This window comes from Neofelis nebulosa, chromosome 10, assembly GCF_028018385.1.
Source record: "Neofelis nebulosa isolate mNeoNeb1 chromosome 10, mNeoNeb1.pri, whole genome shotgun sequence".
Lineage (NCBI taxonomy): Eukaryota > Metazoa > Chordata > Mammalia > Carnivora > Felidae > Neofelis > Neofelis nebulosa.
In genome coordinates, this window is record NC_080791.1 from 67,268,959 (window position 1) to 67,340,799 (window position 71,841).

At 42.3% G+C, this 71,841-nt stretch overlaps 1 protein-coding gene and 1 long non-coding RNA gene across 4 annotated transcripts in view; both read left to right on the top strand.

Moving 5' to 3' along the window:
- LOC131487471 (uncharacterized) overlaps positions 1-19,616 on the top strand; it is a 200,054-nt gene extending 180,438 nt beyond the window's left edge. For 2 of the 3 annotated variants that reach the window (XR_009249751.1, XR_009249753.1), the window contains one exon: positions 19,435-19,616. This is a non-coding gene — a long non-coding RNA (uncharacterized LOC131487471). Of the gene's footprint in view, positions 1-777; positions 2,270-19,434 lie in introns of those variants that run through there. The other variant, XR_009249752.1, reaches the window with a different exon arrangement.
- An 8,024-nt stretch (positions 19,617-27,640) lies between these two features.
- CTR9 (CTR9 homolog, Paf1/RNA polymerase II complex component) lies at positions 27,641-56,672 on the top strand. The gene is made up of 25 exons (XM_058688243.1): positions 27,641-28,151; positions 29,375-29,473; positions 31,498-31,737; positions 32,504-32,621; positions 33,429-33,518; positions 35,828-35,976; positions 38,126-38,233; positions 41,952-42,059; positions 42,203-42,439; positions 42,672-42,761; positions 42,876-43,004; positions 43,113-43,296; positions 44,710-44,798; positions 45,292-45,477; positions 45,586-45,673; positions 46,296-46,444; positions 48,193-48,309; positions 48,465-48,610; positions 50,008-50,079; positions 50,548-50,683; positions 50,834-50,980; positions 51,361-51,518; positions 52,574-52,670; positions 52,902-53,014; positions 55,586-56,672. Exons 1-25 carry the CDS (start codon positions 28,107-28,109, stop codon positions 56,010-56,012), a joined length of 3,522 nt encoding a protein of 1,173 aa, XP_058544226.1. The 5' UTR covers positions 27,641-28,106; the 3' UTR covers positions 56,013-56,672.
- The last annotated feature ends 15,169 nt before the right edge of the window (positions 56,673-71,841 follow it).

Here is a 71,841-nt window from a genome sequence, read left to right on the forward strand (position 1 = left end):
ACACAGCTTCATACATCAGTGGAGGCTCACCACACTGCATCATCAGGGGACAGTTCTACTTAATTTAAGCCAGTCACAGACCCCATTCCCCTTTTTACCTTTGGGTTTAGGCATGTGACCAAACCCAGCCAATGAGATGGGAAGGCAACTTCTGCTGAGGGGCTTCTGGAAAGGTGTCCTCCCTACACAGGAAGAGATGTGGGAGGAGTCCACCCCTACTTGTTCTTCACATTACAGGGTCCGGCTGCGATGTCTGAAACTGTAGCAGCCATCTTGCTACTAGGCCAAGCTTGGAGCAGAACCAAGAGGTAGAGCTGGGGTCCTGGAACTTAGAGCCAGCCTGTCTCTGGGCTTCCAATTTTGTGAGATAATAATTGTCTTTATCATTTAGGACACTTTCAATTCAGTTCCTATTAAATTGCACCGACAGCATCCTAATTGCTAGAGGGAACTTTTTAAAACCCCAACTCTGAGTGTGATACATGTGAAATCAGACAGAAAATTTTTTATTGTTGTTAAGAGGTGGCACTACAATTCCTTCAAGGGTGAGAACTGCTTTGTTGGGAAAAAACATGTAGAAAATTGTCGGGGTAGGATGAGGAGTGTCAAAGATTTGAGTGTTGGCGGGAAAAGGAGTCAGATGGGGACAACTCTGCACAGTGAAGGAGAATGGAGACTTTCAGAAACTCTGGAGGAAGATGTGACAGAAATAAAAGAAGCCAACAAGAAGGCTTCAGAATGTGTCATATGACCCTTCTCCCTCTGCTATGTTCACAGATATTCACTTGAGTGGATCTCTTGTGGACACCAGTGAAGGGCTGAATTGTATATGGAGGTTGACATGGGGCCTTTGAATCATGATGGCTTACACAGTTGCAAGAGCCCAGAAGCAGAAGCACCAGGAAAATTCACAGCAGACTTGCTTTGGACTTCCCTGGACTGTGGAAATGGGGATTGGGACCAATCTCTTCCAGAGTTCAAAGATGAAGGAGGCCCCAGCTGACAACTGGGTTACAAGGACTCAGGAAATCCTGTTTGAGGAGAAGGCCAAAGGCTCAATCAAGACTTCTCTATATTGCAGCTTGACAGTAGAGGTGCAAAAATCCTAGACAGCATAGAAAGGGAAACAAGAGTAAAACCTGATCCAATGTCCAGCATCAAAGGAGTGGAGTATCTCTGCAAGGTGGAGTTGCTGAAGCTACTAAAAAGTATGGGGTCATTCCTGCAGAACCAGCAATGATTTGACTAGTAAGTGTGGGAGTGTGGGCCCAGCTGCCACTGGCTCTGGGAGAAAACATTGTTGTTGTCCTCTTGCTGTGCCCTGGCCTGGGCCATTTGCCTAGACGTTGCATCTGGGATGTAATAAGGGGTCTGCTGAGGCTGTCTAAACCTGCCCCCCACTCCCTATTCTTGCTATCTCATGGGAAGAACAGTGGAATAATTAGAAGAGACCCAAGAAGCATCTCTGGGGATGTCCGAAGACCACCAAGGGCTCAGGACCAGTACTTTCATATCTTCCTTACAACTGAAGGCCAGGTCTTGGAAAACACAAGAGACTTCAGGGAAGAAGCTCTGGCTACAGGGATCAGGCCAGGGTGGAATTTGCAATTCTTAGACTCTAGTACCTAAATAAGACCAAACATGGAAGACAAGCCTACCCAGATACTTGCTTATCTGACTGAATTATCTGAATATAGAACAGAATGGAGAAAGTGCCCAGTCAAAATGCACAAGGCAGAATCCATAACAGAACTCTTGGCTCCAGGGCACTTACCTAGAATTCCAGCTGTTGCAGACTTGGGCTTCCCTGTCTTCATGCTCACCACCAACTTACTTTAGACCCATGCTGTTGAAGGACATGAAACAATTGCTGCTTACTTACTCCTTGGTCAATACATATGCCGGTCAGAATCCTCTGTATGTCACTTCCTCCAGCACCTGCCCAGGCTGGGGGTAGGAGGGACAGTCTTGGTCCCCAGCCTCTCCTGATCATCCTGCTCTAAGTAGCCATTCATGCACTCTGACTCCTAACCTATGAAACCCACCCAGCCATCTCTCTCCTGGACCACTGTAGCAGCCTCCAGTTTGTCCCCCATTCCCTGCCCCCAACCTCTGCCACACAAATCCATAGCTACAGAAAGCTACTTGATCATGATCAATTTTCTTAAGACACAATTTGGATCAAGTTGTTGACTTGGTCTGAACATCTTCAATGCCATCCTCAGCACTTATAGAATAAAAGCTAAGTCCCTCAGTGGGATATCCAGAATCCTACAGTCTGGGCACTTTCTAGTTTCATTTCCTGTTCTATTCCCATATAAACCCACCACCCATTGTTAAGCCACACCTAAATACTTATTCTCTCATGATGCTCTGCATGTCCTGAATTTCCTATCTTTTCTCAGTCTGTTCTTTCTACTCTGAAGCCCTCCTTCCTCTCTGCACCCGTCAAAATTCTAGCCATTCTTCAAAGCTCAAGAGAAATACCATTTCCTCCATGAAGTCTTTCTAGCTGGAAGTAAATTCTAATTTCTTTCTGCCTCTTAGCACTTGTTATAATATAAATAGCCATCCCTGTCTCTCTCTGCCTATGTTCCAGTGAAGTTTTCCTTGTCTTTTTAATCTTATTTGAATGTAAACTCCTTGAGGGCAGTACTAGGTATTAAATTGCTAGCATGGTGTGTATATTTAATAAATATTTTCTGAATCTGAGCTGAACTAGAAGATGAAATTAGAAATGGAATTCTGAGGGTGCCTGGGTAGCTCAGTGGGTTAAGGGACCAACTCTTGGTTTCAGCTCAGATCATGATCTCATGGTTCATGAGTTTAAGCCCTGCATTGCGCTCTGCACTAATAGCGTGGAGCCTGTTTGGGATCCTCTCTCTCCTTCTTTCTGTGCCCCTCCCCTATTTGAATTTTCTCTCTCTCTCTCTCTCTCAAAATTAAAAAGTTAAAAGAAAAATAAATGGAATTCTGGGGTAGTTAATAGAAGAGAGAAAGAATAAGGAGACTGTCTTTGTGTTCCCTACAAAGCCAGTCTTCCCTCAAAGATAATGCCAAAAAGGAAGTTACAATGTCCCCGGGCTTGGTCACACCCCAAGGGCTCACTACTATCTCTAGCCATAATATTCAGAGGCATAGCCTTGACCTGATGAGAAGCAGACATAACAACTGTCCAAACTACAGGTCACTGGGTGTTGAGAGACTGAGGTGTTAATGTGAGAAATGGGCATCAACTCAACTCCCCATTCTCATGCCTCATGCTCAGGGCAGAGCCTTCCTGAGATGGCTCTCCTTGGAGGGGGATAGGAAGAATCAGCCATGACACTGGGATCCAGTGACCAGCACCAAAATGGATTTGGGTATGCGGAAGTTGTAGAGGTCATGATCTTCCATCCCACTCTGAACATACCCAACATCCCTTTGGCTTTCAGCTTCCCTACTGCTATTAGTGCAGCATAAAGAAGGCCCAGTTGTCAGCTGCTGGGTACTTCTTGTACTCCTGCCTCCACAGGAACCCAGCTTTTCTAGAGAACAGGGAGGGTGGTAGGCTGCCCTCCCCTCCATTTCTTAGGGAATGAATTCTCAGCAATGTTGGAATTTGCTGTGAGGCATGAAGCTTCTTCATATTGACTTGGGTTGGAAGTAAGATGAGAGGAAGTGAAAAGAGTCGGGATTTGTCCCCAGTTCCTGGCAATAGGGATCCAACATGGACACCAGGCTCAAGTATACCCTGTCTGACACTTGGGAGTTTACCATCACCACCACCATCACTACCCCCATGACCACTGCTAACACTGGTTAGGGAAAAGGAAAAACAAAAATCTTTCAACAGTCAGCTCCTACGCATGAACTTGGAGGCTTGTGCGGTAACCCTCAGACCTACCATTATCAGTGACTGATACAACGGTATCTCAAGGAAAATGCCATTCACTGCATAAGGTTGAATAGTTACCATTTAATTCCACTAAAATCCCATCAATAATCAAAGCTTTATAAGAGCTTCCCACAAATAATTATAGCTTACTATTATGGGTTGAATTGCACCATCCCAAAAGGTTGAAGTCCTAACCCCCAAGTACTGCAGAATGTGACCATATTTGGAAATAGGGTTGTTACAGATGCAATTAGTTAAGATGAGGTCATTAGGGTGGGCCCTCATCCAATGACTGGTATCCTTATAAAATAAGGAAATTTGGATACAGAGACACACACAGGGAGAGCAACATGTAGAGACACAGGGAGAAGACGGCCATCTACAAGCCACAGAGAGAGATCTGGACATATCCTTCCCTCCCAGACCACAGAAAGAACTAATCCCACAGATACCTTGATTTTGGACTTCTAGCCTCCAGAACTGTAAGACAAAATATTTCTGTTGGTTAAGCTGCTCACTCTGTGACACTTCATTATGGTAACCCTAATAAATGAATACATTTATCATCTAAAAATTCTCACTATAAATCATGGTCACTACAGTTATTCCTTAAAACAACCCAAAGTTACTTTCATTTGTCTTCATTTTTCAAATGAGGACTCTCAGGCTATAAAAGGTTAAAAAACTTGCTCAGATTATTAAGTTGCAGAGCCAAAATTTGACCTCTGCTGCCTGACTGAAACCCCTGTTCCTTTAGACACCATCCATCACTGCCTCAGACAGAGGGGATGTCCTTATGAATAATGCTACCGTATGTGCCAGGCCTGTGTGAACTTATGTCTGGTAATTTTACTGTGTGGACACGCTCAACTTACTATTGCCAACACAGTGGGCTTCCTGACATGTTACTCAGGATAGACAACACCTGGCAGCTCCCAGGTGACCACTGAGGAGCAAGGGTGGCCAACAGGCCAGTAAGGGCTGACAGTTGAAGCCCAGTTGGCAGGAGGAGACCAGAGGGTGAGGGCAATATTCATAGACCTGACAGGTTCTGTCACAGTTCTACAGAGTGAGTGGCACAGGACACTAAGAGAAGCCCATGAGGATCCAGGGTAGGCAGGAAACAGATGGGCAGTTATATGAAACTGAGCCTGGAGAGGAATAAGGACAAGACAGGGATAGAAATGCAGGATCTAAAACCCATAAAGACCAAGAAGGCTGCAATTCAAGGTCAAAGGGACCCCAGGGCTGGCCAGAAGGTGGGCTGGGGAGAGGCCACAGGAGCCCCTCAGGGAAGATTCTTCCCAAGATCAGAAGTAACTGGTCTCTGAGGCTGATTCTCGTGGGTCTGACTTTGGTGGGAACAAGGTAGAGAAGAGAAGAGGCTTCTTGCCCAACCACCAGGAAAATAACTACCTTTGTGCAAATTAAACGAAGGGGAAGCATCTCGTGCAAGGCAGCTCACCCAGTTGTAAGCTTAGAACCATCCTGGATTTCATTTGGGGCTTCTTCTGCCCCTATTGTGTCTAATTCTTCAAGGGTCATGAAAGGCCTTTAACAGCTCTGGACAGAACATACCCTCCTCATTTCTCTTCTGATTCCAGGCCCTGACTTCCTACCAGATAGTGTACCAACCGGCCCAGCCACTTCCTGAGTACTTCCTAGCCACTATCAGCCAGCCACAATTGCCTCCCCAAGTGTCTGGGGTCTCAGATATGAGCTTATGGGCTCACCAGATGGGACCAAGGCTGGCCTTCAGGAAGGTGGTGGCAGGGCACTTGCTGCTCCTCTGCTCACCCATCTTTATACCATTCTAGGATTTTAAGTGTGTATACCTACCTTTGATGGGACATGGATAAGCATTTTAAATGTCATTGGTTATATATTCTAATCAAATACATACTTTGCAAGAACAAAACTTCAGAATCTCATTTTAGGTTGAGCCTATGGAAGGCAGGGAACATATGTTCTATTTAGTCCAATTCTGATTGATTAGTGGCTGCCTGGATTCTGTGTTGAGGATTCTGAAGAAGCAGCTGGCACCAGCAAGAAAGAGTTCCATGATCAATCACTGGACAAAGATATGGATGCCACACATTTGCTAGTTCTGGCCTGTGGGTTCCCTAGTGTTTGTGACTACCCTCTGTACACATGCCCTCATCCCCACGCTTGTCAGCACCATGGAGCTGGGAGCCGAGGTAGATACCTGAGCCAGTTCAGCCTCCTTAGCATCAGAATGCAGCACAGGGACTGGCACATAGCAGGCATACTTACGTGTTGATCTGTCAGGCTTTGTGAAGAGCTTCTCAACTGGCAGATTCTAGAAATGTGCATCCTAAGCTGGGGTTCCTTTCAACCTCCTCCACACACAGGCAAACACTATAAGTAACAACATAATTCTTATAGCCCTTTGTGATAACAATTTAACAATGTCACAAGAGCCACAAAGAAATTCCTACCCTTTGACTCAGTAATAGCATCCTTGTGAAGTTGTGCTACAGAAACACTTAAAAAGATGGAGAACATCTCCATTCATGAACTTCATAAACGGGCTAAAGATGGGAGGGCTGCATAGAGGGGGGTCACTCTGCAGGCCCTCATATTCCACCCGGTTGGCATCTCCTTACTTCCCCACCCTCCCTCTCCCCTTCCCACCTCTCCACCTGAGGTGCCCTCAGGCTCCACATGCTTCCCTTACTATGATAAGGAGAAGTTCAGCTCTCCACAACTCCCTCCCAACCCCACCCCCCAACCTGCCAGGTGCTCCCCCAACACCCTCACTCCTTGCTCCATGGAAGGCAGTACAAAATGGTCATTCTTAGCCTACTTTCATTATTCCCCTCTCATATACCACAGAATATTAGACAGCTAGAAAAACAGTGAGTTTGATCTGTACATCCTGATATGATCCAAGATGTTGGTGATTTATCAGCAAATACAAAAAACAAACCAGTTGCGGGGCAATATATATAAAGTATGACATCCACATGAGGTTTAGCAGGCTACATGTCTAGCTGGTAGCAGTAACCTGTGGGGAGGAAACGGGATGTGGCGGAGAGTTGGGGGGTGGAAAAGGAAAGCATTCTCTTTGTTACTCCACATAACTGGAGTTGTTTGAACTTTACAACGAAATGTATTAATTATGTAAGTAAAAAGAAAAAAAGATGTAGGATTCCAGTATGGGAAAACCACGCCAAGCATTGCCAAGGGCCTACCTTCTTGGAGAAGCCAATTTTTACCCTCAGCGGGTTTGCTTGAGACCAGCTGCTCACTTATCTCCAACTGCTTCAAGAAGCTGAGACATGGACCCCCCTGCTGGAAGCATTGCCTGTAGAGCTGGCTTAATGCTCTTCTGTTACTGCTGGTTAACAGTCCTTCTCTCTCCATTGTGCAGAGCAGACACTCCAGACCACTCACCTGCATGCAGGGCACCAAGGTAGTCTGGAGGGCCTGGAAGACCCCTCCTTGGATGGTTCTCCTTCCTTTGGCAAGAACTGTGCTAGAAACCTGGGGTTCACCAGAACCACACGTTCCTCTTTGATGAGGAGTGGTGAGGGGGCCCTGAGTTGCTGGTGCCTTTCCTTACCTTTCTCGGCGGGATCAGTCAGTCTTAGCCAAAGCCAACCAACCAGTAGCCCTGAGTGAAAACAGGGACCTCCCAGCCTCACTTGTATCCTGTCTCCGTCAGCGCCTTCTTCTGTCCACCATGCCTCAACTCACAGGAAACAAAGAGGATGAATCAACAAACTGTGGTTGTTAACCACTTCAATGGACCAGGGAGGCATGACCTTGAATGTCTTCCCAGGTCAGACAGGAGTTTCCCTCATGAGAGAAGAAAACACCTGGCAAGTTAGTGCTGGTTGTCGGCAGGAGGCCTCTGATCCCTGCCATGTGTACCTCTCCTTAGGGCTGCTTGAATGTCCTTATGTCATGGCAGCCAGCTTTCCTAGCGGCCAGGGATCCTAACACGATCAAGCTGCATCTTTTATGACCTGGTGTTAGAAGTCACACATTGCTTCTGCCACATTCTATTCATTAGGAGCAAGTCAGTTAAGTCCAGACTCAAAAGGAAGGGAATTGGGCTCCACTTTTTGAAGAGAAAGCTATCAAACAAGTTATGGGTACATTTTAAAACCACCACAGCTATTACCTATCAAGCCTTGTGTAGGTATGAAAGACAGAAATGAGACATACAAAATCCCTGCCCTCAAGAAGCTTTTCAGCTTATCAAAGGAGACTGACGTGTTATGTAAGCTGTGGGAACACAGAGGAGGAATCTTTCTACTGGGGGAAGGGAGCCAGTGGGAGAGGAGCCTCTGAGAGGAATAGCATTTGATGTGGGCCTTGGATTGTGAGTAAGAATGTGTTAGATAATGTGAACCCCCCATTCCAGACTCCTTCCTGTATTTCAGAAGCTGAAAAGATAAAACTACATTTCCCAGCAAGATACACAAAAACAAGATTTCAAGGACAGAAGTCAGGCATGGACCAAGCTCCCATTGCTTCTGTCATTTCTGCTGACACATTTACCATGGACATGTTTGCCTTTTCTGAGACACCCATGGCCATGGCCCCAGCATTCAGACACTGGCTCATGGATGCCCAGAGAAAAAGTGGGACATCCTTGTGCCAGTGAGATTGTGGCTGGTGTGGCGAGATTCTGGGGTAGTGGCTATGTCAGTTGGTGGGTGGCTTCCTGAGGGTAGAAAATGCTCAGGCCTCCCAGAGCCTCTTCTAGAGCTGGGATACAAAGACTCAGAGCACATGGAGAGCTTCCTCAGACTTACCTTCCAGCGCCTCCTCCTCCTGGCTGCCTCAATTTCAACTCTTTTCTGTCCTTAGACAAGTGAGGAGCCACCCCTTTGCAAGTGCTCGGAAGTGATCTTACTTCGGAAAGGGCCAGGATCTTGAAGCCTTCACTGAAGCCGAGAGGGAAGCTATTTCATTTTAATAGCCAATTAATCCAGTTTCAAATCCATAAAATGCCAACAACAACAAAAATTAATATGGCCCTCTCCAGACTTTTACTGTTTCCCTTACTGAAAGCATCCACATACCCACAGGCAAAGCTGTCAGCCATATGGAGGTGTCACTGGATTCATTTTTAAGAGATAAATATGGGAATTTGAGAACATTTATAAACTCAGCAGTACTGGGAAGCCAGCTTTGTTTCACCAATGTTTGCCTGTAGTTTCGGGGCTGAGATGTGCAGGTTGTGCAGAATCATCTGCCTTCAGCCCAGAGACACTGATTTGGGCAGGGCTTTAACTGCTTATCTTCAGTCTTTAATGCATCAACATCACATGGCAGCCTCTATGGTCTCTCGCTAGCCCAGCACCACCCCCTACATACACATCAACCGAGACACTCTTTGGAAACTGACATCTCCACACTCACTAGGTAAATATTTATAGCTTAAGGAACAACAGGCTGAAAAGCACACAACAACCATGGATCCCACCCTCAGTAAGACTTGCCTGGTCAGTCTGGCTTGTAAACCTCTCTGAGTGAAGGGCAAGGTGTCCTGGGGAAGTGGCTATAAACACATATTGCTTGGCTGAGCCCCTAATGGACACCATCTTGAAACCAGAAACCTATTCTAGATTTCCTGCGTAGCCCACGAGCTTTGGATCTCCATGGGGGCACACCCTCGATGGAAGGCAAACATGAGGATGAGATGAATTTGATGTCTGAAAGATGACTTTTTTTTGAACAGCAATAAAAAAGGGGGGTCCGGAAGGAAGGAAGGAAGGAAGGAAGGAAGGAAGGGAGGAAGGGAGGGAGGGAGGGAGGGAGAAAGGAAGTGTTGATGAGGATGTGGAGAAATTAGAACATTTGTACAATGGTGCAGCTACTGTAGAAAACAATATGATGGTTTCTCCAAAAATTAAAAAAATAATTCCCATAAGATCCAACAATTGCACTTCTGGGTATATACCCAAAAGAACTGAGAGCAAGGTTTCAAAGAGATATTTGTATACCCATGTTCATAGCAACATTACTCACAATAGCCAAAAAATGGAAGCAATCCAAATGTCTATTGATAGATGAATGGGTAAACAAAATGTAGCATATATATACAATGAAATATTATTCAGCCTCAAAAAGGAAGGAAATTCAGACACATGCCACAACATGGATGAACCCTGAGGACATCATGCTAAGTGAAATAAACCAGTCAACAAAAGACAAATACTGTTTGGTTCCACTTACTTAGAGTAGTCAAATTCATAGAGACAGAAAGTAGAATGGTGGTTGCCAGGAGCTGGGGTAGGAAAGAGTGGTGATTGTAATGAGTGTAGAGTTTTAGTTTTGCAAGATGAAAAGAATTCTAAAGGTTGGTTGCACAACAATGCAAATGTACTTAACTCTACTGTAGTGAAGATGATAGATGTTGACGTTATATGTATGTTACCACAATTAAAAATTTTACAAAAAAGACCTGAAGCCAAGACTACATGGTATATTAACTAACTTGAAAATAAATTTTTAAAAAATTTACAAAAAGAAAAGCATTGTATGTGAATTGCCTTCCATACAGTGTTTGAGCTTTGCAATTTGGACCAGAAGGGGCCTATAGAATGTCTCCCCTGAGTCTGCAGAGCACTGTATACTTTAATGTAGTGTGATAACAGCTACCATTTAGGGGGCAGGGGTGCCTGTAACTGTGAGAAGTGCTTTACTTGTGATCTCTTATTTAACCCACATGAAAACCCTAGGAATTAGGTCTCATTATTAGAGATGAAACTCAGGCTTCACCAGAGTAAGTAACTTGCTTGAGGTCACAGAGCTAATACAGTATGGCCCTGGGGCCTGAACTCAGGACTAGTGGGCTCTGAGGCTTCATGCCCACCCATTATCCACTGCCTCCTCAGCACAAGTTGACTTTGCAACATCCACTTTGCTTCTCCTTCCTACCATGATTAGAATTCTGGTAAGGGCGTTTTCTGTCTTCTCCATTCCCACCAACCCTATCCCCAAGAAATGTTAAGAAATGTACAAGGATAACTTCATACCTCTTCCTCACCCTCTTCCCCAAAAGGCTCACCTAGGCCCATACACAGGACGCAGTCATGAGTGTGGTAGGTGGTGTGCTACCCCAGAAGGGAGACCATGAACTTTAGAGCCAAAGAGCTCTGGGTTGGAAGCCCAGTCCACCCCTTTGTAGATGTTTGACACTGAGCATGTGACACTCTCTCTGAGCATCCTTCATCATCTATAAAATGGGTAAGGAATGCTCCCCTCTTGGGGAGGTTTTATATATATATATATATATATATATATATATATATATATATATATATTCAATATATACTTTGAACTTCAAAGTGTATATATATATATTTTATATATATATATATATGATATATATATATATATCATATATATATATATATGTTATATATATACACTTTGAAATTCAAATCCATTGACTTGAATCTCATCTTAGCCTCTGCAAGGGACAAGATCCATTTAGAGACTTCTTCCTCCATAGATTAGAATTGTGTCATTTTCCTTAGAAGGCAAAGTGGCTACGACTGGTTTTAAATATTATTTCCTTCTTGGGGCACCTGGTTGGTAGCTCAGTTGGTTAAGCATCCAACTCTTGGTTTCAGCTCAGGTCACGATCTCATGGTTCATGGGTTCAAGACCCAAGTTGGGCTCCATGCTGACAATGTGGAGCCTGCTTAGAATTCTCTCTCTCTCCCTCCCTCTCTCTCTCTCTCACTGCCCTTCCCACATCTCTCTCCTCTCTCTCTCTCTCTCAAAATAAACTTTTTAAAAATATATTATTTTCTTCTTCTCTATTATATGTGGAAAGCTCCAAGAACTGTGCCAGCTCCATTGTGGTCACTTTGAGGACCAAGAGGCCAATGGAGGGCTAGCAAGGAACAGTCTTCCTTATTAAAGCAGAGGCTTGACCCCTCCCAGTCTTCCTACAGAAGAGTTTTGTGAGGAGTTGATCCATTCTGAGGTGTTCTGATATCAGAAACCCAACCTACAGGTCTTAAACAACCAATGCAACTTACTGATTCAAGAAATCTTAAGTTCAGAGGTAGTGTGGGCTTCTGGCATAGGTTGTTCAGAGAATCCCAATGTTTTGGGGGCTACAACTCTGCCTGTGAGTTTCTCACCTCCACCCACCCCCTGTCAATTTTTTCTAAACCGGCCTTTTCTGGAGGGGCTGCTGGCAGCTTCCAGGACTACATGCTAATTCATTCACATCTAATGGATCCATGTGGCTGTATGTCTACTCTTAAAACAACTCCAAAAATCAAGAGCATCCCAAGGCGGTAGGGATTATATTGATGATTAGGCTAATTAGAACCTATATCTGAAATCAAGAGTTGATTTGATCCTAGACTTAAACTACATTGTTGCTACACACAATGGGATGGCTACCATTTATCAGTATGGGTATGGGTGTGTTGTGGTGTGTGTGTCAGTGTATGAGTGAGGTGCCAGTGTGTGTGAGATGTGTATTTGTGTGTATGAGGGTGTGTTCTGTGTATGTAATGTGTCTGTGTGAGCATGTGTGTGAAATGTGTGTCTACAAGTGTGTGTGTGATTGTGTGTTTGTGTCAGAAATCCATGTGCCCAGAATAAGCATCCCTTCCATTTGGGGCCTTTCACTCTGACCTCTACTGCTACCACCTTGCTGGCCCCTAGGGGGCACTGTGCTTACCTTTTGACCCCATGGTCAAAGTTTGTGCAAAATCCCTTTTTGCCTAAGCACAAATGATAGATTAAAAACTTTAAAAATATCTTCACTAACAGAAAAGGAGAACAGAAAGGAAATCAATTCAAAGAGCATAAGAAACATACAGTTATTTCTGACAATGTACATTGCTGAGCCAATAACTACCTCTTTCTTTCCCCAAAGTGCAATCTGCCTTTGAGCCTTCCCAGTTCCTGCCTCGCTCTAACTGACCAGCACAACGTTATTCCCTGCTTTGCAGAACAGTCTCCTGGAGACCTGTCCCCTTGTAGCCAAGGCCAAAAATCCCATCTGTACTCACCATTTCACTCAGGGCTCTTCCTCCTCCCCCATCACTGTTCCAGGACACCCTTTGGCCTTCCCAACAGCAAGGGGCCCACAGTATAACAGCTTCATTACACTTTATATAGTAAGAATCAGCACCACCTAGACACAAATGGGGCGGGAGGTGGAGAGACTGGGTGGCTCTGTTGGTTGAACCATTGACTCTTGATTTTGGCCCGTTATGATCCTAGGGTCATGGGACCTCGTCCTGGTCTGAGCCTCAGCATGGAGCCTGCTTGAGATTCTCTCTCTCCCTCTGCCCCTGTCTCCTGCTCAGACTCTCTCTCTCTAAAATAAAAAAATAAAATAAAATAAAAATAATAATAACAACAAATAAATAAATAAATAAATAATAAACACAAATAGAAAGGTTGCCTCACACTCTCCATCAGTGCATTTTAGATTCCTACAAAGGCCTAGACGGTCCCTTCTCCCCAAACCCTAGTCCAATTCGGGTTCTGGCTGTGTGGCCTGCTGCACAGCCCCTCCCCTCACCACCACCCCACCACACCCACCGCACAATTAAGCAGAACCACAGGCCTCTGCTGCCCTCTGGTGGAACCTTGCTTACACAGCCCTGGGGTTCTGCAACAGGAACCAGGGGTCTTTTCCCCAAGTCTTACAGACTTCCCTTCAGACTTCAGACTCCAATCACTGGAACACAGCTAGTAATATTTTAACCCACCCATCACTAGCCAGATGCTCAATTATAAAATATAAGAATAAAAAAAGAGGTGGAAGGGATTTAAAACTCTCACCTCAAAGGCCTCAAGGGCCTCAAGGGCCACAGTGACTTATTCATTGACTCGTGAGTCAAATGTTTATTACACACCAACTATTTGCTAGACACTGTGCTGTCACTAAAGATACAAAAAGAAATAAAAAATGAAACTATCCCTTAAAGGAAATAAAAAGGTGCTGGAAGAGAATATAACAAGGGGAAGCTACTTGGATGAGGAAGAAGCAGCACACCAAGAACGGGATACATGGTCTGGGCCGGAGTGTCCCCAGCAGAGAGGCAAGAAGACCATTGAGAAGCCCAAAGAAGGTGACTGAGGTTGGAAGTAGCCAGAGCTGTAGTGCGGGTACAGGATACAGGCCAGGAAAAAGTCTGGACATCATTCTCAACGCAGTGGAAGTCATCTAAGAGTTGGGAAGTGGGTTTTGGAGTCCCCCCCACTCATCCAGCCATACCCCAGCTGCTCTGCAGTCTCTCTCTGGCCCCCTCTCATCCTCCCACCTCTAAATGCTAGTGTTCGTCAAGTTGGTCCTACCTCTCTTGTCTCTTTCCACACTCTCTTCTCCCTCCATCACGTCGCCCTCTTCTACAATTCTCAACAACATTCATACACAGGTTGGTGTCTCCACCTCGACCTCTCCTTCTGGCTCCAGATCCACCTATTGAATAGCCTCCTTGCTGTCTGCTTTAGATTCCTCAGACATCTGCCACCAAACATCTTAGCCTTGCACTCTTGATATAACCCCAGCCCAATCACCTTTGCTCCCAAACCCATTTCCCCTCTACATATTCCCCATCTCAGCAAATGGCACCACTCGCTGGGACTCTATAATGTAAACAAGCCTGGATATATTTTACAGGTCCCTCACCTTCTTCCCAGTCATTGCTATTTTTCCATTTTAAAATGGCAACATGCATAAGGTGGGTACATTTTGAAGGATCAGTTTTAGCTGCCTGGCCTGCTACCCAGACCCTCCCCTCACCACCCCCACACTCCCCAAGAAGCAGAACCACAGCCCTCTGCTCCCCTCTGCTGGCGCTTTTCTGTCACAGCCCTGGAGTCCAGACACAGGGACAAAGGCCCTCGTCCCCTTCCCCAAGGGCCCTTTTCAGAGTTCCCCTTTGGTCCAGAAAGGTACAAAATGAAAAGAAGGCCCCTGGGAATCAGCTATGATTCCTCCCTGTGACTTGTCTACACCCAAGCTATCAACAAACTTGTTGATTCTACTTCCTGAGTGTGTCTCAGAGTTGCCCATTTGTCCCCATCTGCACTGTCTCTCTGTAGCCTGAGCACCACCATCTCTGGCCAAGAACACTGCAGTGACCCTCTAACTGACCTCCTCACTGCAGTTTTTGTTCTCCCCCCATCTTCCCATCTCCGCATAACAGCCAGAGTGATGATGTTATACTCTGGGAAGTTGGAGCATGGCACCTTCCTCCTCCAAATCCATTTATGTCTTCCTTTTGGGTTCAGGACAAAACCAAGCTTTCCCCACAAAATCTGGCCTATCTTCCAACCCCGTCTCCCCTCTTTTTCTCCTGTGTTTACTGTGCTCACCACACTAGTCTTTTTTTTAGTGCCTTTCAAAACCACCAAGCTGATTTCTGCCCATCAACCATTGGATACATAGCCTTTACCTGGAACATTCCTGCCTCCATCTCCATGAGCTGATTATTCTTCAAATGTCAGCCTGAAGGGGCACCTGGGTGGCTCAGTCAGTTAAGTGTCCAACTTCGGCTCAGGTCATCATCTCCTTGTTCGTGAGTTCAAGCCCCACGTCAGGCTCTGGACTGACAGCTCAGAACCTGGAGCCTCCTTCAGATTCTGTGTATCCCTCTCTCTCTGCCCCTCCCCCACTCATGCTCTGTCTCTCTCTCTCTCTCTCTCTCTCCTTCAAAAATAAATAAACATTAAAAAAAATTCAGCCTAAATATCACCTCTTAACAAAATCCTATCTGTCCACTCTGTCCAAAGCATGTCCACTTATAGGTCTCCCCAATAGCAAAACATCAATCAATAAAACAGTTTAATACAAGAGAAGAAATTAATGTAACCAAAGAAAAATCAAAATGAGACTGTAATGCACAAGGGAATTTAGTGTACTATAAATGTGTAAAGGTGAGATTTCACATCACTGGGGAAAAGAAAGATGAGTAAACAAATGATGATGTCATGATAGTCAATATTTACTGAGATAAGAACAAAGCCGGGTACCTATCCCACTCCTGCCCAAATCAATTTCAGATGGATCAAATATTTAATAAAATAAACATCTAAAAATGTGGATTACCTTAGAAGTGCTAATCTAAGAAAAGGGTTTTCTAAGAAGGCTATAAAATCTAGGAGCTATAAAGGGAATAGTTGATGAATTCATCTAAGTAGCAATCTAACTTTGGTATGAAAAAAGAATGGAAAAAAAAAAAAACCACCAAAAACTTAAATCAAAAGACTAAGTTCCAAAATAGAGAAAGTATATTTATAACATATTTGTCAAAGACCTCTTTTCCTTAGCTTAAATGGAATTGATATAAATGAATATTTAAAAAAACAAAAACAAAAACGGGGCACCCGGGCGGCTCAATCGGTTGAGCGTCCAACTTCGGCTCAGGTCATGATCCTGCAGTTTGTGAGTTCGAGCCCCACATCAGGCTCTGTGCTGACAGTCGGAGCCTGGAGCCTGTTTCTGATTCTGTGTCTCCCTCTCTCTCTGCTCCTCCCTCACTTGTGCTCTCTCTCTCTCTCTTAAAAAGAAATAAACATAAAAAAATTAAAAAAAAAAAAGAACAGCTCAATAGAAAATTATGCAAAGGATAGAAATTGTAGAAAAAAAGTTTCAAAAGATGATAAACATGTGGAAGGGTGCTCTACTTCACGTATAAATTTAAAAACGCAAATCTAAAGAGTTAGAAAACATTTTTTTCTTCACTCGTCAGGCTGCTGCAAGGCTTCCCTGCTGCTGCCGGGACTGTGGGAATCAGTACCCTCGTCCACCTGTGATGGGAGGAGGTTATAAACCGATGAGGTCTTACTGCAGGTTAATGTGATAAATTCCAAAATTTTACAGGTGCATGTCCTTTCACATAGCAAAGAATTTACATATGGTTGTATGTACAAAAATGCAACCATATATAGGTACAGGAATCTTTTTGGTGGACTTTTTAGAAAAGTAAAACCCAGGGGCACCTGGGTGCCTCAATCAGTTGAGCATCTAACTCTTGATTTTGGCTCACGTCATGGTCTCACGGTTTGTAAGATCAAGCCCTGTGTCAGGCTCTGCACTGACAGTGAGGAGCCTGCTTGGGATTCTCTCTCTCCCTCTCTCTCTCTCAAAATAAACAAACATTTTTTTAAAAAAGTAAAGCCCAAAGCGTCTATTAAAAGTAAATAAATTATATGTCATCCATATGACACAATACTTTGCTGTGATTAAAAAGAAAAAGGAGATCTGGATATGTTAATGTGCTAAGAAATTAATGTAACCAAAGAAAAATCAAAATGAGACCGTAATGTACAAGGGAATTTAGTATACTATAAAGGTGTAAAGGTGAGATTTCAAATCACTGGGGAAAAGAAAGATGAGTAAACAGATGATGATGTCATGATAGTCAATATCTACGGAGATAAGAACAAAGCCAGGTTCGCTAATGGGGGGAGATTTTTAAGACATATTAAAAGAAAAAAGCATAGTGTAGAGGAAAATGATCCCTTTTGTATAAATTATAACATTGACACATATGTGAGTAAATGCATTGTTTTTTTCTAGAAGAAACCTGGGAAACTATGCTTTTTACTTTTGAGGAGATAAAATGGGATATAAAGGGAAAGAGTGAGGGGCACATGGGTAGCTCAGTATGTTGAGCATCTAACTCTTGATTTCAGCTCAGGTCATGATCTAATGGTTCATGGGATCGAGTCCCACGTCAGGCTCTGTGCTGACAGAGTGGAGCCTACTTAGGATTCTCTTTCTCCCTTTCTCTTTGCCCCTCCCCTGCTTGAGCTTGCTCTCTCTCGCTCTCTCTCACAAATACATACATACATACATACATACATACATACATACATAAAGGGAAGGAGTGAGATTCTCTCTTTTCATTTTGTATCTTTCTGGAGTAAAGTTGAAGACCTTGGAAAGTTTTACTTTGGATCTATATTATTAACAGTTTTTAAAAATTTGGCACTAAACTGTTCATTATCAAATTATGGCCTCTCAGCTCTGATTGCACCTTTCAAAATATGTTCTGTGCTAAACAACAGGATTTTTTTTTAATTTTATGTATTTATTTTGAGAGAGAGTGCAGGGGAGGAGCAGAGAGATAGGAAGGAAGAGAGAATCTCAAGCAGACTCTGCACTGTCAGTGCAGAGCTCGATGTGGGCCTCGAACTCATGAACCCTGAGATCATGGCTTGCAGTGAAGTCAGATGCTTAACCGACTGAGCCACCCAGTCGCCCCTTAATGATAGGATTCTTCAAGCATTTCTCCTTTAAAGTGAATAAGATGCAAACTTTCTCAGTTGAAGGCAATGAAGGGACATTTCTGGAGGAAGAGGCTGGCCTTCCCTTTTCCGGGACAGAGGGGTGGATATGAGGGTGCCTGCTGAAGCTTACCCCAGCCGTGGGCCCAGAGCACCATCCGTCTGTAACTCTGCAGTCTCAGCGGACAGACAACCTTTCCACAGCCCTCTCCACAAGCACTCAAGCCCCCATATGCTCCATATGTCCTAAAGGCCTCCTGCACGTGCCAGGGCCACACATCACCCACACTACCCACACCACCCACACCACCTAGGTTGATAGCCTGCATCCCCTCCTGCAATCCAGAAGGTGGCCTACTGTTTATCCAGTGACTCCAGACCAGCTCCAGCTTGGCCAAATCACCCAACTTCTCTGCTATCAAATGGCTGACCCACATTGCTATGGACTGAATTGTGTCCCCCAAGATTTATAAATTAAACCCTAACCCCCATGGGATGATATCTGGAGGTGGGGCATTTGGAAGATAATTACATTTAGATGAGGTCATGAGGGTGGGGCTCTCATGATGGAATTATTGCCTTAGAAGAAGAAACTCTAGAGAACACTATCTCTCTCCCTTTCTCCCTCTTTTCCCTCTCTGTGAGGATGCAGCCAAAAGTCATTATCTGCAAACCAGGAAAGAAGCCCTCACTAGGAAACCTAATTGACTGGCACTTGGATCTTGGACTTCCAGCCTCCAGAATTGTGAGAAATAAATGCCTTTTTTTTTTAAATTTTTTTTAACGTTTATTTATTTTTGAGACAGAGAGAGACAGAGCATGAACGGGGGAGGGTCAGAGAGAGAGGGAGACACAGAATCTGAAACAGGCTCCAGGCTCTGAGCGGTCAGCACAGAGCCCGACGCGGGGCTCGAACTCACGGGCCGCGAGATCATGACCTGAGCCGAAGTCGGCCGCTTAACCGACTGAGCCACCCAGGCGCCCCTAAATGCCTTTTGTTCAAGCCATCAAGTCTATGGTATTCTGTTATGGCGGCCTGAGCTAATACCCTCACCTTCTCTAATGAAGCTGAATCCCTTCCAAGTTTTCCCTTTTTTAAGTACACTCCTTCAGCTCTAAGGTCCCAGATAGTTTTCTTACAGCTTATAGTTACTCTTTTATCACAGTTAATAATTCTTTATATTAAACTGCCCCCATTAAAGCTGCTGTGTAGTTTCTATCTCCTGACTGGACTCAAACTCCTTCCCCAGTATTTTCTATCATTAACCTTTTTTCCTTTTTTGTTTTGTTTTGTTTTTAAGTTTCTCTATTTTGAGAGAGAGAATGCAAGCGAGGGAGGAGCAGAGAGAGAGGGGAAGAGAGAGAATCCCAAGCAGGCTCCATACTGTCAGCGCAGAGCCCAACTTGGGCCTTGAACTCATCAACCAGGAGATCACAACCTGAGCCAAAATCAGGAATCAGATGCTCAACCAACTGAGCCACCCAGGTGCCACACCTTTTTCTTTCATAACACGTATTCTCATTTGTAATTACTTTATTCTTTTGTTTACTTTTTGCCAATGTGTTTCCTGAAAAACTGTAGGACCACATCTCTCTTCTGCATCTTTTCACTGAGCATAATAGGTGCTCAGTAAAGCCTTATTGACTGAGTGGAAAGCAGTAAAGTATAGTGACTAAGAATTCAGATTCTGGAGCCATACTCTGTAGGCTGAAATCCCGACTTAGCCTCTTGATAACTATGTGACCTTGGCCAGGGTACTTACCTGTGCCTCAGTTTCCCCATCTATAAAATGGGGTAATAATCATTCCTACCTCATAGGACTTTTGTGAGGATTTAATTAGTTAATATGCATAAAGCCCTAGGAATGATTCCAGACACACAGTATATGCCATGTAAACTATGTTATGTGAGGAAAGATCAGGGGGAATAAAGACAGTCTGAAGACTGGTGGAAAGATCATCTTCAAATATCTGAAGGACTGTGATGGATAAGACCCTGTTAGACAAAACCACAACAGAAGTGCAAAATTATAGGAAAGAAGGTTGGGCTCATTATCATGTGTTTGAAATGGTTTGAGCCATCCCGGAGAGACCCATTATTCCCACGCTGTCTGGGTTTCAAAACTGAAAGTCCCACCCAGGGAAACGGCTATGTCCCAGGCAAACCAGACAATTGGTCTCTATCCCCCAACAAGGCCTGCTTCCCGAAGTAGTGAGTGCGTCTCTGTGACGGTTTTGAGCAGAAGCCAAAGAACCATGGTTCAGGGATGTTAGAGAAGTCATTCCTGCATGAGGAAGGAGCTGGAAATAGAAGCACTTTGGTCCAGATGAAAAAGCAGACTTTAGCAGAAGCCCAGGTTCAAACTCTGGCTCTGCCACTTACTAGCTGTGTGATCGTGGATTACTTAATTAATGTCCTGAGCTTCAACTCCTTGATCTGTAAAATAGGGACAATCATTCCCAGCTTGTAAGGCTGCTGTGTGAGTCAGACAGACCATGTGCAAAGTGACTTGCACAGTGCCTCCCACAATGTGAGCATTCAAGAAAGCAAAACTTTGCTTGTGGAGTTCTGAATCTAGGACTCTCTAATCCACGGCTCCCCAAACTGTGGTTCTCAAAGTGCGGCCCCTGGACCGAGGGCATCAGTACCACCTGAGAACTCATTGGAGAAGCAAATGTTCCACCCCACCCCACCCCACCCCCACTAAATCAGAAACGGGTGGAGTCCAGAAATCTAACTTTCAATTAACTCTCTAGGTGATGCTCGTTAACACTCAGAAGTTTAAAAACATCGATCCCAGGGACAGTCCTGTCTCCAAAATATGAAAATGGAAAATCTCTCCCAAACTTGAAACACTCTCCCTTTATTCCCCCACAAAATGAAGTTATTTTAAAACGAAAATAGTACTGAAATGTTGATCCTAATGTGCTTTTTTTTTTTTTTTTTTACAATTGTCTTTGTAAACAGGCCTCACAAGCAGGAGTTATCTACTGTGGGTAAATATGTCAGTATGACCTGCCCTTCATGTCATCAGCCAAAAGCACTGATAGATTGTCTAAGTTTGGTTATACTGTTTAAGCCACTACTTGATCATCATAAACTACACAGTCAAGTTGATTTTACACACTCATAGAATGAGTTAAGTGGGTAGGATAGTTGGGAAAGAATTTCTTAAGTTGTAACATACTTGTTGAGGCAGAAAGTCACCACAGGGTTAAGTAAAAAGAATTTGCACTCCAGAGCACATTAATTTTTTCTTTGCCCTAACAAGTCCCAGAGCACAGTGATGTGTTTATAACATACATAAAGATAGACAAAGAATCAGGTAAAAGTATTTTTAAACAGTTCTAAACTCATTTTATAAATAAAGATCATTTAATATACAAAACCTAAGATAATTCAGTCAAAGTAATCCATCTTTTCTCGAATTTGTAATGCTTCTCTCAACTTTTAGGAATGAATGTGAAGAGCAATCTTCGCTTTTCGAGGTTCTGAAAATATCTTCAAAATATTTATTTAAACACTTAAGCAGAAAGCTTTGTCTACACAAAGCAGTAACATGCAAATTCCATGAGTACGTTTGCTTTGGGAAACAATATCCCTTGCTGTGCTTCTGAGACTTTTATAAAGCAGTTCCAAACCTATTTATGTTCTGAGCACCTTCTAGGTTCCTCACACTAGGAAAGGGAGCATTCCAAAAGTCTTCCAACCTTCAGGAAGGGCAAAGTCAGAGGGGAGAAAAGACTACATTCAAAAACTGTATTTAAATAAACTGTGATAGACACATGGCATATACCTTTCTTCCAGACTGAATGTAGTTCAATACCAAGCTGTTTCTGGAGACAATAGGAAGCAGAGGAGGACAGTATCTTGAAGGATGTTAATGAGGAAGGCTTCCTGGAGGAGATGGGATACATGACGGATATCAAGGAATTATCAACGGTTTTGTTTTTTGTGGGTTGTTTTTTGGTTTGGTTTGGTTTGGTTTGGTTTTGGTTTTTGGCTTTTGGTCTCTTTTGTTTTGTTTTTGTTTTTTATTTTTAGGAATTATCAACTTTTAATGTCGTGATGTGTTTACTTGTCACTGGCCTTTAAAGTGTATTAATCCTGGGATGCCGGGGTGGCTCAGTTGGCTGAGCATCCAACTGCAGCTCAGGTCATGATCTCGTGATTTGTTAGTTCGAGCCCTGCATTGGGCTCTCTGCTGTCAGCACAGAGCCTACTTAAGATCCTCTGTCCCCCTCTCTCTCTACCCCTCGCTGCTCATGCTCTCTCTCTCTCAAAAATGAATTTTTAAAAAAACATTAAATTTTTTTCTAAAAAGTATTATTCCTGCTGTTAAGATTTTGCTCAATATCCTTTCTGCTTGAAACATTCTTCCCACATTCAGGCTATTCAAATTCTTCCCATTTTTAAGGCCACCTCAAATTCTTTCCTTCCTTCAACAAGAATCAATAATAAAATCCTTACAACAAGAAGGGGTCTTGTGCTCCTTATCTTTAGGGACGACCAGAAAGAGGGGAAGAGAAGAGTTTGAGAGTCTGTGTCCTACTTGAAGTGAGAAAACCCAAGGGATAAAGCATATGGTCACAGTTTCCAAAGAAGAGTCACATCAGCATTGACATCCCATTACACCTCATCTTATTTCCACATGAATCCTAGGAGACAGATGCCACTCCTCATTGCTCCGCACCGTTGACAGATTACTGTACGCATGCCATAGGGTTGTTCCGAGGATTAAATGAGTTTCAGCATGCAGAGTGCTGACACAGTAAACATTCAATGCCTGTTTATTACTATGACTTAATTCATATCAATCAAAAAGATTAATTAAGTTGCTCAGGCATCCCAGAGATACCACACACTTAGGGATATTTCCTATATTAATTTCTTGCCTTGGGAATTCCCAGATCAAGTACGTAATATCAAACATCAAACCTACCTGGCATACAGATCCATGGTTGCAAATTCTCACGTGAAACTCTCACACCCCTCTCCCAACCACCTCTGTCACACTACCACCACCATTTGCAACTTGTAAATCCAGACACCAGACTGTCATCTGTCTTGGTAGGATTTTTTTCTTTAGTTCCACCCTACCCACTGCCCCTTGTGCTGAGGGTGTAGTTTTTAAGGGCTTGCAGCATGGGCCCAAAGCCTCTAATTCTGTCTCTGTGAGCATTAAAACTCAAATCCTGGAAGTAATGGAAAACAACATCCTTCTTGCATCCACCGCTATCTGGGCAGTCTTAGTATAGGCTCAAATTCCTTTACTTTTCAAAATATTTTTTTAATGTTTATTTATTTTGAGAGAGGGAGGGAAAGAGAGAATCCTAAGCAGGCTCTGCTCTGTCAGCACAGAGATGAACTGGGGGCTTCATCCTACAAACCATGAGACCATGACCTGAGCCCAAATCAAGAGTCCAACACTTAACCGACTGAGCCACCCAGGCACCCTTATAGGCTTAAATTCCTGTTATTCAGACCATTAGATCTCTCAGCTATGCATTTACAAGGACATTTACTATGTTGTTCTTGTTGGGTTTTTAATCCAGCATATCTAGGTGTTTTACGACTGGAGGATTTTCTGGTTATTCTAATTTTCCAGAACTAAGATTCCCATCACAGTTTTTCACTGACAATCAAATTAGGGCTGTTTACCTTTATGTTCTCAGCTCTTACCTAAGGGAGCATTTCATGTAGTTTTAAATTCCTAAAAATAAGCTCATGTTTTAGAGATGAATGTTTATTGAAAACCCAGAGGAAATTATGGTGTAGATTATAAAACAACTGCCCAGGGGCACCTGGGTGGCTCAGTAGGTTGTGTCCGACTTTGGCTCAGGTCATGATCTCACGGTTCGTGAGTTTGAGCCCCCCGTCAGGCTCTGTGCTGTTATCTCAGAGCCTGGAGACTGCTTCAGATTCTGTGTCTCCCACTCTGCCCCTCCCATGCTTGCACTCTGTGTCTCTCTCGAAAATAAATAAACATTAAAAAAAAAAAAGCTTAAGAACTTTATAAATAATAAATACAAGAGATCTGATTTAAGATGTCAAACATTCTTTAAGATCAACTATTCTTTATCTCTTTTTAATAATTAGCATATTGTATCAGCCTATAAAATAGCTCACTCTTTGGATTGCGTAAACATATGTATTTACCAACACTGCAACCAACCACAGTACCAACAACAGAAAACTAAAGACTCTTAGCTGTCTCTCTTGAATATGTACTCAACAAAGTCCACACTGACCAAATACACTAATTGCTTTACCTTCATCTGGTGCACTCAGGCCCAACATGGTGAATGGCATTTCGTGAAGCAACACCGCACAATCACGCCAGTTGAAATAAAATCTCTGTACTCATTCCAAAACTAGATCTATATAGTTTAAAATGCCTATATCGTCCATATCTGCTATGCTTAGGGAAAAATAAGAAGCTGCCTGTAAGTAAAGAGTCGCAATTTTGGTCCCAATTGTTGTCAGGTGATTTTTCTCTCTATCCAGTATTCTGATCCCTGCAGACCCTCTACCCCTCCGTGCCCGCTATATGCTAGAATGCCTCGAGCTTGGTCCGGGCCTTCTCTTGTCATTCTACATCCTCTCCCTAGATTATCTTACACAATTCCATAGTTTTAAATTTCATTTATATGTCAGCAGCTCACAGACTTCTTTCTCTAGCCCAGAAACCGTCTTTTGAGCTCCAAATCCGTATATCCAACCTGTCCGATATCTGTCCCAGACATATCTCTGATACCCAAGTAGTGATGTAGTCTTGCCCTAATGTACTCCTCTATAATCATTTCTATCTTGGAAAATGACACTTCAATCACCCAGTAATTGATGGCAGAACTCTGGAAGTTCTTCCTGACACTACTTTTTCAATGACCTGTATATATAATGCATTAGCAAGACCTAGTGATTAAGATTGATTGATTGATTGATTGATTATAGTGGAGGTAGAGAGAAATGGAGATATACTATGTCCACTACCTTAAACCTATTCCTAGCTGTTTATCATGTGTTACCTGGCCAGTCACCAGGACTAGTTTCCTAAGTGGTCTGCCCACATCCTCTCAAACACTCTAATCTATTCTACACAATGTAACCAGAACAATCTTTTAAAATGACAAAACCAATTCTTTATCACAGGCACATGCTGATTGAAACATATACACATCACTTAAAACTTTCAGTTACATTGCACCTAAGGTAAAATCCCAACTCCATAACATATCCTTTGCCAAAAGAAGTCTCAGAGACAAAAGCATTTAGAAAAAAAAAAAAAAAAGATTTCTTAGAAAAACACTTGCAAAAGTTTACAATGAGTTCAACTTTAGAAGGACTGGTTCACAAAACACGGTCCCCAAGGTTATATGGTTCATAATGGAAAAAGCAACTTTCTCACATGTTTGCCATACTCCCCCAAATTATTGCATATCATCAGACTTAGAAAAGTCAGCATTACAAAAGTCAGCAATTAAATTATTTTTGTTAGGGAATCAGTAACATGCGAGAAAGGCTAAAGGTTTTATTCACTTTGGAGACTATAGATAGTATGACACTGTCCTTTTTTGGCTTACCTCAGAGCACAAAGTGTTTTGTTTTTCCTAACTGTGGTATGTGACATACATACTTTCTCATATTGGAAGCAGGGAAAGGTGCTAATTTTGCTCTATGTGGATAAATCTGGGCATGATGTGGCTACTTCTTATGTCTTTGCCCTCAACTTATGTTATGCTCCCCATATCTATGTTCCAGCCACATGGCCTTCTTTCAGGTTCACCAACTCTTCCCCCAGCACACTGTTCCCTGTCTGGTACACACTCTCTTGTAGCCTTTATGGAGCCAAATCTTACTCATCTTCCCAGTTACAACTTAAGTATCACTTCCTCCAAATCCCAATCTAAATCTATTCTCCTATTACTCAATCAGTCATAATGTCTGCATTATCAGTTAGGATGCCTTTGGTTGTCAGTAACTCAACGACAAATTCAAACATATTGCTAGGGTCTTCAAGGCCAGGGAGGTTTTGAGCATGGAGAAGAACATTCACCAATATGTGTACTTTTGTACAAAGCTCACCTTATAAACATTAATATGTAGTAAGCAGTATTTCCTGGAAATGTTGTCTTGTTTTGTCCCAAACAGTATTTACTAAGCATATGTGGCTATTGAGCGCTGGAAATATGGCTAATGCTACTGAGGAATTGAATTTTTAATTTCATTTATTTTTAATTAACATTTAAAACTGATAATTGCTTCAGTTTTTGGAAAACTTAAGCATGCTTGGAAGAACTCAGATATGTGAATCTATTTTTGCAACTGCAAATTTTAAGAAATCTAAATTTTATGAAATCAATTTCCAATTGAAATTAAGCAATTAAGAATAAAGCATGTAAGTGTAAAGTACATAATGGATTTCTAAGATTTGTATAAAAATGTAAATTATCTCAGTTTTTATATTGATTACCTGTTGAAATTATATTTTGGATATATTGGGTTAAATAAAATATGTCACTAAAATCAATTTCATCTACTTGCTTTTGCTTTTTAAGTGTGGCTAATAGAAAACTGTAAATCACCTAGCTTATTTAAAATTACATGACTAATTACAGAGTTAGCATTATGTTAGGACAGCACAGCCCTTAATGTTGAAATAGTTTACTCAACTAACCGAAACAAATTTAACAAAGTTTCCACATAAAAAGGCTTACAAAGTTTCCACTTAAAGTTTTTGAGGGAGTTAGGAGGAAATACAAATGTCGAGTTGGTGCTTTTAAAAGGTAAGTGTATAACATGCTGATGCTGGATTGGAATTTAGGGCTTTTAGGGGGAGTGGATGGAGTATTAGATAAACCGGGAGGCCACTGCAGTAATCCAGGCATCAAAATGATGATATTGGTTCCCGGCTAGAATGGAGGCGGTGAGATGAAGAGAAGATACACCTGAGAGGCATTTAGGAGGTAAAACTGACGTGGTTTAAAAACTTAGATTCTTATCTGATTGAATGAAAACATTGATTACAGACTATTAATCATATTCTACACTGAAAACAGTAATTAAAACGTATTTAATCGAAGTCTATAATGTAATCAAAACAGATTACAGGTTTAATCACATTCTTCAACAACTTTATTAAAATCACAAATTCAGCAGATTCTCATATGCTTCCAAGAACCGAAAACACGCGCGCGCGCGCGCACACACGCGCACACACACACACACACACACACAACACACGCGCACACATAAAATACAGAACTGTCATAATGATTACAGAATTCACTGGAACATTTACATTTAAACTGATCACAAAGGTAGCACAGGTATGACTTGCACCTAATATCTGCTAAAGGAGGAGCCCCTGACAGGGCTGAGGAATGCATGATTGAATTATTCACGGCAATCTACAGAAGAAAAGATCGGCCAACTCCGGGGCACAGAGGCGGAGTCCGGCTCGGACACTATTGCCAGAATTGGCCGGAGGTCCCACGTCAGTCAGTGGCCAGGCCCCGAACTCGAGCCTCATTCGTCGTCCGCCCACCACGGGGCGGGACGGCTACGCCTTCGGCGCTTTTATTCACGCCGCGCCAGTGCGGGTCTGATTCGGAAGCCGCAGACCCACCGAGGAGCTGGCACGCTAACGAAAACCTCGGCGCCGTCATTTCAGAGTCAAGGAAACATCGTCAAGGAAACATCGGAGACACAGGCTGAGCCTGCCGTCCGACAGGCCCTCCCGCGGGGAATGCTTCCGGGGCAGGGGGCGGGGCTGCCGGAAGTGGCCGGACGCCGTCTGCTGTTCGTTGTTTAAGCGGCTGACGGGAAGGAGAAGCCGAAGCCCCGGCGGCGCCGCGGGGCGGCAGTCACGACCTGATCCCGGGCGGCCGCTAGCCTCTGGACGAGCCAGAAGCCAGGAGTACCGGCTGCGGAGCGGAGGGGCGAGACGCCCGCTCGCCTTCTGATCTCATCATGTCGCGGGGCTCCATCGAGATTCCCCTCCGGGACACTGACGAGGTAAGTGTCGCGTATGGGGGAGGGTGGGGGCCGTGAACTTGGACGATCTCTTCCTCTCCCCTTCTCTCGACTTCGTCTCCTAAGCGAGAGCACCTTCTCCCCCAGGAGCCCAGGTCGAAATCCCCCGCCGAAATCCCAGTCACCTCCTTCCCCAGCTCCTGCACCTTCCCAGGCTGGGAACATCACGTCCCCGCAGCCTCGGAGCCACCCCGAGGAGTACTTGAAAGTTCCTTTCCTACCTGTTCGTCTGTTACAGTACTCTGCTCTCTTCCTAATTCACGGGCGCAGGATGTGAGAGTGCCGATAAATTGTAAGGCACCTCAGATAAAAGAGGTGGGCGCTGATGTCACCGTGGTCTCTCTGCTGCTCAAACTATCTTTCCCAGAGAGTACATAGGAGTCGCCCTTTATCCCTTAGAAACTCGCGTCTGTCATGGTGCACTGTGTCCTCCACACACGGCTCCATCAGCGAAATAGAGACCCAGAGATATAGCCTCCACTGTGCACAGATAGAATTTAACCCTCTCTCCCTTCCCACGCCTCATCATGGGTAGTCTGGGGCTTGTCTGAGTAAAGCTCTCAGCAGTGATGTTTATAATATATATATATCTCATACTTGTACTTTTGTTGGGTTGAGATAAGATACTGAGATATAATTCACTTAGCGTCAAATCCACTGGTTTTCAGTAGTATTTGCAAAGTTGTGTAACCATAACCACTATCTAATTCCAGAACATTCACCTACTGTTAATTTTTGTGCCCACTTTCAGGAGTGTCGGTGACGCGCAAATGCTGTCTCCCTGATTAATGTGTACAGGGGCATTCAACTTTGCATTGCCTCTGGATTATGCCTCTCAAGTTGTCAGACCTATAGCCTCAGAGTGTCTGGGGTGCTTTTCTGCACTCTACCTGCATTATGTGTTAAGCAGGGTTTGGTTTTGTTATTTTTGAGCAAGCAAAGCTTTTGGAACATTTTATAGTTCTAGTGATTTGAAGACAACTAGCAGTATTTGTTGGCTTCTCTGTGCTTTTATCTTAATATTATCATATGACCTATTTGACATGTGTGCCTTAAACATTTCTTAACATGTATTTGCTCATCCCTATTGAAAGTGAACACAAATCCTCTGTGTATCCATATTGATGTATATTCTGAAAAGCAGCAAAGAAGAAATGTGAATTTAAGGAAGAAATAAAAGTTAAAACCTACATTTTGTGTTTTAGGTCATTGAACTTGACTTCGACCAGTTACCGGAGGGAGACGAAGTTATCAGTATTCTGAAACAGGAACACACACAACTGCACATATGGATTGCTTTGGCGGTCAGTGTTCATGTAACAAATATTTTTTATATGTTGACTGGGAAAAACCTATGATTTCTATTTCCAGATACAGTCATAGCCAGCTTGGGAGCATGATAAGTAAATTGTACCATGTGTATGGAAGTTAATTGTATTACCATTTATAGAACAAGAAGACCAGTTTCCCAAGTGATGTGCTAGTCCACTGGTAAATTAGTATGGGTTGGTAAAGGCAAAAGTCATTTACATTAAACAGTATTCCGTGCTGAGTATTTGATTATTTATTAATTACTCAGTGAAGACTGGCTTATGGTTTGTAGATAATCTGAGAAAAAACAAGATACCACCATGTAAACATTACTTAGTGTTGTTGTCCATAACAATAAAACATTTCCCATAAAATACTCTAGAAAGTGATTACATTCCAGGCTCGCTCATAAAAGCTCTTTGGGGTGAGGTTTATCTCAGTCTTGTTTTTTGTCCTCTTTGATCCCTTCCACAACATAAACCCTCCTGGAGATTCTCAGGAGAATCACTTCAGAGAGCCTAAAATTCTAACATCCTTCACTCTCCCCAGAACTGACTGCCTAATGTTTCCTTTTTGTGAGAACATCCTAGTAGATTATTCTGGTAATATAATACAACATATACTGCAATCATTTTTGCAAAGCAAGTGTGCCACAGGTCACTTTCATGTAAAGATACATAGGAGGTACCTTATATTATCTTGAAAGGTAGAAGTAGATCTAAAATTGAACTTATATCCAGTGCTCAAACTTAACTGTAAAGAATTTCTTAGATATAGATTTACAGAGAAATACTTGTAGTGACAATAGTGCCTTTCTGAAGTGTTGTTTTCCTAGTCTGTGGAGAACAAGCCATTGATGCTTGTCACATAGTTTTTAAAGCCAGAGGGAATTTAGATTTTCTGTAGTGTAATGCCTTCTTTAACAGCACTTACAGAAAAAATGGAATATTGAAGTATTAGCATGGTACCTGCGGTAAAATTGATGAAACATTGTGGGCTGTAGTATGTTACAAAGAAAAGAGTGTAGGCTTTGGGATCAGAGAGACCTTTGTTCAAATTCCTACTTGGCTGCTAACTAGCTGTGTGACCTTAGACAAATGATCTACCTTCTGAGCCTGTTTTCTCATCTACAATGTGATGTTAGTATTCACTTTAAGAGTGATTGTAGTAGATTAGATTGTAGTAGATTGTGTAGATTAAAGATAAGCATGTAAAGCTCCTGGTGCAGTCTGTGGCTCATAGTAGTTAATAAATGATGAATATTCTTTTTAGTATTAATAAATGAAACAAATGCCCAAAGAAGTTATTCAGCAGGCCCAAAGTCATGGATAATTTCGATAGATCTAGAACCAGAGCCTAAGTTTTCTGTTTAGAATTCTGTATCCCTATCCCTCTCCTTATTGCTTTTTCTCTTGGGCTCTGATTTAGTTTGAAATCAACTATTGCTAGCTAAGTAGTAATTTGGAAACATTGATAGTGATTATCACTTTTTTAACAGCTTTATTAAGGCATAATTCACCTATAATAAACTGCACATATTTGACATGTACCATTTGAGATGTTTTACCATATTTCACCCCTGTGAAATCACCACCACAATCAAGATTAATATATCCATCACTCCCTAAAACCTTCTTCCAGACTCTTTCCCACCCCGCATGGTGCTTAGCCTACACCTGATCTGCTTTTGTTGCTAAAGATTGCATATTCTAGAGTTTTATACAAGTGGAATCATTTCAATATGTACTCTTTTTGGTCTGTCTTCTCTCAGCATAATCATCTTGAGATTTATCCACATTGTAGTATGTATGAGTAGTTCTTTACTTTTTTCTACTGAGCAGCAGCTATTATACCACAAGCAGATTACCACTGCTTGTTTATCCATTCACCTGTTGATCAACAATCGAGTTGTTTCCAGTTTTTGGCTATTACAGACAGAGCTGCTGTAAATGTTTGTATGCATCTTTTTGTATGGACATATGCTTTAATAATCCTAATCTGATTCTTTACCTTTTAGCTGGAATATTACAAGCAAGGAAAAACAGAAGAGTTTGTAAAGTTGTTGGAAGCAGCACGTATAGATGGCAATTTGGACTATAGAGACCATGAGAAAGACCAGATGACCTGCTTGGATACATTGGCAGCCTATTATGTACAACAGGCTCGGAAGGAAAAGAATAAGGATAATAAGAAAGATCTTATTACACAGGCAACCCTGTTGTATACCATGGCCGATAAAATTATTATGTATGATCAGGTAAAATAAGATTTCTTTGAATTTATGAAAGGGAAAAAAAATACCACATGAAATAAAATGTGTGTGATAGGGGCGCCTGGGTGGCTCAGTCGGTTAGGCGTCCGACTTCGGCTCAGGTCATGATCTCACGGTCTGTGAGTTCGAGCCCTGCGTCAGGCTCTGTGCTGACTGCTCGGAGCCTGGAGCCTGTTTCGGATTCTGTGTCTCCCTCTCTGCCCCTCCCCTGTTCACGCTCTGTCTCTCTCTGTCTCAAAAATAAATAAACGTTAAAAAAAATAAATAAATAAAAAATAAAATAAAATAAAATGTGTGTGATAGGCAACAGATTTTTTTTTTAAAAGAATTTTTCTTAAAATAATGTGGTTGATAATAAATAGTCAAAAGAAGGAATTCCTTGTTAAAATGGAAATTTCTTTGGTTATTGTACTGTTGAAGTAATGTGGGCAAATTTAGCATACATAAAACTTATCCACATGTTGAGTCAATAATTCTTTCATCTCCAGGTGAATTTCAGGCATATTTTAAGGAGTCTAACTTTTCTTTTCGTCATTGTTCCTGGCACAGACGACTTGCATTTCTGGATAATTTCTTGATTTGTAATTAAGAATTACCTATTGGTAGTTCAAACACATTATAGTCAATAGAAGAATTTGTGTGATATTCCACCTCCTTCCTATATAGTTTTCATTTTATTGTTGTATATTCATGGTAAATTATGGTTAGTCTTTGGTAAAGTCAAGTCTAAGATGATGTATTACTTTTTCAGAACCACTTGTTAGGAAGAGCCTGCTTCTGCCTACTGGAAGGTGACAAAATGGATCAGGCTGATGCACAGTTTCATTTTGTACTCAACCAGTCTCCAAATAATATTCCAGCCCTTCTTGGTAAGTCATTTTTGGCAGCCATTTTAGGAAACTGTTTTTCATCATATGCCTGGAATATATTTCTTTGGCCTAGACAGCAGCATAGAAGAGCTTTACCTTATAAAAATGATCTGCAGGGCACCTAGGTGGCTCAGTCGGTTAAGCATCTGACTGCGGCTCAGGTCATGACCTCACGGTTAGTGGGTTACTGAGTTTGAGTCCTGCATCCAGTAAGCTCAAGCCCCACTTCCGGTGAACACGAGCCCTGCTTTGGGTTAAAAAAAAAAAAAAGCAGTCCCCATGTTGGCAAGCCCCACTTCTCTCTGTCTCTCTCTGTCTCCCTCTGTCTCCCTCTGTCTCCCTCTGTCTCCCTCTCTCCCTCCCTCCCTCCCCCCCTCCTCCCTCCCTCCCTCTCTCCCTCTCCCCCCCATACCTTGTTCATTTGTGCCCTCCTTGTCACGTAAATAAATAAATACATAAATAAATAAGATCTACAGTGATCTATGATCATTGTTTCTTTTTAAGCTGCATAAATAGAAGCTATACCAGTTAAGAATAATCTGTAATCCACTTCTAAAGAGTCAATAAGCAATTTCTATTTGGACAACGGTCAGCTCTTTTACTTATTGTTGTATAATATTTAATATGACTTTTATTTATAAGCATACATTAATATATTCTTATGGAAAACAGGTTTGATATGAAATCATTTTTACCGTATTCAAGTATTTCTTATTCAGAGATGTATTTGATATAGGTGAGTTCATGTAGAGTGTATGAGACTTGTGTTTTTTAAACAACTCATGTTTATCTTTAAAAATCATTTAGGGAAAGCTTGCATTTCATTCAACAAGAAGGATTACAGAGGAGCTCTTGCTTACTATAAGAAAGCATTGCGTACTAACCCAGGATGTCCAGGTAAGAGAAAAACTTTAAGTCTAAGCTGTGTATGATCCAAGTGAAAATATTGAGGATTTGACAGTTGCCTATGAAGTTAGTTGTGATATAGGGTTGTTGAAAGAATTGAAATTTTTAAAAAATGTTATGTTTGATCCGAAAGCTGAATAGCAGATCATCTTATAATCTTTTTGTTCTTATACTATTTTTCTATTGAAAATCACTAGTGATTTAGCAAATCTTATTGAGTATCAACTATGTGCCAGGCATTGTTCTAGACCCAAGGAATGCAGCAATGAACCAAAGAGACAAAAATCTTTGCCCCCATGGAATCCATTTTCCAGTGGAGAAGATAAAATGAGTAAAATATAAACTATGCAAGATAGTGGTAAAAGGAAAGTAAAGCAGAAAAGGTATATGAGAAGAACTGGGGGTTTGCTTAGAAAAAATCAGGAAAATATGTCAGTGAAACAGTAACATTTGAGTAAAAACCTTAAAATAATAAGCATGTAGATTAAATGGGAGAAGATTATTCCCAGAGAGGGGGAATAGGAGGTACAAAGGCTCTGAGGAAAGAGTGGGCCTAGCAGGTTTCAAGAACAGTGAGGAAGCTAGTGTGTCTGGAATCAAGAGGGAAAATGAGGAGGAAAAGTAGTAAGAACTGAGTCAAAGATATAACCAAGGACCAGTCATGTAAGGCATAATAGATTAGTATAAGGACTTTAGCTTTTACTCTGACAGACATAGGAAGCCATTGGAGGGCTTTGGGCAAAGGAGTAAGTAACATGATCTGACTCATATTGAAAGGATCATTTTGAGCTTCTGGGATGAGACTAGAGTGGGGCAGGGGGGCAAAGATAGAAGTAGGGAGACCAGGCAGAAAGCTGTTGCGGTCATGTGGGTCAGAGATGATTGTGGCTTGCACTAGGGTGGCAGTAGTGGAGGTATAAGTGATCAGATTCTATGTATACTTTGAAGGACGAACTGACAGAGTAGATGTGATATATGAGCAACTGACAGAGTAGGTGTGATGTATGGGCCAAAGGAGGGATCAAAGGTAACTCCTTTGCATAAGCGACTGTAAGAGTAGAGTTACATTTTAGTATATCTGGAAAATAGTTCAAGAAGAATTATTTTTCAACATGAAAATTTTAAAATACCTTTTAGATGTACAACTGGAGAGGTCAGGAGGGCTGTAGTTCAGGAAGGAGGTCGGAGCTGAAGTAATTAATTTGGAAGTCATCAACATATAGATGGTGTATAAAGCCATGAAACTATGAGGTCGCCAGGGGAGTGAGTGTAGGTAGAAAAGAGGCCCAAAGATGGAGTTCTAGGGCATTCTGGCATTGTAGAGGTTAGGGAAATGAGGAAGATGCAGCAAAGGAGCCTGAGAAGGAGCAGCCAGATGTAGGAGGAAAAGAGAGTAAGTGCAATGTCCTTGAAATCCAATGTAAAATGTTTCCAGGACAAGACATCAGACAGTATCACATTCTATTGTTAGGTCAAGTAAAGTAGGGACCGAGAATCAATCATTGAATTCAGCAGCATACTAAGCATTAGTGACCTTGATAAAAGCAGTTTTACTGGAATGGTGGGGGTGAGATCCTTGTTGGAATGCATTTAAGAAGATAATGGAAAAGGAGAGTTATTAGAGGCAGCACCCACCTGTAGATAGATATGTCAAGGAGTTTTGTTCTCAGGGGAAGAATAGGAGTGGGTTGACAAATGGAAAGGAAAATGGAATCAAGAGAAGATCTTTTTAAGATGGGAGAATGTATATGGATGAGAATGATCTGATACAGAAAATTTGATAATGCAGGAAAAAGAGGAGAGGGTTGCTGAAGCAATGTCCTTAAATAAATGAGAAGGGGTGAGATCTCATGACCAACCAGTGGAGAGGCTGACCCTTCATGGGAACATGGTAGAGTTTTGGCATGGCCTTAAAATTGGGGAGCATGTATAAGCATAGCTCTGAAGAGAATGACAGTATGTACATGTAGTCAGGCACGATATTGAAGACCTTACTGAAGCTTTTTGCTCTCTGTTTAAAAATTTCTCTTCAAAAATTAAGACACTGAAGGTAGAGTGTAACCAGGAGTGTTGGAAGACAAGAGAAGTACCAGTATTGTAGGTGTTCTGTTTATGATGAGAAAGGAGAGCAGTATGGTATACTATCCACTGAAAGCAAGTTTGTGGTCTACCAAAAGATTTTGTAGTGTAAATATACTGAGGTTAATTTCGGGATTTTGAGACTCAATGTTTAAGTATTTTGTTTAATTTGAACCCTAAAAATGTCCTAGTTTCACAGACTGAATGACTGTTTTTTTTAGCGGAAGTTCGTTTAGGAATGGGCCATTGCTTTGTGAAACTTAACAAACTGGAAAAAGCTCGTCTGGCATTCAGCAGAGCCCTGGAACTCAACTCCAAATGTGTGGGAGCATTGGTTGGACTGGCTGTACTAGAACTCAACAATAAAGAGGTATGTGAGTGAAAAAAAATTTCCTGACTGATTTGTCAGACTTACTGTTACTTATCTAAAATTCTTGAGGCCAAAGTGTTTTAGAGGACAAGACTGCAGGTAATAGGTTATTGGGATGCCTGGGTGGTTCAGTTGGTTAAGCATCTGATGCTTGGTTTTGGCTCAAGTCATGATCTCACAGTTTGTGAGTTCAAGCTCTGCATTTATTAGGCTTTGTGCTGACGGTGTGGAGCCTGCTTGGGATTCTCTGTCTCCTCTTTCTGTTCTTCCACCCCCCCTTTCTCTCTCAAATTAAGTAAATAAACATTTAATAAGATTTCATGTAATAGAACTATAATATGATGCCTGGACTGCATAATATATAATACCCAGGTATTAGGACACCACCCCAAATGCAAACATGTATTTCTGTGTCAGAGTGAGTGACTGTTCACACTAATAGGGTAACCTCACAATTCAGGTAAAGTTTTGCCACCAAGTGAGCTTACTCCAAGATTACAAAATAGCTTGTGTTTTAAGAAGTTTTTGGATTTCAGAATTTCAGGTGAGGAGTTGGTAGGTTGTATATCAGTTTGGCATGCTTTCAATTGCAAGTAACAAAAAGCATACTACAGTGACTTAAACATGAGGGGTTTTATCATCCACTAAACCAGCTATCTAAGGTCTTGGATTTGGCACCTCAGTATCATTAAACCCAAAGTTTTACATCTTTCTGTCCTTAGTATGTGGATTTTTCTTCTCATGTCCGTCACCTCATAGTTACAAGATAGCTGCTGCATCTCCAGGCATCTGATCATTTCATCAGCCTGATATAGAGGGAGGAAAGGGAAAGGATAAACGGCTTTCTGTTAGAGCAGTTCTGTCTCCATCATGCTTCCCCTTGTGTATAATTGTCTAGACAGGATTATCAGGGTTTCTCAGCACTATTGACATATGGGGCTAGATAGTTTTTTGTTGTGGGAAATTATCCTACCCGTTGGTAGGCTGATCAGCAGAATCCCTGGCTTCTGCCCACTACATGCCAGCACATCCGTCCTGTTGTGATAATGAAAAAAATGACATTACCCCCGGTTTAGAAGTGCCTGGGCCAATCCCCAGAGAAGGGAAATAGATTATCTTAACTCTTTTGGATCAGTCATCATTCATCCCCTGAGGTTTGCAAAGAGGAAAAAGGAACTTTCCTTCCTGAAATTAAAAAATCTCCACAGGCTGTAAAGTCTGGCCTCTGTTAACAGGGTAAGAAGGGTGTACAAGCTGTTGGGTAATCCACAAACATCTGCCACACCAAGAAGATAGCTAAAATCTATAAAACTAGAAGGGGGCTTTTTGTGAGGGAGGTTCTAACAATTTAACTCAGTATTTGAAATTTTTTTTTATCCCTGCTGAATGTTAACTAAATAAGAGCTATGTTTGGTGTCTGAACTTAGATTTATGTAACCTATTTTTCAGACTATAAAGAAAATTTTCAAAAAATGCTGATTAAACGAACCATGAGGTCCTGACCTGAGGCAGAGTCAGATACTTAACAACTGAGCCAGCCAGGCGCCCTGATCCCTCTGGTTTAAATGAAGGAATCCACCTCCAAAACACCTCGTCCTCAGCTTGCTCTCTTAAATTCCAGAGATGCTAGGAGTGCCTGGGTGGCTCAGTCAGTTGAGCATCTGACTTTGGCTCAGGTCATGATCTCGAGGTCCTTGAGTTCGAGCACTGCGTTGGGCTCTGTGCTGACAGCTCAGAGCCTGGAGCCTGCTTCAGATTCTGTGTCTCCCTCTTTATCTGCCTCTCCCCAACTCATGCTCTATCTCTCTCTCTGTCAAAAATAAATAAACATTAAAAAAATTTAAATTTCGGGGCGCCTGGGTGGTGCAGTCGGTTGGGCGTCCGACTTCGGCTCAGGTCACGATCTCGCGGTCCGTGAGTTCGAGCCCCGCGTCGGGCTCTGGGCTGGTGGCTCGGAGCCTGGAGCCTGGAGCCTGCTTCCGATTCTGTGTCTCCCTCTTTCTCTGCCCCTCCCCCGTTCATGCTCTGTCTCTCTCTCTCTCAAAAATGAAAACGTAAAAAAAAAAAAAAAAGTAAAAAAAAAAAAATTTAAATTTCAAAAAAAAATGCTGATTAAATAATGGCCCTGTTGTCATCATTTTTCTTTTAGGCTGATTCCATCAAAAATGGTGTCCAGCTTCTTTCCAGAGCCTATACTATTGATCCTAGCAACCCCATGGTATTGAACCATTTGGCAAATCACTTTTTCTTCAAAAAGGTAAGAGAACTCAATTTATTAAAGTTGTTTGCTTTTAAATCCTGATTTGTTTTTCTGTTCTGCAGTTGATACTCTACTTTTTAACTTGGAAAAAAAAATTAAAAATCTCAGGAGGTTTTTTCAAATTAGAGTTTGTATTAGTTAATTGGGGGTGGGTATGTTTGTTCATTCATTCACTCATTTTATATTTATTGACCCTTTATACTATACCTAACACTGTGATAGGGATGTGGAGACCAATAAGATAGAGTTTCTGTACTCAGGAGTTCAGTTTCATAGAAAATGCAGACATGTCGGGGCGCCTGGGTGGCGCAGTCGGTTAGGCGTCCGACTTCAGCCAGGTCACGATCTCGCGGTCCGTGAGTTCGAGCCCCACGTCAGGCTCTGGGCTGATGGCTCGGAGCCTGGAGCCTGTTTCCGATTCTGTGTCTCCCTCTCTCTCTGCCCCTCCCCCGTTCATGCTCTGTCTCTCTCTGTCCCAAAAATAAAATTAAAAACGTTGAAAAAAAAAAATTTAAAAAAAAAAAAAAAAAAAAGAAAATGCAGACATGTAAACAAATGTAAATATAGAAATAAAGGTCTCTACCCTGCTGTGGTAGAAAAACGAAAGAGGAAGTGATCAAGTGGTTAAGGAGGTTTTCACCAAGAAGGAGAAGCCCTTGAACTAGGTTTTTAGGAGGAAATCTTTAGGTAGTTGAAAAGGGAAAGGTACAGATCTATGAAATATTCTCAGTAGTTTAGTAAAAGCATGGCATATGGTGGGCTCATGATAGACAATGCATTGGATCCAGATGGTGGGACACTGGTGTGATATAAGGTGTTTGGATATACTTCTCTAGGCAACCAATGAGTCATTGAAGTTTTTGTTTGTTTTTGCATATTGATCAAGATGTATTTTTTAAAGTTGCCACTAATTCTGTAGAAGCAATGGTATTTTAGATTTTTTTGAATGTTAAAATTTGGTATTTCATTGGCAAAGTTATTATACAGTAAGTATGAAAGTTTTATCTGCCATATGGAAACCAGGTACTAAACTGTACTAAGAACTTTAAACTAAATAGCAAGTTAGGTAAAAGTTCACTAAACTGTATTAATCCTTATTAATAATAGATACTATATCACCGTGATTATTGCCACTAATATGCAAGTACTGTTATCTTTTTAAAATGTTTATTTATTTTGAGAGAGAGAATGAATCCCAAGTAGTGTCTACCCTGTCAGCACAGAGCCCAATATGGGGCTCAATGTTATGAACTGTGAGATAATGACCTGAGCCAAAATCAAGAATTAGACACTTAGCCAACTGAGCCATGCAGGTACCCCCCAAGTACTATTAAATATGCATTCTGTGGGAGTACCTGGCTGGCTCAGTCAGAAGAACGTGTGACTCTTGATCTCAGGGTTGTGACTGTGAGCCCCACGTGGGGTGTATAGATTACTTAAATAAGATTTTTCAAAAAATGCATTCCATGAATTTGTATAATAGTCACAACATTCCTATGAGATAGTTAATATTATCCCCATTTTGTGGATGAATAATTGAGGCAGAGGTTATAGCCTAAGGTCATACAGCTATTAACCATAATGCTGTACTTCCTCTGGCTATGGAAAGCATACTTGCTGTTCATAATGAATTAATTATTTAAGCTTTATGCTGTAACTTTTATAGTATGAAAAGGCAATTATTTAGGGAGAAGATGGAAATGTATCTTATAAGTACTTAAAGTGTTACTGTTTCAGATAAAACAGTTACAGTAACTTTGGTTTTTACTGAAAAAAACAAAGGACTGATAATTCTAAATATTTGAATATATATTTAATAGTCATTACTCACAGCTGTTAGGACAGCATTCTTGAACCAAATGAAAAGTATTCTATTTTAAATTTGGGGGACACCTGGGTGGTTCATTCGGTTAAGTGTCTGACTTCAGCTCAAGTCATGATCTAGCAGTTCGTGAGTTCAAGCTCCCTCTGTCGGGCTCTGTGCTGACAGCTCAGCCTGGAGCCTGCTTTGGATTCTGTGTCTCCCTCTGTCTCTCTGCCCTCCCCCGCTCGCACTCTGTCTCTCTCTGTCTCTCAAAAATGAATAAACGTTAAAAGAAATTTTTTTAAAAAGAAAGTTAAGTAACACCACTTGCCAAAATTCACTCATCTAGCAAATAGTACAGTTGAGATGTAGTATTTCAATTCTCTGCCCACTACACTGCATTGCCTCCCCTGTAGAGGAATCATTTAACCAGATGGGGGAAAGGTATTATTAATTAATATCCCAGACACTCAGTAATTAACTAGTAAAGTAGGTTTAGAAATGGGAGGAGCCATGATGACTCCTGGAGCAATTACCACAGACCTCCAGAAAGAACTGAGAACTGAGCTTGGTTGTTTGACTGGAAAGAGAAGCAGCTAGAATGCAGAGTAGATTAAGGACAAAAATTGGGGCGTGAGGGGAAATCAAAGAGATGTGAATGAGGACTTTAAGATGGAATGTAATCTTCAATACTTTTTATGTTGAATTTCAAAGTATAATCATTTTATTCCCTAAGAGATATGTCATGAGTCAAGGAGTAACAAAAATAGAAAAATTAAAGTATATTCCAAACCCAACATTTGACCTTTACCCTCATCCCAGGGACCAATACATAAATTTAGCTAAAAGGCTGTGCAAAATAATTCAGAGTGTAGAGTTTGAATTATTTACTTCAAATTCAGGTATCACCACTATATAGTTATGTTGCTTTGGGCAGATAATTTCCCTAAACTTTAATTTCCTTACTTGTAAAACAGTAATAACTACCTACTTTATAGGATTTGAGGAGTGGCATTTAGAATTAAATGTAATGTGCATATTAAATACTTAATCTAATGGGAAAGAGTTACTGTTAAAACTACAATTACATTATTATTCCTAATATTAAAAAAAACAAAGTTGAAACTGTCCATTGACCAAACAAAGGCTCTCCAGACCAGATTTATAGCCAAATGGGTAAAACATATCCTTATTAAAACCAGAAAGTTGTTTCCTATCCCTGATGTATAAACTCTGACTTTGAGATTCTCAGGAGATTAGCTCGGTAATCCAAATTAAGTCATGACCCATGGGAAAGTCATGACCCATGTATTCAAATAGAGCTGAATTCACATCTGGTCACTTAAGCTTGCTACCCTCATGTGTTAGAACATTTCTTTGGTGTCGGGAAAAAAAAAATTGTATTCAGATTCTAGCTTTTCCACCTTAGACAATACACTTTATTTCTTTAAGCCTCCATTTCCCCATCAATAAAATGATAATAATGACAGTCTTTGCAAGATTTTTGACTGAGCCTAGAACTAATGTAAATATCATACCTACCACAGTGCTTGGTATATAATAGTTCTCAATAAATTGTAATTGTTCCCTTTACTAGTAATAAGGGACTTAACCTCTCTTAGGGTTTCTCATCACAAAAATACAGCGGATACCTCAAAGGATTGTTGCAGGATTAAATGAAGTAAGAGATATCATGGGTAGATACTAAGTTCTGGGTAAATAACGTTAGTTCCCATCTTCCCTGAAGTTATCAGCAAGGGGAATGAGAAAAATGATTTGTAATTCTACGTATTGTGCTGTTATTGTTCATTCAGTGAACACATTTTAAAAATGAAATTGAGGAAGCCTTATGATTGAGACTGTTTGAGTTGTTTGAATTTACTCATTTGGTTTCTGGATCTCCTTGTTCAGGATTATAGTAAAGTCCAGCACTTGGCTCTCCATGCATTCCATAATACAGAAGTGGAGGCTATGCAAGCAGAAAGTTGCTATCAGCTGGCTAGATCATTCCACGTTCAGGTAAGGTCATTTCCAACCTTCTCCAAATAGCTAATTCTTTTGTTTTATAGTTTTTCAAGTCTTTCCAAAATTTTTGTACATTAAAAAGAAGGCAGAGAATCTTTCGTACATACCGTTGGTCTTGTTTTATTTTCATTTTTTAGGAAGATTATGACCAAGCTTTCCAGTACTACTATCAAGCCACACAATTTGCCTCATCCTCTTTTGTGCTGCCATTTTTTGGCTTGGGACAAATGTATATATATCGAGGTGACAAAGAAAATGCATCTCAGTGCTTTGAGAAAGTTTTGAAAGCTTATCCTAATAATTATGAAACTATGAAAATTCTTGGCTCTCTATATGCTGCCTCAGAAGATCAAGAAAAACGAGATATCGCTAAGGTACATTTTAAAAAATCTTAGCTATTCTCCATTATCACTAGACTGTCATTCCTCATTCTTGTTATTGCTAGTAGAGATATGATGGAAGCAGTTTTGTTAGCCGAGCTTGTTCCAGTTGAAATAACGAACAGTTGACGTATTAAACAAGGTAGAGTAGCTACCACTTTTTACTTTGACGGCCTGTAGTTGCTTAATTAAGCCTGCTTTAGCTTAATGATCTCTTTTATCCCAGGGCCATTTGAAGAAGGTCACAGAACAGTATCCTGATGACGTTGAAGCTTGGATTGAATTGGCGCAAATCTTAGAACAGACTGATATACAGGTATTTTAGCAGTGCTTTTTGTCTCCTACATGATGTGTTTTTTGAAAGCATGGTATAGTGTTTCTCCCTTTCGTTTTCACTTACACCGAATTCTCTCCACCATGAAAATAACAGGGTGCCCTTTCAGCCTATGGAACAGCTACACGGATCCTTCAGGAGAAAGTGCAGGCCGATGTCCCGCCAGAGATTCTGAATAATGTGGGTGCCCTCCATTTTAGACTTGGAAATCTAGGGGAGGCAAAGGTAGGAAAATAGAAATATTCACTTCTTACATACTGTCAGGTGGAATGCACACCTTTTTAGATGTACCAACTAAGTCTTAACAATGTAATTTTCTTTTTTTTTTCATAGAAATATTTTTTGGCATCATTGGATCGTGCAAAGGCAGAAGCTGAGCATGATGAACATTATTATAATGCCATTTCTGTTACAACATCGTACAATTTAGCCAGGCTGTATGAGGCAATGTGTGAATTCCACGAAGCTGAAAAACTATATAAAAACATCTTACGGGAACATCCTAATTATGTTGACTGTAAGAATTGTAAACTTTTTTTTATGAATTAAAATTCCCACAACAGCAGCAAAAATTTAACCTGAAAAAAAAAAATCTTTCTTAGAACCAATAGTAAAAAAATATGAAGGTTATCATGTCCCCTTTTAGTCAAGGCAAATTTGTGGCCTTAAAAAAATAAAAAAGATGCAGCTTCACTTAAATTTATGCTAGAAACTAAAAGAAACAACTAAAAATGAGTTGAACCATATTTCATAAAGTGGGCGATCTTCAGTGTGCCAGCTCCCTTTATTAGACTTTGAACAATTCCTTGGCATATTTGGTGCTAGATATACTTTTCTGATGTTCCTGCTCTAATTTCATATTCGCATTTTTGCAATGTTTATAATAGTGAGAAAAAGCACTGTTTTGCCTCAAAATAATTATTACTAAAATGTCCTACTTTGAGTTCTTACATCCTAGACGTTGTAAAATTCAGGCAGTTTTTAATTGAAAATGATTTGCAGGGGCGCCTAGGTGGCGCAGTCGGTTAAGCGTCCGACTTCAGCCAGGTCACGATCTCGCGGTCCGTGAGTTCGAGCCCCGCGTCAGGCTCTGGGCTGATGGCTCGGAGCCTGGAGCCTGTTTCCGATTCTGTGTCTCCCTCTCTCTCTGCCCCTCCCCCGTTCATGCTCTGTCTCTCTCTGTCCCAAAAATAAATTTAAAAAAAATGTTGAAAAAAAAAAAGAAAAAAAAAAAAGAAAATGATTTGCAATACTGTATTTCCCTTTAAAGTACCTAAAGCTATGATATTTTGACTCTGGTTAAATCAGGAGCTATTAACTTGGCCCCTGTCATGCTGCTATGGATACAAAAGTGATTTAAAATAAATCAGATTTAGTTCAATGCCAAGCTGAATTTGGTTTGATGGGTAGTAGTAAACCATTATTAGTTTCTGGAGAAAATAACAACTTACATTTGTGCGGCACCTTTTTACTGTTCTTTAAGTGGAAGCCCACACAATTAGAGCCCAGGTTTTCTAACTAGTAATCCCTAGTAGTCCATGCTTTCACTATTTTGCCTTATGACAAGCAGCTTTTTAAGAAAAAGTGACAGTACTGTGCATCAGAGAGAAACTGGAAACAGAACAGCCCTGAGTTTTGAAATAACTTCGCTGGAGATAAGGGCTTGGACCAGGATGTGAACACTGGAATAGAGTGGAAGAAATAAATCCGAGATTTCAAACAGTGACTTGATGGGAACAGAATTGCTCTTTAACTTGTGAGATTATTAATTAGTTTTATTGGTGCTCAATTTTCTTTACCTGTGGGATTTTTTCTGTTCATTGTGTGAATGTATTAACAAAAATCAATCATTTCAAAAGTATGGCTTTAAAATTATGGTCTTTTATAGATAATATTTTAAACGTAAAAACTTTTAAATGTATATTTTTAGGCTATCTGCGCCTTGGAGCCATGGCTAGAGATAAAGGAAATTTTTATGAGGCTTCAGATTGGTTTAAGGAAGCTCTTCAGATTAATCAGGTTGGTCATATTAACTCTTAGGTTTGAAAAACAATTATTTCACCTTTTCTCCCTAGATTTTCATTTTAATGGCTATCATTTCTCTAATATCTTGACATCACCCTATTTTATTTACTTGTTGAAGATACTATAGTGTAGAAGTTATGTAAACTTTTTGATTGTTAGCCACAGAAATAGATTTTACATCATAGTTGAGTATACACACGTGTGTATGCAACAACTAAAATGAAGGTTTTGCAAATCTTTATGTACCGTTGCCATGTGCAGTACACTGGCATTATTCTATATTCCATTCCATCTATATTCCATTCTGTTGCATTTCTTATGCTGATAACTACACGCTAAAGTGATTTTACAATTCATTAATCCATCCCCACTCTCAATTTGTAAATGTGGCTTGTAAACCTCTTTGGTAATCAGCTATTGTGGAAAGGTGATTAATATCTCTGAATCCAAATTACAGATTTTGTTTCTTTTTATATGTGTGTTTCAGGACCATCCAGATGCTTGGTCTTTGATTGGCAATCTTCATTTAGCAAAACAAGAATGGGGTCCGGGACAGAAGAAATTTGAGAGAATATTAAAACAACCATCTACACAGAGTGACACTTATTCTATGCTGGCCCTTGGCAACGTCTGGCTCCAGACTTTGCATCAGCCCACCCGAGATCGAGAAAAGGTAATTTGTTTTTGTCCCTTATTTTTTTTTCTCTTTGTATCTTTAAAACAAAACTGACACTTGATTCCTGTTTGAATTTTGTTTTATAATGTATGTTTCTTTTTATAGGAAAAGCGTCACCAAGATCGTGCCCTGGCCATCTACAAACAAGTGCTCAGAAATGACGCGAAGAATCTGTATGCTGCTAATGGCATAGGTGATTATAAGACACGGGCATCTGTAGTGATTTGTGAAATGAATGCTTTCAGAGGAATGTTTGTAGATCATAATTTCTCCCTAAATGTAATAAATGAAGTTGTATTAAAATAGGGCTTTTAGTGGCTTTTCTGGCTACAACTAGAAAATTCTTTTTTTTTTTTTAATTTAAAAAAAATTTTGTTTTTTATTTATTTTTGAGAGAGTATGAATGGGAGAGGAACAGAGAGAGGGAGACACAGAATCCAAAGCAGGCTCCAGGCTTTGAGGTGTCAGCACAGAGCCCGACACAGGGCTGGAACCCATGAACCATGAGATCATGACCCAAGCCAAAGTTGGATGCTTAATTGACTGAGCCTCCCAGGCGCCCCTTAATTTTTTTTTAATGTTTATTTATTTTGGAGAGAGAAACAAGAGTGTGAGTTGGGGAGGGACAGAGATAGACGGAGACACAGAACTCGAAGCAGGCTCCAGGTCTAAGCTGTCGGCACAGAGCCCGACATGGGGCTTAAACCCATGAACCATGAGTTCATGACCTGAGCCGAAGTTGGATGCTTAACTGAGCCATGCAAGCGCCCTTACAGTTAGAAAATTCTTAAATGTGAACCTTTTTATAATTTTAGGAGCTGTTTTGGCCCACAAAGGATATTTTCGCGAAGCTCGTGATGTATTTGCCCAAGTAAGAGAAGCAACAGCAGATATCAGTGATGTGTGGTTGAACCTAGCACACATCTATGTGGAACAGAAGCAATATATCAGTGCCGTTCAGATGGTAATGTCTTATCGTTCAAGATATTTTTGTATTGTGTTCATTGTTTAAGTTTATTTACTTAGAACAAGCTGGGGAGGGGCAGAGAGAGAGAGAGAATCCCAGGCAGTCTCCACACTGCCAGTGCAGAGCCCATTGTGGGCCTCGAACTCATGAACCGTGAGATCATGACCTGAGCTAAAATCTGGAGTCAGACATTCAACTGACTGAGCCACCCAGGCGCCCCTATTGTGTTCATTATTGAGCAGATGTTTTCTTAACCATTCTGGCCCTCTCATGGAGCTGCATGCTATTTCTTGTGATACTGTGTCTATTCACAGGCTTATCATTATATAATGTTAAGGCCAGTCTTTGGTGTCTAGACAGAGATACGAGTCCTGGTTCCACCCCTAATTGCATGCCTTGGGCAAAGGACATTCTCTCTGAGCCAGTATCCCATTTATGAAGTGGAGATCAGGTACCTTAAATTCACAGAATTGTGTAAACATCCAGTACGAAAAGTACTGGACACCATACTTGGCACTAACGTACTAGTATATCAGTAAATACCCAAAAAGTGGGATTTAATATTTGTTTGCTTGTTTTACATTCTTCTTTCTCAGTTGGGAAAACTGAGTTTCAGAAAAGTTAAATGACATTTTAAAAAGAAAAAACTCCATGGGGATTAGTTTTTATCACTATAGAATTTTGTTAGGCCTTTCATATTTACGGATTGCTTGAACTTAAAGAGTCATATTTAGCATCTAGCGGTGCCTGGCTGGCTCAGTCAGTAAAGCATATGACCCTTGATCTCGAGGTAATGAGTTCAAGCCCTATGTTGGATGTGGAGGTTACTTAAAAATAAAATCTTAAAACAAATACTTAGCATCTATAGCATATTAAAAAGTGAAAACGTCCTTAGGATCTATGGGAAATACTATGATAAAAAAAAAAAAAGGTTCTTCTCAGAGGTAGATGACAAGGGCAGGCCAGGCTCCTTGCAGTGGTTAACCTTTTTTCTAAGGAGGGTGGTTATTATTATCAAATTCAGAATATTTGAAAGGTACTAGCCACAAGGATTTATAGGACCCAGACTGCATATGGTAGTCTCAGAGGTTGTGGTTTTGGAGGTGGGTCTTCCTGTTCTGCAGAATGATAAAGTTGCCTTTTAAAAATGCAAGTTAATTACTAGGGATATTCAGGGGGAAACTCTTTAACCATCTTCCGTGAAAAAGAGCTTACTTATGACAAGATATGATCCATGGTCAAAAAGTGAAGTGTTCATGACAAAATTGACACCAGTATTGCCATATATTGGTTTTATAAGAAAATTTTAACAGCCACTGTGAAACTTCTCATGCTCATTGCCAGTAGGTCCCATCAATCCTAAAGAAAGGTGGTAGAGAGTATAGCCCAAAGGAACCAGGTATGTAACTTTTAATAAGTTGTCAGTAAGCTTGTCCATAGCTTTTATTGCCAGAGATATGAAAAAAGCCATCCAATCTCTCCTTTCAGTATTGGTCCAAGTTTCAAATGGAAAAACTATTTTGAGTATCTAGTTGTTGTTGTTGTTGTTTTTATCAGCTTTTTGTGTTGTGAAAACCTATCCTGGTGAATGTCTAAAATCATTCTCAAAGTATTCTTTGAAATTAACCATTCAAAGGGTTAAAACACCTTTTCACGTAGCTTTAAAATTGCTTGAAATCTTGTTACACAATGACAATATCATTTAATCCTTGTTGTATTTTAATTAACTTTTTGTTTTGTTATAGTATGAAAACTGCCTCAGAAAGTTCTATAAGCACCAGAACACTGAAGTTGTACTGTATTTGGCTCGGGCACTCTTCAAGTGTGGCAAGTTACAGGAATGCAAACAGACTTTGCTAAAGGTGAAAAGGAGAACTCCTTATTCTCACTTAATTCTATGCTGCGTTACATACTTTTATTCTATTTTATGCATGTTTGTATACCTAACATTATATTTGAATAAACTTCTTTTCTTGTCATTAGATTATATGAAATATTTGCTGTTTTTTACCTACAGGCTAGACATGTGGCGCCCAGTGATACAGTACTTATGTTTAATGTGGCCTTGGTCCTGCAGAGACTAGCTACCTCTGTTCTGAAAGATGAAAAGAGTAATCTGAAGGAAGTACTTAATGCTGTGAAAGAACTGGAGCTTGCACATAGGTAAAGATTTTGTAGAAACAACTTTTGAAATGCTTTGTTTCTTTAAATTCGTTTGTCTCATACAGTACTGAAAATCACTTCCCTGAAGCGATCTCTACTAGAAGCAGTCCAGTGGTTTTTAAGCCAAAGCAGGTGGCTGCCACCAGGTGGCGTCAAACTGTGACCAGGACCCTGCCAGACTTGGGTGGTGTAGTGTCTCCTAGAACTGGCTGGTTAGTTTTGCAAGCTTGCCCTAAATTTTCATTAATCTGACAGTAATATTACGCAGAATTTTGCACACTTGAAACTTTTAGACTCCACTTATGTTGGTTTTACTACTTATACTGCTGTGTCTTTTCATGGAATATTAATTTTCATTGAGCTAAGATTAAGGCCTGTCCTCTTAAATATTGAATGGGTTTCTGCACTGAGCTCAAAATTTATGTACTTTTACGGGATTTATTTGTAATTCTGTGCGTGGTAAAATCAAAACTTGATATCTCTTCAGGTTTTGTCTAACCTTATTTAGATTCTTATAAAAGCATTTCTTGCCTCACCTGGTAGACTAAGTGCCTTTATGGCATACACCTCCTAACCCACATGTGGACGTATTTAGTAAACTTTTTTTTTTTTTTTCAACGTTTTTTATTTATTTTTGGGACAGAGAGAGACAGAGCTGAACGGGGGAGGGGCAGAGAGAGGGAGACACAGAATCAGAAACAGGCTCCAGGCTCCGAGCCATCAGCCCAGAGCCTGACGCGGGGCTCGAACTCACGGACCGCGAGATCGTGACCTGGCTGAAGTCGGACGCTTAACCGACTGCGCCACCCAGGCGCCCCTGGACGTATTTAGTAAATACAGTGTTTAGTTACATATTGGCTGCATGAACTGATTTTGGGTTATTTGTGAATTTACTGATGATATTAAATATGACTAATCTTCATGAACTTGTTTTTTATTAAACATATTGAGTGCTACTTTGATGAGAGTCTTTTTAAGTAGGTCTCATATATAATTTTCTTATTGAGATAGCCTTTCATGTATCAAATAGGTTCATGTAAGTCAATCAATACATAAACCTTTTCTCAGACTATTTTTGTAGAGCAGATTAAAAATCTAAAGAGCCAGGGCACCTGGGTGGCTCAGTCGGTTGAACATCCAAAGTGATCTCGGCTCAGGTCATGGTCCTTGTGGTTTGTGGGACTGAGTCCCACGTCAGGCTCTGTGCTGAGAGTGCAGAGCCTGCTTGGCATTTTCTGTCTCCCTCTCTCTCTCTCTGTCCCTCCCTTGCTCATGCGTTCTCTCTCCCCCTCTCTCAAAATAAATAAACATTTAAAAAGTAACAAAATAAAAATCTAAAGGGCCTGTTTCATTATAATTTTTTTCAGTGAAGTATTTTATTTTCTCATTCCATTTAGATACTTCAGTTACTTGAGTAAAGTGGGAGATAAAATGAGATTCGATTTGGCCCTTGCTGCTACAGAAGCCAGGTAATGTTACTACTTATGGAAGGTGACTTCAGGTAAAGCAGTGATGTCGATGTACGCTGGGTGGCCTTCCAGGGGTCGGTCTTTCCCACTTGTCTGTGAGACTCCCCAGCCTGGACAAAGTCTTTTTTCCAAGGGTCCTTTCAGGAAATATGACAAAATCAATTTAGTACAAGTACTAAAATTGTGTGGGGAAAATACTTTCTATCTGTTTTCACTCTTTGATTCACATGTGAAGATAATGTTGAAAATGTATCTGTGATTGGAGAGGACACTTATAATTTGGAAAATTACCAAAGTTGACAGTATTGACTTATGAGAAACTAAGTTAATTTTGCTAATTAAAATATCCCATAAATATCTGCTAATTATCTGGCTCTCTAGCTTGTGTAAGGAAAACAGTTCCTCTGAGTTTTTGAGCAAAAAATGTACTAGCTACATTCATGTTTCTCTAAATCTGGAATGTTGTAGGCAGTGCTCTGACTTACTGAGCCAGGCCCAGTACCATGTCGCCCGGGCACGTAAACAAGATGAAGAAGAAAGGGAGTTACGGGCCAAACAAGAGCAAGAAAAGGAACTGTTAAGGCAGAAACTTCTTAAAGAACAGGTATTTATTGTGTTTTCAGTTATACTAGAATTCAAGAATGGTGTGCACACACACATACGCCTTGCATGTTAAAGAAGTCCTTCTGCTGGTATTCGTGATATTTTTTCAACATTTTGATGCAGTTTCTTCCTACTCTTTTTTTCCTCATAGGAAGAGAAACGTCTCAGAGAAAAAGAAGAGCAAAAGAAACTTTTAGAACAGCGGGCCCAGTATGTTGAGAAGACCAAAAATATTCTTATGTTTACTGGAGAGACCGAAGCAACAAAAGAAAAGAAAAGAGGAGGTGGTGGTGGACGGGTAAGATGTGACTCCTGCTGGTACTGATGGCACCATCCTTGTCATTTGACTTTCAGAAGTGAATATAATTGGCTCTGGTTACTCAGTGCTTAGTCCTTAGCTTTGACCTCCTCCTTTGCTAAGAGGCAGTCTTCCAACACAGTGCTTTATATGGTATTATTTGGAAATGCATTCCAGTGTTACCTCCGTACTTGGACCTGGTGGTGACCTAAGCCACTTGAGCCATTCACCCTAATTAGAAGTCTTCAAAATATGGGTCTCACCCACCACCCCTCCCATGCAACTTGATAAAAGATCCTTCGTTTGTCAAATGGCTGATAGGATCTGACCTCATTCCACCAGCCAGGCGAGAACTGATTATAGTCTTGTTTGGATTGCAGCGTTCTAAAAAGGGAGGAGAGTTTGATGAATTTGTCAACGACGATACTGACGATGACCTGCCTATATCCAAGAAGAAGAAGAGAAGAAAGGGCAGTGGTAGTGAACAAGAAGGGGAAGATGAGGAAGGTGGTGAAAGAAAGAAGAAAAAGAGGAGAAGGTATTATCAATGTGTTGTGAATATATTTACTGGAAAATGTGTGCAATTTAGAATGAGAAAACCTGCGGTGCCCATGCTCTCCATGTGCAATCTTAGAAAAGTCACCAAGCCTCAGTTTCCTTTGTGTAAAATGTAATAGTGATGCCCACCTCAAGTTTTGCTAGATGTGTGAATTAATGTGAAAGAAGGGCCTTTTATTTTTTTATTTTATTTTTGTTTTAAGTTTGTTTGTTTGTTTTGAGAGAGAGTATGCATATGCATGCACGTGCAAACAGGGAAGGTGCTGAAAGAGAGGAAAGAATCCCGAGCAGGCTCTGTGCTGTCTGTACAGAGCCCAACTTGGGGCTCGAACTCACAAACCACAGGATCATGATCTGAGCCAAAATTGGAAGTCAGACATTCAACCAACTAAGCCACCCAGGCGCCCCTGAGAGAAGGACCTTCTAATCTTCTTGGTGCCATTTGCTATTAAGATAAGTGGTGCCCCGCCCATCTCTCACCAGAGGTGCCCCTGAGCTGTCCCGTTCCTCACTTGTGGTGCTTCCCTGTCCAGGAACCTCCAGTTGGCTCTCTTAGCAAGGCCTGTTCTTCCCACCCCTGGCTGACTCTACTTGGGGAAGAACCTAATGAATTCGTTCTGACATGGACCTGTTAAATGGAAGCTATGATCGGACATCAGCAGGCCTGGAATGAGTAGCTGGCAAGGAAGGAAGAAGAGAGGAAAGATGTGAGATCAGGAGCCTGGGTCTTTTCTCCCATCCTCTGTCCCTCCACCAAGTACAAGATTCAGGCTTATCTTAGATGAATAAGAGGACTCAACAGAGACTAAATTATTTGGTGGACATTGCATAAATACATGGTTCTTGCAGACTCCTGAGCTGTGTGCAGCAGTTGTAAATTATGGCCTCTGCCCTTGACGAATGTTCAGTATGGTTGAGGATAGCCCAATAGAGAATAGCATTCAGAATGAATAATATTTTGATGACAAAGTAGTCTTAGACTTTCTAGGCATGAGTGAATCTTGACAGACTTTCTCTTGTTGTTCACTCTTGAAGACCTCCAAAGGGAGAAGAAGGATCTGATGACGAGGAAACAGAAAATGGCCCCAAACCAAAAAAGCGACGTCCGCCAAAAGCAGAGAAGAAGAAGGCTGTAAGTTTATAATACTGTGTGGTTTTTATGTACTGCTGTAGGCACAAAGGCTTGCCCTACACAAGCATGTATTCTTCCCCTGCAGTTTCTTCAAACACAAATGCTTCTTTTTGAAGTGTGTTGGTTGCTATTTGTTATCATCACACTGCAAACTAAGTTTAACAAGATGTCCTAACGTAATGCAACCTAGGAATCGTGATTAATCTGCTATGTCTGATCTTCTTTCTGTAGCCCAAGCCAGAGCGTCTGCCTCCTTCAATGAAGGGAAAAATAAAATCCAAAGCCATAATATCATCAAGCGATGATTCTTCAGATGAAGATAAACTTAAAATTGCTGATGAAGGGTATGAATTTTTCCCTTAGCGCATTCTTTTTTTTTTTTTTTTTTTAATGTTTATTTATTTATTTTGAGAGAGAGAGAGAGGATGCAAGCGGGAGAGGGTGAGAGAGAGAGAATCCCAGGCAGGTTCAGCACTATCAGCACAGAGCCAGACGCAGGGCTTGAACTCCTGAACCAAACCGTGAGATCATGACCCAAGCCAAAACCAAGAGTCGGACGCTTAACTGACTGAACCACCCAGGCACCCCTCCCTTAGTGCGTTCTTTTAATGAAAGATAAGAATGGTCACTGTGCCAAAATGTCTTCCCTCCAGCTTCTTAGAATCTCTGAGGTGGAAGAAACCTTAGCACACCTCTTAATCTAACCCTGTCGTTTTGTCCTGTCACATGTTTTTCCCTCAGAGAAGAAAACCTATTTTGAAATCTCATTTCTCCATGGATATTAGGTAAAATTTCCTGGATGGTATCCTTCTAAATGAATTGTCTCACTTTCCTACACTTACCAAACTGGCTAAAAATGTTATGAGTAGCCTGATCCTGGTCATGTGGAAATGGGACTTTCTTGACCATTTCCTCCCTTGTAGGGCAGTGCTGACTCAGCTGTGCCTGCTCCATGAGGGACTTCTCCTAGACTGCTTGGCCACTACTCTCCTTTAGCTTATGGCACACCTGGAGAAGCAGTATTGATTTTACTTGTCCTAAACTTGTTCCTCAAGCTGGAGGTTCCCCAGCTTGGGATAATGCTATCCCATCCCATGTATTTCTCCTGATGGCTGTCATTTCATTCATTTGTTCAACAGTCATTTGAATGTCCATTAAGAATTCCGTGAGATAGTGTGCTGAGTGCTTGGGGATGCAGAGGAAAAAAGTCCTAGACTCTGGCTTCAGAGAATGTGTGCTTTAGAAGCAGTGAAGTGTAACATAAACAAAAAGCCACATTATAGTGGGATAGGTACTGTCACTTATGGTTTTGTATATTGCTCTCCAGGGTCCATACCTAATCTGGAGTTGAGGGGAGGGTTGTAAGAGACTTGTTTTGTAAAAGAAAGGCTGTTTGAGTTGAATCTTGGAAGAAGAATGGAGTGCTGGTTGGTTAGAGGTGAGCAGTTAGCAAGTTGAGAGAACTAAGGGTGACAGTGGGGCTGCTGGCCCCATAGGTAATGATCTCTAGGGAGGCATCTGTAAAGACTTGCAGTTCCTTTTTTCTCTGAAGACACTGGCTGACACACATTGGGGTTGCTTTGCCCTTGCCCACAGTGTTACCCTGGTCAGTGGTAAAAGGCCAGCATGAGCAGAGCAGTGAAATGTATGGTTTTAGAATGAGCATTGTTAAAATGTGTAGGCAGAAAGGTCCATGTGAGAGGCTGAGCTGCTGTCAAACTATGAGGTCAAGGCCAAGTTGATTTGAGCCATTTGCATCAGTTAAACTTGATCCTGAGTGTCACGAAGTGTTTGCTTATTTGGCCAGGTGGAATGGTGGGAATTGGACCCAGGAGGCCCACTGGCCTTTAGTATATATAGGGAATGAATGTAGTGTCTTCCTCTTACTCACTCTTCATACCCACTCAGGGTGACCGGAGTTACATATTGTATGTGTAACAATATGTTACAGATTCTCAGATTTGTTACAATATGTTACATTCTCAGATTTAAGCACCAAGAGCCTTCCTTCAGTCATGTGAAGATGGTTTCATTTCTGAACAGAAGAATGTATTATGTCTCCTTCGCCCTTTTTAGACTGAACCCTGTGCCATTTCATATTCCTTTCCATGGAATCCAAAACTGAGGAATATGCCACAGGGGAAGTATGTTCTCCTGTCCAGAGCTCTGGGGGGTGAGCAGCTGTCACCACAGTTATGGGAATGTTCTTTCCTCCAGAGCCTCCAGGAAGCCAAGATTTCCTGGGTGCCACCACCATATCAAGCATAGGTACAAGTCCCATTCCCTTTAACCCATCAACTGATAAGTAGAGGGGAACTCAGGGCAAAAGTAAGTGAGCTACAGAAGCCTTTCAGCCCTGGCTTCTTATCTTGAGTAAGACTCACCCTGGTGGAGGGCACGAGTGCAGCAGCAAATCCTGGATAGAAATGGTGCCTTTGCTCTTCAGGTATCTGATAGGACGGGGAAGAGTCCCAGTCATCCAGCCTTGGGAGATGGTTAATTTTTCAGAGTCCCTACAGCCAAGCAAAATCCTAGGTTTCACTTCTGCTATGAATTTGCTTATAAAGATAAATGTAGCCCTTCCTTTTCATAATTTTATGTATGAACTTGAGAAGTGCTTCATTCTGATGAAAGGTGCCTGATAGAACCCAGTGAGAGTCCTCCTTTACTATTTAAATGCTGTGTCATAACTAAAGTGCCTTATTTTTTCTTTTTAATCCTTTTTGATTGTGAAATATATCAAATTTACAAAACAGAACACAAAACAAATACCACAAAGTGAACACCAGAGTTAACACTCTCCACGTCAAGAGATAGAATATTAAATGCCCTTATTTGTTTAGAAAACATTCTCCACTTGTCAAGGCTCCCGTTAGCCCAAATCCTGGTGTCTAACCAGTGCTTGTCTTTGCCAGACATCACCGCAACAGCAACAGCAACAGCGACTCCGACGAGGGTGAACGGCGGAAGAAACGTGCCTCTTCGGACAGCGATTCTGATGAGAACCAGAACAAGTCTGGCAGCGAGGCCGGCAGTCCCCGGAGGCCCCGAAGACAGCAGTCAGATGAGGATTCAGACAGTGACCAGCCAGCCAGAAAGAGAAGGCCCTCGGGTTCTGAACAGTCTGACAACGAATCTGTGCAGTCTGGGAGAAGCCGCTCTGGAGGTTCTGAGATGGACTCTCGCCCGGCTTCTCCAAGTGCCGAGTCAGACCACGATTCCGAGAGAGGATCTGATAACGAGGGCTCTGGCCAAGGCTCTGGAAATGAATCAGAACCAGAGGGATCCAACAATGAGGCCTCGGATCGGGGCTCAGAACATGGATCAGATGATAGCGACTAGGTTTTATTTCATAAATAAGCTTCATCTCTGGAGGAAACTTTTTTAATATATGAAAGCTGTGACAGAAACGCTTCAGATGTTTAGTCAAACAATTGTGAAATTTTTCCTAAGGCAGTTTTTTTTTCTACCCATTTGTATATTACTAAGCCCCAAGAGGTATTTCCTGCGCTAAAGTCCAGTATCTGAGTCTCTTGAGCAAGTGAAGAATGTGACTGTTCCTCGTTGCGGTACAGTTCTACCTGTCATGTGTGAAAACCACAGGAAGAATAAACCCAGATGCTAAATCATTCCTACAGAGGTTTGGCTGAAACTGGCAGAGACGTCTCCTCATCTTCGTACGTTAAGCAGCATACTGTTTCGGTTTTTATTGCAGTCTTTGACCAAGTGGTGCAGGCAACTTGGTGTTCATGTCTTTGTTCCATTTTAAGTTTAGATTGAGAATATTTTTATTTTCTGGAGGAGGAAGTATCTACTGTATAATCGCACCAAAGTACAAGTGAAAGGAAGGTTTTCTCCAATAGTGTAACACTGCAGCCGTGTAGATAAAAACCACAGATACGTAATTTGTTAGGTTGACTAAGATGTGGACAAATGCTTTTCTGTTAGTAGAATGCAAAGACCTACATACGTCACACAATAAAATTCTCTTACCAACTTTTATGGGACATCGTGTCATTTTTATTTGCTCAGTATGTTTGTGTATGAAAATTTAGCAGTAAATAAACTATGCAAATATTTGGAAGAACCTGAACTAGGCTGAAGGTTGTTTACTCAAAACTTTACAAATTTTTTTTAAAAGATTTTATTTTTAAGTAATCTCTCGACCCAACTTGGGGCTCGAACTCACAAGATCAAGAGTCTCATGCTCTACCGACTGAGCCACCCAGGTGCCCCGAAACTTTTATAATTCTTTATAGATTGTGGAGTTTTTTTTTTTAAGATGCAAGCAAACTAAGGTACTCATATGTATTTGTATTTTCAATAATTCAGTGATTAACAGTTTCACTAACATTTTTTATGTTGCACTGTATAGTTTGTAGAAAAGCTGTAATTAACTTAGTAAGTATTAGGCATTGAGAATGCAGAGATAAACTGTCTTTCCTGCCAAAAGTCTAATGGAGATCAGTTCATTGTCCCTATGGTGTGAAAAGGGGAATGTTTGCACAGGTTGCGGGTGCAGAATGGAGGATGAAGTCAAGACAAGGTTTCCTGAAGGACAGGAGACCTGTGATGACTCAAGTGACCGGCCAAGTGAAGTATTGGAGTGTGTTCTAGGCCGTGGGGGGCGCGTGTGCAGCTCCGGGGAATTCGAATGTAAGAGAAGCAATGAATTTCTGCCTTTGAAAGGTGAGGAGCCTGAGATTCAAAAGTTCATGCAGCTGGTAAAGGTGAGATTCGAACTAGAATCCAGGTCTTCACTTTCTCCTTTTTCCAATATGTCACATATAAGTGAACTAGCCAATCCCCAAGTGACAAAAATCCATCTAAGTTAAAAAGCATTTCCTGACTGATAACATCAAGGAGTAACTAAACAAACGTATGTTGGTAGAAAATCCTTTGGAAAGCAATTTTTGGAGGGATTTAACACAATGCTATCTCACTGTTTGAGGTTTTGGCTACAAAGGTGCTTTTTAGTATATGCCCTGATTTGGAATGCATTCCACCTCAATATGGGTATTTCTTCCAGGTGTGCCCTCAGATTAGGGCAGTGACATGCCCCCCTGACCATGGTGCCCACACCAGAAGCCACTGTGAGGTTTCTTCTGGCAGAACTCCCCTCTGGCCATAATTCGGAGCCTGGAGGTGACTGAAATGACCAAGAAGTGGGGACTGCCCCCACTGAGGAAGGGGAAGGTCTTCCTGACAAAGGAAGCCTTTGCTCTGTGGCCACTGCCTGTCCTGGGGCCTGCATGTCAGGATCAGCCTTCCATTTCTTTCCTTTTTTTTTTTTTTTTTTTTTCTTTTTTCTCCCAGGCATGATTGACAACATTTTATGACTTTCAGATACACAACATAATGGTCTGGCATTTGTATGTATTGCAAAATAATTACATTAATGTAATCTAGTTAACATCCATCACCACACATAGTGACAAAAATGGAAAACAGTATGGAAGTTCCTCAAAAAATGAAAAATGGGAGCGCCTGGGTGGCTCAGTCGGTTGGGTGACGAACTTCGACTCAGGTCGTGATCTTGCAGTTCGTGGGTTCGAGCCCCGCATCGGGCTCTGTGCTGAATGCTTGCTCAGAGCCTGGAGCCTGCTTCAGATTCTTTGTCCCCTTCTCTCTCTACCCCTCCCCCACTTGTGCTCTGTCTCACTCTGTCTCTCAAAAATAAATAAATGTAAAAACAATGAAAAAAAAAAAAGAAAAATGGAACTACCATATGATCCAGCAATCCCAGTTCTGTTTATTTATCAGAAGAAAATGGAAACACTAACTTAGGTATATGTACCCCCATGTTCACTGCAGCATTATTTATACTAGCCAAGATGTAGAAACAGATCATCTAAGTGTCCCTGGATAGATGAATGGATGAAGAAAATGTGGGATACTTTCCATTCCATACACACAATGGAATATTATTCGGCCATAAAAAAGAAAGGAGTCTTGCCATTGGTGACAACATGGATGGACCTTGAGTGCATTATTGCTAAGTGAAATAAGCCAGAGAAAAAAAGATAAATATTATATGATCTCACCTATCTGTGGAATCTAAAAAATGAAATGAGGCTCATAAATAAAGAGAACAGATTGGTGGTTGCTAGAGGTGAGAGGTTTGTGGGGAATGGGCTAAGGGGGGTCAAAAGGTACAGACTTGCAGTTACAAATCATGAAATCACGGGAATGCAATGTACAGCTTGGCAACTATAGTTAATCATACTGTGATGCATATTTAAAAGCTGCTAAGAGTACATCTTTTTTTTTTTTTTTAAGTAGACACCATGCAGGGCATGGAGCCCAGGGTGGGACTTGAACTCATGACCCTGAGATCAAGACCTGAGCTGAGATCAAGAGTCAGATGCATGGTGCCTCAGTGGTTGAGCATCTGACTTCAGCTCAGGTCATGATCTCGCAGTTCAAGCCCCATATTGAGCTTGCCATTGTCAGCACAGAGCCCACTTTGGATCCTCTGTCCCCCCCTTTCTGCCCCTCCCCTGCTTGTGCTCTCTCTCAAAGATAAACATTAAAAAAAGAAAAAACTATTAAAAAAAAAAAAAGACGCTTAACAGACTGAGGGACCCAGGCACCCCTAAGAGAGTACATCTTAAAAGTTATAATCACAAGAAAAAAATGTAACTATGTACAGTGAAACCTATCATTCAACCCTCTGCTCTAGTTCTTGGTGGTCTCTCAAACCTTTATGATTGTCCAAGCAGCCTATTTTATTTTTCATAGCTCCCAGTAGTTGAGGGTATGCCAGGACCTGTCAGTGTCGTAAAGGACCTCAGACAACGCCTAGATCCAGGCTGATTGGAAACCAGACCCTCAGGTCCAATAGGTCCCTTTCACAGGAAGACTGAGTTCCTGTTGCCGTGCCCTGAGGGTGGTGGCTATTTAATATATGGGACAGCTGGAGCAAGGCAGAAAGCACAGAGATTGCTTCCACAGGCCTCCATTCCTTGATTGCAGCTGTGTAGGCCCCAATTAGTGGGCAGGCCAAAGCTCCTCAACAAGTAAATAGGCCTCCTTCCCAGAAAGACTGGGGCTGTATTTCAGTGTGCTCTCTATACAGTGGCCAGAACATCTCTGATGGTTACTGTCCCATGGGACCCAGGAATACAAGCCTCCAGGCGCTCAGAGCCAGGTGATCAAGGGGCATCCCCTGGGCTACAGCCACAAAAACTGGGTCATGGCAAAACCAGGGCATCAGCTGCATATAGAAGCTCCTCTCCGGGAGAAACTGGAGCTGAGAAGCACGGCAGAGAGGGGCCTCAAAGATGGCACCCGCCAGGAGGGAGCAGAAAGATGGCGTCCATCGGTTTTTGTCCAGAGAGTATCCCAGCAGGCCCCTGCCCTCGAGTCCAACGCTTTAAAATTAGCAAATGACCTTCTGTCACATAAAGTCTGAGCACTTTTCAAAGGCTGCTTCTGCATCAGGCCAGAAGCCCGTGAGTTACACGGTGAGTAAGTCCACGTGTGAGTTCTTTCAGAGCTGTTTCTCAGTTTGCCGCAGCCCCACGGGTCTTTTGGGCTTGGGCCTGCTTGTTTTTCAAAGCTAGCTGTTTTGGGGGCTTGTCTTTCAGGAGCAGGTGTCAAAAGCTGGGGTGACTAATATGGGTACCAACTCCTCAGGGGAGAAGCTCTGGGTTTTGAGTCCCCTCCCAATTGTGGGTTGCTGCTGGGGGGTGGGGGGTTAAGGGTGCAGCGGTAGGGGGCAAGGAAGTGAGGGGGTAAAGGGTTGAGAGGGTGAGGGGTAGGGAGGTGAACGGGTAGGGGGTAAGAGGGTGGGGAGTTGGGTTAATGGTGAGGTTGTTTTTCAGCTTTTCCTACCTGCTTTGATGTGATTTTTTCCCTCATTTGCTGGATGTGAAGGGGTCATTCTGCTAGTTTTGGGGTTTTTTTCAGAGCAGATTTTTCCATGGGTAACTGTAGATTCAGCGTGTCCATGGGAGGAGGTGAGTTCAGGATCCTCCATGTCGCCATCTTGAACACGAACCTCAGCTTCCCTTTCTTAGTGAGGTCAACGTCAGCAGAAGGCAGCAGGAAATAGTTGGTTATGAGCAGAGATACTGGAATCCAGGTGTCCTGGAATCGAATCTTGCTTTGTGATGCTGACAAGCCATGTGACCTTGAGCAAGTTACTTCCCTAGTTGAGCCCCTCTCCTAACTGGGAGCCATTTCTCCTACACTGTAAGTTTTGAGAGACTCGCATGGGTCTGTCACAATTAGAGAATGTGATTTACGTTGGCTTTCACGTTAATTCCAAACTAGTCCAAGTATCACAACTATTGGAGCTATTAAACTTTAAAATACATTTTGCTTAAATTTAGGCAAGAAAACCCACGTTGTTAATCTGACTGAAAATCACTTCCTCTGCTGAAATTACTGTTTCATAGCATGAGTTTTCTTAAGCAGGCGACTCTTCCATTATAGTGGAAGACTATACTTAATTCATAGGATTGTTGTGAAGATTATGAAGGCAGGTTCGATGGTGAGCCTGTGACGAACTCCCAGTAAAGTCCTCCCTGTGACTGAATCGGCTCTGAATGTCTGGCACTATTGACCAAACTCAGCAATCCTTGTTTAGACTGAGTGGGGACCAGGGCATTACTCTTTCCTTTTAAAAAACTCTTGCTTCTGCCTAGTTCCTCTGGAGAAAAATATTTTTAATCTCCAGGAAATGTGGCCTTCCTGGAGCTTTCTAAGTATCCCTTGTTTTGATTCTACTAACAAACAATTTCTTCCCTGGGAGATTAAGTAGCCAATAGAATCAAGATAGACATCTTAAAGGGGCACCTGGGTGGCTCAGTCAGTTGAGCATCCAGCTTCGGCTCAGGTCGTGATCTAGACGAACAGGGTTCGTCTGTTCAAGCCCCATGTTGGGCTCTCTGCCATCAGCGCAGAGCCCACTTTGGATCCTCTCTCTTCCCCTCTCTCTTCCCCCCTCTCTCTTCCCCTGCCCTGCCTGCACTCTCTCAAAAATAAATAAGCATTAAAATAAAGATAGACCTCGTATCAGCTCCCAAAACCAGAATTTGAAGCATGGGCCAGTACAGTTTTTTCCTAAAGATAGTTCCTGATGCTTTGGTATTTGGGGAGTGTTAGCACTGCATATAATGCTTATCATGTAGCATCAGGAACACAGAAAAGGGTATATGCTACAGGCAAATCAAGTTCATCTAGACCTCAGTGTGCCCACTGATTTGGGAGGCTCAAATCAACAGACTGTAGCCTGCATCAGGGCCTCACTTGGCATCAGGCCCTGGCTTCTAGCCCGACTCTGACACTCACATTGATGTGACGAAGCACTTTACTTTTCAGCCTCCGTATCCCTATCTATCAAATAAGGTGGTTTGACAGCCTTTCAAGTTAAACATTCCAGGGTCATTGCAGAGAATTTTGAACAGACCATCTAGTCTACTTCAACAGCCTGAGTAACCTGAGGTCTTTCCGTTCCAAGCAATTGGAAATCATGTCTGCTATTTCAAGCTTAATTTTTCCACAGATTCAGATAAATGATATGTTTTGCATACAAAATATGTATATTAGCTCTTGATTTTTTTGTTTATTCCATTTACTAGAGCCAAAATGTTTTTGTAACATTTGTCATTCTGAAAATACTGAGTTTTAAATATCTCAACTTTTTTCTGCATTTTCCTTGACGTGGTTGATCTATTCTAGATTGCCACTGTTGCAGCACTCCAGGGGCAAATCTGTACTTGGTCGTGTGGTCCACAGCTCAGTAGTGAAGAGAACACTTACCTGGTGCAAGACATCGGGGCTAGATTTTGAAGTGTCTTATCCAGAAGTCAGTAAATTAGTGAATTCACCTTCTTGTCCGTTCTGTCCCCTAAATCTCTAATCCAGTCTGTTTGCCGCACGTTTTCCCTGAAACACTAGTCCCAAAAGATACTCCTTAAAAAAGAATTCCATAACCAGATAAGCTAGAAAAACGCTGAATTCTAGAGTCCTTTGCAGGTAAGATGCTTTTGGTGATAAACCACAGAAAATGCTGTTTCAAACTGATTTAAAAATAAAATTATTGGGGCACTTGGGTGGCTCAGTCGGTTAAGTGTCCAACTCTTGATTTTGGCTCAGGTCATGATCTCACGGTTCATGAGATTGAGCCCGGCATCGGGCTCCACACGGACAGCACGGAGCCTGCTTGGGATTCTCTCTCTCCATTCCTCCCCACCCCCCTCAAATAAATAAATAAACTTAAAGAAAAAATAAAGATTATTTTGTCCTGTGCTGGACATCTGGGGTGAGGGGGGAGGAAAGGACAGTTCAGTCATTCTGTTTATCATGCATACACAGAAGAAGGTATAATGTAGTAAGTACGAACATAATTCAATACCTCTGCCCCTACCACAGACTGCTTGTATACCTGTTCTCAACGGCACCCCTCTCCATTCCCACATATGATTCTCCTCAGTGAAGTATTTAACCCTCTTTTGATGATCCAGGGTCGTAATTCAAACAGTGGTTATTGTTGTGTGCTCCTACAGAAAGTGAGGTATGTCAGGCTCCCCACCTCTGACCTGAACGACCTCAGACTCTTGATTGAAATAATCTATTCCTATGTCCCCACCAGTGAGCGAACTCGAGGGCAGGGATTCTGTCCTTTTCATCTATTTGCTAAGAGCCGAACATAGGACTTGGCAAGACGTAGGTACTAATTTATATTTTGTTCTCACAACTGAATCTCTAATCTAAAAATGGATGCCACCAGAAAGAATTGGACTCGGAGGTCTCTGGTAACTCCATTCTTCTCTCCTACGAGAGTTTTAGCAAATTCATTTTGCCGGAGTCGTGTTTACATTTGACCTGTGAGTGGCAAACATTTGGTCAGAGTCCAAGTGCCCCATCACGGACAGACAAGGTGACCACCCGCAAGTGCACTGCCACACTCTCCACGTGGCTGTAAAGGGTTAGGTGGTTGTTAGAAACCATTCTGATTGCTCAGCAGATTTTATTCTCATTTTTATAATTGTGAAGGTACTGCGTATTGGGCAAACTACTGAAAGAGCATTACTCTTGAGCCTGATCCTAATAAACAAACCCGGAAGTTGATCTCTAGACCCAGACGGGCTAGTTCATCTAAACAGGGTGGAGTGTCTATGATAGCATCTTCTCCCTGAGAGGGATCAGTGCCAAATCTTTTGTTCTCTCCTGGACTGTTTTGTTCTTTGGAACAATGCTGCTTTGATTTCTCTTTTGGGAGCTGGTGCTCCAAGTTCCTTAGCAGGGAAAGAAGTGGAGACTTCATTTCCTGCCTCAGCCCGCTGCTGGACTGTCCTGGCCCCAGCTTGTGTGTAGACGCGTTCTTCCGTCTCTCTCCTCCTGCTACTTCCAACTCAAAGTGGCAGCAGAAGCGATGTGAAGGAGCCCTCTTGGGCCAAGGAGGGGTGAGAAGGGAGCATCACCATATTCCCTGACCTATTAAGTGAGGGATGAATGCTGGGGTTTATTTTTTATTATTTTTTTAATGTTTATTTTTGAGAGAGAGAGAGTGAGCACAAGCAAGGGATGAGCAGAGAGAGAGAGAGAGAGCGACAGAGACAGACAGAATCCAAAGCAGGCTCCAGGCTGCGAGCTATAAACACAGAGCTCAACGTGGGGCTCAAACCCATGAGCCGTGAGATCATGACCTGAGCCAAAGCTGGACGCTTAACTGACTGAGCCACCCAGGCGCCCTTGGTGTTGGTTTAAAGAACGTTCAAACCTTGCTTCAGCACCTGCAGCTGTCTTATCAGTCCACCCTGAACACTCTGGCCTCGGAATCATACACCTCCTTCCTGTCCATGGTTCACAGAAATCACAGAACTCAGGTTTCCACCCCTCTGATCCTCCAAGAAGACTCAGGGACTCTTCCTGCTGGAATCTCACACTGCAAACAGTTGGCTTCGTCAGAAACCTCTATTCAAGGCAGATTCGAGTCTCTCAGTTGTCATATGAGCTGGCATTGACTCCCAGTGACATTTGTGCTGTGGCACTGGCCCCTATGCCCTATCACGAGGATGGCAAGTGCTTTACAGTTATTTGGCCCAAGGGAACAGGGTCCGAGAATGGGGAGAGGCTTTGGCCCCTTTGAAAAGAGCTGGGACTCCACCCATAGAAAAAGTTGGAAAATCAGTTGTTTGGATCATAAGAAGACCTGAGGGCACAGACTTGCTTCTCCATGCAGTAGAAGCTGACTCCCAGGCCCCCGCTCCTGGAGATGTAGTATAATCCTTGGTGGTCAGCAGGGGAGCCTGTATTATGTTGTGCATCAGGGTTGTCAAACTTTAATGGGCTCAGAAATCACCTAAAGATTCTGATCCAGTAGGTCCGGAGTGAGTCCAAATATTTTACAATTCTAACAAACTCCCAGATGATACAAATCCAAAGACTACAATTTGAGTAATGAGGTTGTACCTCATGACAAGTGTACCCCTGGGGCACCTGGGTGACTCAGTCTGTTAAGCATTTGACTCTTGATTTTGGCTCAGGTCATGCTCTCTCAGTTCATGAGATCAAGCCCCATGTTGGGCTCTATGCTGACAGTATAGGGCCTGCTTGGTATTCTCTCTCTCCCCTCTCTCTCTGCTCCTACCCTGCTCTCTGTCTCTCTCTCTCAAATAAATAAACATTTAAGAAAAAACAAACTGGGAACTGTGGGAACACCCACAGTTTTTTTTCATTGGGGCTAGAAGGGGCTTGGTGTGGAGAGACAGGGAAGGGGGAGGAAAGGGTCAGAGAAGGCTTAGGGAAACAGGAGAAGATATGAAACTGTTATTTTGAAGAGCAGGAAAGTGGGCATACCTGAGAGGCAGTAAAGTCAGATGGTGTAAACTTCAAAGGGTCTGAGTCCTTGGAAGAAAAGAGGACAGAAGTGGTTGGAAAGTGCTGATGGGAAGCAAGGTGGTCAGGGGCCCATCCAAGGCCACTGGCACAAGAGGAAAGAGAGCAGGGGAAGTCACGGGCTCAGGCAACAGCCAGATTTCCTTCAGAGAAAGAAGATGACAGTGATGTTCAGAGCAAGATTGCATATATGGGGACATTTGCTGGTGACAGACTGGGGGACCTAGGGGACATGAAGAAAGGGTTTGAGAGAGCAGGGGTGGGGAATTGGGACAGAGTAGCATATATACAGAAAAGTTCGGGGTGAGGGTCTAGGGTGGAGGACCAGGGGCCCTCGGGCTTCTGGTGGGGTGGGGAGGGAGTGAGGCATGATGGGAAGAAAGGTGCTTAGAGTGGGGGTACAATCTCCTACAACTCCAGTAACGCAGGGGTCCCTACTGAGGGAGGGGGCGGAGGGGAGGGCAGGGGCATAAGAACTACAGAACAGTGTCACTCCTGGCCCTGCAGGCTGGGTACCTCTTCCCCAGGGCCTGTTGCGTTGTGGCACTGGAGTAGGGAGGGATGTGGTTGTGACCTTGTCTTTCCGTGGCACGTTGTTACTGACGTGGGTTTTGCTAAAGCAGTGTGGTTAGGCAGTGCAGCGTCCACATTGCTCTGGTGACAGGACTCCCTGCTCAGCATTTCCAAAGATAAAACAGAAATTGTGTTTCGCGTCCCATGTACCATATATGCCCAAATGGAAGGTGGCCTTGAATTACAGTGTGATCCTTTTCCCGCGGTAAAGCGTCTCTCGCTGCTCAAAAGGTGCTTGATTTAACTGAAGTTTATAGACTTTGGGATGCAGGCGAAATAGTTCAATGTCTGTTAATCACAGGTATTAATTAATTTACAAACATACACTTAAAACCACATATAAAACAAAACATTGGTTAAGAACTAGTGTTTTTCTCCACATTTCATAAAATAATTTTACTCAAATTCATCATAAAACCTTTGACCAGAGCCTTGGTCTCCAGCCACGTTCCAAACTATGTGGCTTTTGAGAGGAGGTATCCTTCCCTCCCCGGGCATTGTTTGTGATCCAGGCCTGACAATCTGTCTCTGATTGGCTGGAGACGCATCCTGAGCTACATGTGCTCATTCGCATCACAGTACGACTTTGGGCCTTTCCTTTTGTCTAGTAAGTGCGTCTTGTGCACCTCCATGGAGCATACTGATTTTTAAGTTGATCCTTAAAACACTTATTTGTAATTTTTGCTAACTCTTTAGATTGTGTGATTACATCCCCAGGAATAACGATTAAATCTGTGTTAAATTTCTCTGTGCTTTTTTGGTCTGGTTTGGTTTTTTACACCAAGCCTGTCGGGGGGATATCTCCATACACATTGAAAACTAGCATTGATTAGGCCATTTCAGGTTCATGTTGATGGGGTTTTGGAGTGGTGGTGGGGGTTCAGAGCTGACAGCCAAGAAAGAATTCTAGAAACGTCTTTGGTGCAAAAAAAAGGTGATTTTATTAAAGCATCAGGACTGGACCCACTGCCCTGGGGTTGTGAAGAGTGCTTACATACTGTGGAGTTGGGGGAGGTAAAGTCAAGAAGAAGTTTTTTGTTTTTTAATGTTTATTCATCTTTGAGAGACAGAGACAGAGCGTGAGCAGGGGAGGAGCGGAGAGAGAGAGGGAGACATAGAATTCAAAGCAGGCTCCAGGTTCTGAGCTGTCAGCACAGAGCCTGATGTGGGGCTCAAACTCACAAACCGTGAGATCATGAAGTCAGATGCTTAACTGACTCAGCCACCCAGGAGTCTCTCAAGAGGAAGTTTCTTAAAGGGATTGCCATATGCTAAAGAGGACTTACGAATTACTGGAGGCCTAGCTGTTGTCAAACTAAGGTTGTTTTTCCCTCTAGCAAAGCATTATCATTAAGATAGTAGGGAGTTGCTGGAGATTAGGTTATTGATAAGATCGCCCTTTTCTTGTAATATTACTAAGATATTTGTAAACTGATGGAGACTCTATCACTTTAACCATTTTCTGTCCTTTGTTCTTGGGCAGCCAAGGATGCCTGAGGAATACCACACTGATCCCACCCAGCCGGAGGGGGTGGGAAGGTGGGGTGGGGGTTTGTGCTAGCTTACGCTTGGCCCTCAGCTTGCCTTATGGTCCCTCATGAGTGTGTCATCCTCAAATAATACATCCTTGTGCACAAAAAGTAATTGAGAGGGTCTCCTGTCATTTGAAACAAACTGTTAATGCTAAAATGTTGGGCCATTTGGGGATGGAAAACTGCAGGTATCTATGGTGTGGGTTGCCATATTCCCCACCTTTGGAAACCAGCTCCAATGTTGACTGTATCTAACGGAAAACATATAAGCTTTAGAGTTATTCATACTGTAAATCCTAGTTCTTCCAACAACAAACTATGTGACTTTGGACAGTGGCTTCATTTGAATGGTGGCTTCATGTCCCTCAGCCCTGATTTCCTATGGGTTCAATTGGGATAACAATGTCTGCACCCCAGTACTGTTCTGAGATTCCAATGCAATAATGTATGCCATGGGCCAGGCACATAGTTGGGGCTCCCAGAAACCAGCCTTTTTCTTACTGATTTCTAAGAGCTTTTTGTGGCTTTTTTTTTTAAAGTTTATTTATTTATTTAGAGAGAGACAGAGACAGCATGAGTGGGGGAGGGGGAGGGAGAGAGGGAGAATCCCAAGCAGGTTCCATACTGTCGGCACGGGGCCCAACGTGGGGCTCCAACTCACGAAACCATGAGATCATGACCTGAGCCGAACGTTTGACCAACTGAGCCACCCAGGTGCCCCTGTGGCCAACTCTTAATTGTAAATATGGCAAATATTTTTCTTAGTTTGTCCTTTGTTTATTTTGAGCCAAACACGTTAATAGACAAATCCATCAATATGTTCCTTTGTGGTTTCTGGATCTTGTTTGTTTGTTTCCACGCAGAGGTGGATTTTCTGTGAAGTTGAAGAAGCTTATGCTTCAGGGTCCCCCACCTCCTTGGGCCCTGTACCTAATTTTGTATTTGTAATTTTGTATTATTTTTCCTAAAATGGCTCCTCAAATGATTTCATCTTCGGGCCTCACAAAATCTGGGGCTGTCACCAATGATATGCTCTGAAAAGTCACCTTGCCCCAAATTATGAAACTCTTTAATATGATTAGTTTTATATCTTTTCACTTATTTTTATTTTCTGAGTTTTCAGCGCTAACGGGGATTACTAGTGTGGTAATTTTTTTCAGAGTTGATTTTTCTCAGAACAAAATAGAGCTCTACCATCCATTCATTCATTCATCCAGGCTCTTCTCTCACCTTCTGCACCCAACTGGGTAGTGAGGTGGGTTCTGGGGAGGGGACAGGCAGGGGTGGCCTGGAAGGCTTCGTCATGGTGGCAATGGGGATGCTAGTAGAGCAGGGGCAGGTGTGCTAGTTTCCGGTTCCTAGGGCTGAAATTGAGTGCCTCAGAACAACAGAAATGGACTCTCTCTAGTCCTGGATTCTGGAAGTCTGAAATTGAGATATTGGCAGGACACCTGAAGGCCGTAGGGGAGCATGTGGTCCATGCTATTCTCTCAGCCTCTGGCGTTGCTGGCAATCCTCGGCATCCCTTGGCTTGTAGAAACCTCACTCCAGTCTCCACCTCTCTCATCATATGGCATTCTCCCTGTGTGTGATTGTGTGTCTCTTTTCTCTCATACGGACACCATCCATATTGGATGAGGACCCATCCTTACGACCTCATCTTGATTACGTCTGCAAAGAGACGATTTCCAAATAAGGTTACATTCACAGGTCCCTGAAGTTAGGACTTCCACATATCTTTTGGGTGAGACACAACTCAATTCATAACAGGGGGATGTGGAGGCTGATTGTTCCTCACCTCGGTCCTTTGGCCGGACCTTGAGAGGCACCTGCACCATCAGGTGCTCACCCAGCTCTGATTGCACCCTTCCAGGAAGGAGGAGCTCACTGCCCCTGGGTGAGTCTCTTTCTTTCCTTTCCTTCTATTCCCCCAACAGGTCTAGCAGAGATGAGTTGTGGCTCCTGAAATGCAGGGCAGGGTTTGAATGATGACCCCATGACAACACTGTGTCCTAGTACATCAAAAACGCACACAAAAGGTGCCCATGACTTCTTGTTGAATAAATGAAAGACCCTGGGCAAGGTGCCAGTTTCCTTATCAATAAGATAAAGATAATAAAGTACTGGTCTCCAAGAGGTTGGGAAGATTAAATGGGATGATTAATGTGCCTAATCCAACCCTGCATGTACGAAATGCTCAAGCAATGTTAGCTAGAATAAGCACGCTAATATGCCATAGCAAAGGTTGGATAATATTAATTAATAATTAATATTATTAGTAAATAATAATAGTAATCCTCCAAAGGCAGTCTGTTCCACTTAGAACAAGAGCCACAGTCCTCATGATGTCCTGCTCTTTCACATGCCCCCTTGCCGCTCTCCAGCCGCAGGACCCTGCTCTCTGCTCAGCCACACTGGCTCCCTCATTATTCCTCAGACACCCCATGTGTGTTCCCATCTCAAGGCCTTTGGCTGTGCTTCCCCTGTGCCTGGAAAGTTCTTCCTCCAGACATTTGCATCATTCACTCCCTCACTTTATTTAGATCTTTGCTCCAGGGCCCCTTCCTCACAAAGCCTTCCCTGAACGCCCTATTTCAGCTAGCATCTGCATCACTCCCTGCTCCTCTGTTTTATTTTGCTATGTATAGCACTTTCCATCAGACACCAGCCACTTGTTTCTTCTCTCTCTCCTGTCAGCCAGAATGTGCGCTCCAAAAGAAGCCTTTGCCTCATTCACTGTTTCATCCCTAGCACTGGAACAGGGCCCAGCATGTAGCTGGTACTCAGTAAGTATTTCTAAGATGAAGGGACTTGTAGAGCAATCCCCACACCTGTCAAACACTGTTTCTCATTACCTGTCTATCCTGCTCCTTGCAATGACCCTAGGAGGTGGCCAAACCAAGGATTATTTCCATAGATAAGGATGGGGCGCCTGGGTGGCTCAAGTTGGTTAACTTGACCTGAGCCTGACTTCGGCTCAGGTCATGATCCATTGATAAGGCATATGAAGCCCAGAGAGGTGAAGCAATTCGCCTAAGCTCTTGGAACTAATTACTTGGGAATTAGTAATTACTGGGATTCAGGCTCTTAGAACTAATTCCTTGGGAAGCTGGGATTCAGGCTCCAGTCTGTGATGCTGTGGGTCTCACGCAGACCTGAGTGGCCCTCAGGGATTCACTGATAATCAGTCACACTGTTGACATCCAGTGTTGACAGGGGGACCAGACCAAACCAAAGTAAATTCTCCCTCTCCCCTCCCCGCCTTGACGAGCATGTCCAATAGGTTTGGTCCTCTTTCCCTTGGGCTGTACCAGAGGAGTTCCCTGGTATCCTCCTCCCGAGAGGGGTGGGTGTCTTCTCCTCGGAGCCCAGCAGAGGGCGCGGTGGAGACAGTAAGCCTGACCTTGGCTCTATCCCATCCTCAGGGACTGACTCCAGGTGAGGTGGGCTGACAGGACAGTCTGTGGGTCTGGGTGGCATGTGGCTCCAGGGTCCTGTGTCTGCTCCACTCTGCTGTGTGCTCAGGCGTCTTCTTGACCAGAGCCCGGGGTTTCCTTGGAGGACCCCCATTGGAAGGCTGACTCTAAATCTAGTGAGGTACGAAGAAGGAGCTTTGTAAGTCCCTGTCCTTCTGGCCCCGCTGAGGAGCTGGTACCTGAAGCTGCCCTGCACTGCCACCTCTGGCTGAAGATGAAAGATGTCCCCTCAATCAGAAGTGTTGGTGGAGCGCCTCTGGGGTGGAGGGGGTGGGTGGGTAGATGGGGGCTCTGTGGAGCCAGGAGAAAGGTGAAGCCGGCTTCCCTACCACTGCCTAGAGAGCCCCCCCGCATCAAACGCTTGTCAGGAGAGTGATTCTTCCTTGAAGTCACAGCTTCTCCAGGGTGTTTCCTCCTCTTGGCTCGGGTGGCCTATCACCGGCCATGGCTGCACCGTCAGCTCCCATCTACCTCCCCCACTGTAGAGGAGGGGGCTCTTGCCTGGGAAGACATGGTGTCTCACTGCTACCGTGTCGCAGCCCTAGCACAAGGCTGGCAGTGAGTGATGAGACGCTCACCTTTGAATGTACGAATGAATAAATTAACGTGGGGAGCTGAGTGTTTTGTAATTGGATTCGAAGCAGATCTGGTACAGATCAGGACAAGAATGATCATGCCGTTGGGTATCAAGTATAGTCACTCGCTCGGATTGCCAGGAAGTCAATGAGCTTGTTTCAAGGC

Excerpts from the sequence above, each read along its gene's own strand:
- CTR9 (XM_058688243.1), top strand. The coding sequence starts at position 28,107 with ATGTCGCGGGGCTCCATCGAGATTCCCCTCCGGGACACTGACGAG. Across the intron at positions 38,234-41,951 it reads ATCACTTTTTCTTCAAAAAG|GATTATAGTAAAGTCCAGCA; the intron begins GTAAGAGAACTC and ends CTCCTTGTTCAG. Across the intron at positions 42,440-42,671 it reads AAAAACGAGATATCGCTAAG|GGCCATTTGAAGAAGGTCAC; the intron begins GTACATTTTAAA and ends CTTTTATCCCAG.